We start from the raw sequence: 56,940 nt of genomic DNA, 5'->3' as shown, positions 1-56,940 counted from the left end.
AGGTGTCTGGGAAGTTTGGAGGCTGCAGATGTTCTTTCCCCATATCTTACCTGAAAAGACAGTCAAGAGAAGCAGAATGAAGAGCCCCAGGACTGGAAGGAAGTGAACCTTCACCTGGAATGGTAAGATACCCCCCCAGGGTTTCAGGAATCCTGGATCTGTTTAAAGGAAACAGATATCTTTGCGCTTAAGCTGGTTTGATCCTCTTTGAAGAGACCAGGGCAAAACGACCAGTCAATCCAAGCAGTGCTACTATGTATAGCTATCCAGGTTGTGTACTGCACAAGGGTACCTCATCAGAGGGATGCCATTCGTGGACATAAACTTACTTTTATAACAATATGGGCAACTGAAAAAAAATTGTGGGCTTCTGGCACTCCCAAAACAGCAACGGAGAGTCCCCTCCTGGATAAATCCACCCTGCTACAACAAAGCCTTATACACACGCAGACCGGCACAGGTACACACATCAGCACGGACACACATTCAGGTGTCCAACTATGCCCTGTCCCGCCAGCGGACCGGGTTATTGCCAGAGGATGACACGCTCAGAGGCACGTTCTCGTCTAGTTGAGAGGAAGACCAGTAAGGAAATTACCTCCCCTGACTCCCGCGTGGACCATGAAGCCTCACCCAGGGAGCGGGGTCAGGGGCAAAGCACGAAGCTGTTATGAGCTGTGCCTGGTGTCTGGAGCACGGAGTGGTGTCGGTGTGAGTGTCTGAGTGTCAGCAGGCAGGGCCGCAGCCTCCAGAACTCTTGAGAGCTTCCCGGGCAGAGCTGGGGCAAACCAAGGGTATCTGTCCATGCAGAGGTAGAAGCTTCTCTTGGTTCCTATTGGGACTCCTGGCCTGACCACTGATTTTGATTTTTATTTATTTTTGAGCGAGCGAGCGAGCACACACGTGCACTCGAGGCGGAGTGGCAGACAGAGGGATACCAAGGATCTGAAGCGGGCTCTGTGCTGCTGGCAGCGGAGAGCCTGACACAGGGCTCGAACCCATGATCCACGAGATCATGACCTGAGCTGAAGTCAGAGGCGTAACTGACGGAGCCATCCAGGTGCCCCCTGACCAATGACTTTTAGGGTTTGAATTGTGGAACCGCCTCCCAGGTGAATTTAGACCGAGCACTACTTATCACACCCCAGAGCCAACACTTCCCATCAATGGCCAGAGGTGGATGAGCGTCCAGGGTGTTCAATCATGTCCTCTTGTGAGGCAGGGGGACCTCTCTCTCATCCACACGAAGTCAGCATGTCGGCCAGCTCTAGGCCGAGTTTCACCTGCGCCGTGTTGGTTGTGTTACCCATATTGCCTCATTTACTCCTCATCAAACCTCTACGAGTTCAACACATGAACCGCAAGGTGGAGGAAAAAAAAAAAAAGGAAGAAAGGAAGGAGGAATCTATAGTTTAAAAGGGGCTTAAGAGAAATAATGACAAATTACAATATATGGAACTTATTTGGATCCTGATTGAAGCAAACAGTTGAGAAAAGTCTAGACAGTGGCTCCATAGTTGATGATGCTAAGAAATTATGGTTACATTGTTTCAGAGGGGATCCTGACATCGTCAAGAACCAGCCTCTCCGATGGCTCCCGGCATTCATGCTGTTGTTCCCTCTTCAGCCGAATCAGGGCTGGCCTGTGTGATCAAGAAAACCAGTGAAAATTAGATAGCAATTGATCATTTGTGTGGTCATATTTTTTAAAATCAGTATTATTTCTGAGAAAGCTGCGTGCAAATCGTGCACTGGGAATGGCTCGGAGAAAGTGCCGTGAAACCAAAGAAAAGCACCAACAGAAGGAAAAATGGATTGTGCCCAGACGTCAGTGAAGTGCGCAAGTCATGAAAAGGTGACGTTCTAAAGCAAATGAGAGGCCCGGAGTTATAGAGAATGGACGGATGTGTCTTATCAGTATCCTGACTCCCAGGTGGTGCAGTTAGTTCTCCTGGTGCCTCATAAGGGTAGAATTAATTTTTGCTCCTTAGATGGGCAAACTAAGAAGATGAATGGGTAAGAAGCAGAAGCCCACTGATCATTTAAAAACTACCTTTTAGAAATAAAACCCGAAATGTTTGCAGAGGAAATAAATTGATGTCCCCAAATTTCAAGATAGTCAGGGTAGGGCAAGCGGGTGGGTAGGGGCATAGAGGGAACAAGATTGGCTGTAAGTGGACCATTATTAAAGCAGCATAATAGATATCGGAGGGGTCATTTTTCTGGTCTCTCCACTTTTGTGTGCCTCAAGTGTTCCATAATAAAAAGTAAAACAAACAAACAAACCAACTCTGACACAGATATTACAAGGTTCAGTTTTAGGAAACTGCCCCAAGTTCACATGCCCAAGTACAGCCATGATAATCTGATGCTAAATCTGGAGGAAAACACACACACACACACACACACACACACACAGTTCTTTCCATCACACTCTTCTTCTTCCTCAACAGTAACAACACTGCAAAATTATAGATACTTTACGTTTTACAAGGGGACGTGACCTACACATATCACCTGAGTGGTCAGGGCAAGAGGCAGCCTGTTTTCCCATTCCCACCACACCCGGTGTGGCATCAAAGGGCAGAGTTTCTCTAGAAAATACGCATCTGGTTGTAAGAAACTGAATACACCAGTGGGCAATGGCCAGATCACATATGACAATAGACCTCTGGACAGAATTTCTGGACCAGGAAACCAGCATCTTATCTACAGTAACTGGCCGGGGAAGCCGGCCCACCAGTAGTCCAGTTGGTAGGAAGTCAGACCGTAATCTCTAGCAGAAGTCCAGAACGCCAATCGATAATTCCCGTGACCATCAACCCCAAATGGCCAGGGATAACTGACAGCTTCCCAAATTCTTGTCCTGCTTCCAACTTGGGACCAACCAGAGAAAGCCAAATACGCTCTCCTAACCAATCCCACAGGATGCCCACTGCTACTTAGCCCGCCCACAGCTTCCCCAGGCCAGCAGCCTCTAGGCAGGGCACAACTAAAGCCTCCCAGTTTCCCCTGTAGAGCCTGCCCCCCTCCTCTGCACGCCTTTAAGTCTCTGCCGAAATCCAAGTAGCAGTGACTGACTCCCTGGCTACTGCAAGCTTGGGATAGCTTTTGCCTGTTCCCATCTGGTCCTAGCTTATTTCCACAGTTGACTTAATAATAATAATAATAATAATAAATGGGTTAATAAACCCAGCTACTCAGCGCCTACCTTCATTCCAACGAACTCATATGGAGGAGGAGGAAGCAAACTTTGGTCTTGTCTGGAGAGTCTTTTTTTCCTTATTCCTTGCGAACAAAAGCCCAACAGCCACCCTCAACTGTTCAGCTGAAGGGAGCTAGCCGGGAGACAGCCTGGAGGAAGCGCCGGTGACACTAATCTCTAAACCTGAAACCAGGGTGGAGCTCACCACTTCTACCCGAGCCCCTCACCAGGGATTCTTAGTTCATCTTTTCTGAGTCCTCTCGAAAAGGCATTCTCATTGTAAGGGCTTCTTCTGGGCTGGTGGAACATCTTAGCTCAGGACATTCCCATTTCACTGAAACAAAGCAAAACAAAACATAAAAAAAAAGCAACTCCTGGGGCGCCTGGGTGGCCCGGTCGGTTAAGCATCCGACTTAGCTCAGGTCATGATATCGAGGTTCGTGAGTTTGAGCCCCACATCGGGGTCTGTGCTGACAGCTCAGAGTCTAGAGCCTGCTTTGGATTCTGTCTTCCTCTCTCTCTCTCTCTCTCTCTCTGCCCTTCCCCACTTGTGCTTGCGCCCTCTCTCTCTCTCTCTCGCTTTCAAAAATAAATAAACATAGAAAAATTATTAAAAAAAAATTGAACTCCCTGCAAACCCTCAGTGGATCTGCTAAGCAGTGGACTTCAGAGTGGGGGAGTGGGGAGGAGGAGAAAGGGAGAAGAAAGGAGAAAAGTTTGTTTTTTCTGAAACTCAGAAAACTCATCTTCCCACAGCAATGACCCAGGACAGATTGCTGCTTTGTTTTGAGGGAAGTAGTCCCCTTAAACGAAGTTTCTTTCTTTCTTTTTTTTTTTAATTTTTTTTAACGTTTTATTTATTTTTGAGACAGGGAGAGACAGAGCATGAACAGGGGAGGGTCAGAGAGAGGGAGACACAGAATCCGAAGCAGGCTCCAGGCTCTGAGCTGTCAGCACAGAGCCCGACGCGGGGCTCGAACTCACGGACTGTGAGATCATGACCTGAGCCGAAGTCGGCCATTTAACCGACTGAGCCACCCAGGCGCCCCTCAAGTTTCAAAAACAGTAGGTGTGAAGTGTGCTACTGCAATGTTACAGATTGTTTGTAAATTATCAAGCGCCTGTGTCTGGGACTGAAAACTGATCAGCCCTTCCCTCAAGGGTCCAACGGGGCGGAGGTGGTTTCTGGCCAGCAGAATGCAACAGGGTCACCAGAAAATCCCACAGTAAACCCGGGGCCTCATCCTGGAGGGGCATTTTAACTCAGCACAAAAACTAATTCGGGGGGAAAGCCTTAAATCAAACAAGGGACGCCATTAAGGGGAAAATTTGGTGGAGGTTTTGGGGACGGCACTTGGATTTTTAAAGAAAATAGATCCCCAAATGTTGAAGGGGAGGCTGCTGGGCTGAAGGTAGCCTTCCGGGGACAGTGGCGCCGCGGTCCAGCCATTTGCCTTTAAGATAGATTGTGAGCGGTGCAGGGAAGTGGGTGGGTGGGTGACCAGCTCAGTTTGGGGTTAGTAGGAAAGTAGACGGATGTTTTTCAACTTCCCAGACAGTGTTCTTCTTCCTGGGGTGATAGGGGGAGACAAGCGGGGACTTTTACTGAAATGAAATGTTAACTAGATAAATATGGTTATCGTGTCCTGGCCCAAGATTGCGGTCGGGATAAACTTTCAGAATCGGCTAAGACTAATAATAATGATGATAATAATAAACCATTTTCAGTATACTTATCCTCTTGGAAGTGGTTTAATTGAAATCCCATCTTGCTGTCTCATCAAGTTTATATATTCATTGTCTGGGGAAAGTCCACAGCTGCAAGTGTGCACGGACCACACCAGAGATGTGCCCTTGAATCTCCAGAGCCACGCTCAGTGTTTGAAAGGTGTGGCTGGAACTCTGTCCCCGCCTGGCGTACCTAAGTACGGCCGTGCTCGAGCATTCAAGCTGTACTTTGTATCCATGTGTCTGCTGATTGTACCTTAGATGAACTTGAGAGTTTGCACTTTGGAGAAGTTACAAGCCCCTCTTCGTGTCTGAGAATAGGTGGAGAGGAGCTTGGGATCTCCCAGAAGGCAGGGCTGAGTTTCAATCCTGGCTCTACTACTTGTTAACTGTTTGATTATAGACAAGTTATTGAACCTCTCTGTTCTTCCATTTTCTTCTGCACAGTGAAGAGGATAGTAATGGTGGGACCTACCCCAGAGGTAGTGCATACCAATGTATGCAAAGTAGGTAGTGCATAGAAAGTGCTAAGCAAAGAATAGCTATACTCTCTCTCTCTCTCTCTCTCTCTCTCTTTTTTTTTGCCTCTTTTGACCCTTCTCTAACAATTGATGAATGGTTCATAAAGTTGGCAAATGCTCCGATCAGCCCAGGAAAAAGGAACAGGGTATTCTAGGCAAGGAGTGAGGGCCCCAGAGTCCAAACAGGTGAACATGGCAAGCAGGTTGAGTGCCACGAGCAGCCAGCTGGGGTCTGCAACCCCAAGTGACCCTGACCCCCAGCAGAGAGCTACACAACAGTTAGCCGTCATCTTTTATTTACTCAAATACATTTACTCAAATACTGGTGAATTCAGCAGTTTAAATCCCCCTTTGTTAAACTCTGCTCCCACCATCTCCCTGGCATCTGATGGTGTAGGTGTCTCTGCTTGGTTTCACGACAGAAAGGAACTGAGTCACCACCACACACATCCAGATCGGGACCTTTCATCAGTAAGTCAACAAAGCATCCTTCAGATACCTTGACTTCTCCTCCTTCCCAAACAGGAAGCAGTAGTAACAGTAGAACGCTTTCTTCAAGTCAGTCATTCAGAACATAGAATCAAAGAAAGACAAGGAAAAAATTGGATAATAGAAAGGGGGTGTTAGGGGAGGTACCACTGGGGGCAGCCAGTCAAATGCTCCCCACTCAGTAGAAGGAATTAAGGACATGAAAGCCTTTGGCTCAGATGGGTGGTTCTTCAAGTGTTTACTGATGCCGAATCCGAAGGTCAATGGGGTGAAGAGGGGTCTTTCATGGATAGCTACTCAGAAGTCTGATCAGTGCTTGGGTCCAAGGAATCAGAGGACTGGCAGATCATACAGGTTTTGAAGATCAAAACATAGGTTTCCTTGAACTTCTTTATTTTGTACGCATAGACAATAGGGTTCATCATGGAGTTAGCATGGGAGAGCAAAATGCCCAAGTAAAGTATAATTTGCGGCACCTCACCATGGAAGTAGGTGATACAGTTGATGATGGATAAAGGCAGCCAGGACAAAGCAAACAGGAAGAGAACCAGAAACAGAGACTTGGCCGTCTTGAACTCCCGTCCGTAAAACGTGCCTGTCTCTTTGGAGCTCGAGAAGCTCTGATTGAGTTTGTTCCGGATGACATAGAATATGTCAAGATAGATGGCGCACATAATAACCAGGGGGATTAAAATCCACGTGAAGAAGCTGAAGTAGACCATGTAGTCCATCGTCATGACAGAACGGAACTGGCATGAAAGGGAGGTGACATTTCTGTAGTACTCGGAGGTCAGTTTCATGTTCCAGCCAAACATGGGGGTCAGTCCCACCAGGAATGACACCAGCCAGCAAAGGCCCAGGGCCAACCATATTCTTCTTTGAGTGGTGATCCTCCTGTATCTGTTTGAATGGAAGAGAATGGGTGAGTTCACAGTAGGAATTGCTAAAGGAGTGGGGGAGGGGAAGGTGAGGCTGGAGAGTGCTGGCATTCCTGCAAATTTCTCCAGGGACTTCTTTTTTGTTTTTTGTTTTTTTCAAGAAATACCACGGGGCGCCTGGGTGGCTCAGTTGGTTAAGCGTCCGACTTCGGCTCAGGTCATGATCTCATGGTCTGTGGGTTTGAGCCCCACGTCGGGCTCTGTGCTGACAGCTCAGAGCCTGAAGCCTGTTTCAGGTTCTGTGTCTCCCTCTTTCTCTGACCCTCCCCTGTTCATGCTCTCTCTCTCTCTGTCTCAAAAATAAATAATAAAATGTTAAAAAAAATTAAAAAAAAAAAAAAGAAATACCATCTAGAATGGATTAGAAATATGTTGCCACACTCGCAGCTCAAGAACTCTTTGATTCCTGGGAGGATAAGAGTTTTCTAAGTCTCCTGGCATCGCCTACTTGGTGAGAAACTATCTCCTCAAAGCGTGTTTCCGGCCATGTTTTGTTTGGCCCAGGAATTACACTTTGCCTCTCCCACACTCCCCCCCACCCGTGCCTGCCCCTGCTTCTCTCTTTGCAATGGCATCCACACTTGGTGTTTGAGTCACATGGGTCTGTGGAGTTGTGGAGTTCAGGTTCAAGTGCTTCCAGGACCTAAAATGACTCATCCAACAAGAGTCACCATCTCTCCTTCCAGCATCCTTCCTGACAACATTCCACACAGACTATGAGAAGGAAACTGATTGTGTTAAGCACCGACTGTGTCCTCAGGAGACTTTAGCTCAATTAAATTTCACAACAGGGGCACCTGGGTGGCTTAGTCGGTTAAGCGTCCGACTTCGGCTAAGGTCATGATCTCAACAGTTCGTGGGTTAGAGCCCCGCGTCGGACTGTGCTGACAGCTCGGAGCCTGGAGACTGCTTCGGATTCTGTGTCTCCCTCTCTCTCTGACCCTTCCCCCACTTGTGCTCTGTGTCTCTCTCAAAGATAAATAAACATTAAAAAAATAAAATGAAAAAAACCTCACAACAAACAAAAGCTATCTCTATGATAATGTCCATTTCATTGCTGGTGACGGGTGAGGATAACAGTCGTTTGAACTACCATTGATCGAGCACGGACTGGGCAGGCATTTCGTTTTTTTAGAAAGATATATTTTTTTTAAGTTTATTTATTTTGAGAGAGAAAGAGTGCAAGCGAAGGAGGAGCAGAGAGAGAGGGACACAGAGAATCCCAAGCCGGCTCCGCAGCTGGCAGCACAGAGCCTGATGGGGGCTCTGACTCACAAACTGTGAGATCATGACCTGAGACAAAACCAAGAGTCAGATGCTTAACCGACTGAGCCACCCAGGGCGCCCCGACCTATGGAATTTCATGAGGAAGTTGCAGTCGCTGTCCCCACTTTATAGGTGAAAAAAAGAAACGGGCAAGTAACCTGCACGAGCTGGAAGCAGCAGAGGTAAAAATGGAAACGAGGTAAGTCTGAGTTCAGAGTTCCAAAGTTAACCACCGTGGAAAGACGAGGAACCAAAGCTGAGAAAGTTAAACAACTTGCCCCAGCTCAGAGCTCAAGATCCGGGCTTTGACCCCTGGCTTGTTTGCAGGTTTGCAGGTTTGCAGGTTTCTCCCCACGTCTCTTCCCCAAGACCAGACAGGAGGAATATGAGATAATTGCTATTCAGGACTCTTGGGGAATGAGATGTCTCCACTGGTGGGCCTATTCTATTCACATGGTTACAGGAAAGGTTGTTACTGCTTTCTGCAGTGGAGAATGTTTTGATCCCCGTCTCTACAGGGAAGAGGAAGCAAAGTTAAAGTAACTTTAAAATAACCTACATCTGCAAAGAACAGAACCATCCATTTATCCCCGCCTATTCTTTTCTGTTCGCTCCTTATTTTATCTGGTAGGTTTCCAACATTTCTAAAACTCAAGAACAGTTTTTACTAATTAAAGATGCATCAAGCTTTCATCATCCTTAGCTGCCCCGGGGGCCCGAGCATACACGCCCACAGTCAGTGGAGAAAGATCGAGCATTCCTCTGTTCCAGAGTCCCAGCTCAGCGTCATTAAGCCCCTCACACACCAAATGGTGCAAAGAAATGTAGTGCCCTCTTTCAAGTTCAGAGGCCAGTCTGGATTTGTTTTCACTGAAAACTCGTCTGGGATCTGAATTTTGTAGCCCCATGTCCCAGGCGCCTCCATCACACCTCCCCTCTTACCTGACTGTGAGCTTGACCCGCAGGTATCGGTCCACGGCAATGGCTAGCAAGGACATGATGGAGGCATGGGTGAAGATCAGCAGTAGGCAGGTCATGAAGAGGCAGTTATAAAAGTGGATTGTGATACCCAGGCTGATGACAATGGCCAAAGGCATGACCAGCACCCCAACGGCAATGTCAGCCAGGGCCAGGGAGACGATGAAATAGAAGGTGGTGGTCTGCAGGCTGGGGTTCAGCTTGACCACCCAGATGACCAGCACATTGCCCACTATGGCACAGAGCCCGATGAGAATCTCCACGGTGATGTAGGTCACGTTGGCCAACAACAGGGCAGTGCTATTGACAGCCATCTTGCTCTCGCCAAGGAGCCTCCCTAGTAGCAGGCGTGCTGACGGGATCCGTGCAGCCCGGTGAGTCGAGCTCTTGCCAGGCACCTCACTTGAGGTTCAGGGGCAGCAGCAGCAGTCTGAAACTCACAACTCGCTCATTCCTTCTCTTCTCCGATGGGACACTCCCTTGGAGACGCCCCCACCTTTTCTTAGAGAGAGCCCATCTAGGGGCAATCACTTCTTGCCTCTTTGTGGGCCACACATCCCTGGGCTCCCGGAAGTGTGGAGGACAGTTCTCTGTGGGCTGAATCTGAAAGTGCTGCGGCTCTTAGTTCCCCAGACAGACACGCTCAAGACCTCTGCCTCCTGCCCCCAGGGGGCCACTTGAGCTCCATCGAGATAAGCAGCCCTCTTCAGCGGTGTTTCAGGAAGTAAGATGGGCCAAGAGGAAGCAGAGACCAGGGACGTTCAGCCAGAAGATGGAAAGAGAAGAGGAGGGGTGTGAATGGCAAGGAGAAGGCTCTGAATTCATTCACTGGGGGACCGGATAGGAGTGTAGTGCTGGGTGGGAGAGCAGTGGAAACACAGACTCTTCTATTCTGGCTTTCTGCTGACTTAGCAGAAAGATCCCGTGACAAGGAAGCAAACGGGAGCCACAGGGGAACAAGAAATAGATTGTGGTGGCAGCCTTAGCCAGAATTTATTGTTTGTTTGTTTTTTTAGCGTATGTTATAGACTGACTGTTTGTGTCCCCCCAAAATGTATATGTTGAGATCTGATCCTCAAAATGATGATATTAGGAGGTGGGGTCTTTAGGAGGTGCCTAGGTCTTGGGGATAGAGCCCTCAGGCATGGGATTAGTGTCTTATAAGAGACGCCCCAAAGAGTGTCTTGATCTTGAACCTCCCAGCCTCCAGAGCAGAATTTCTATGGCTTATAAGCCACCCAGTCTGCAGTATTCTGTTACAGTAGCTTGAACAGACTAAGACAGTGCAGACAGCAAGCACTGAGGCCAGCTGGGACCCAGCTTTTGCATCAAAGATCCTTTGCCCAGGCTCCTTGATCAGTGGGTTAAGCGTCTGACTTTGGCTTAGGTCATGATCTTGCAGTCGGTGAGTTGGAGCCCCGCGTCGGGCTCTGTGCTGCCAGCTCGGAGCCTGGAGCCTGCTTCGGATTCTGTGTCTCCCTCTCTCTGTGTCCCTCCCCCACTTGCACTGTCGGTCTCCCTCATATGAGAGAGAGAGAGAGAGAGAGAGACCCGTTGCCAGAGGACAAGGTAAGATCCCCTGCTCAGAAGGGCAAAAACACTCAGCACCTCCCACAAGCATCACATCTGCTGACTCCACATTTCCCCCTGTCAGCCCACACGCCCACCAATGTCTCACATGCCCTCACACCAGCAACCACCCCTGTGACAAATCTCTTTGAGGAACAACAGGACAACAGGATGACCGGCCAGGCAGAAAGGAGAGAAAGGGCCACGCGTGTACATAATCACAGAGCATACCCCTCCCACTCGCCCACCCCCACCCGCATGAAAAGAGGAACCAAACTGCTTCCCTGGAAGTTGCTCATCACCTTGTCTGAAGCTTCTGGAAATCAGACACTTAAATGCAATTGTTATTTAAGGTCCAGTCCTGCCCACTGGGTTTATTTAGAGACACAGCAAGAAGGGATGGGTGGACCCGAGCTCACACAGTGGATCGGAAGGTTTATAATATTTGCCTTAAATAACCCCAATCTACGCGCAGCCAGAACTAAAATTCAACACCGACAACAGCGTTGCTCACATCCTTGCCAGGGCACCGGTGAGATGCCTCGGGGCCGTGGCATTTCCACGTGACCCTCTGCTCCCCCCACGCCCTCTCCCCCCATCTCAAGTTGGCCCAAGTCTGAATAGCCTTGCCCATGCCTCCTGGACTTGCCACTTCACCCTGGCCCAACCCCCCAGACATTAAGGGGCAGTGGCCCTCTCCAGCAGCATCGCCGCCTTTCCAACGTTTTCTAGTGTTAACCATGCCCACATCCCTGCACCGTGGGAACTTGAGAAGCTTAGCCAGCCTCCAGCGCAGCTTCTCACAAGAGTATCTACTGCAACTGCTTTCTTTATCTCTGCTTCAGGGGAGGAAGTCACAGAGAGCAAGTTCTAGGAAGAAGTCGCTCTCGCCCTAAAGCAATGGTTGAATTTTGGTGACAGGGTGTAAAAAAAAAAAAAAAAAAAAAAAAAAAAGTACCGTCTCTGCTAGCCCCTTGCCACCCGGTAGGACCAAACAGCCAATATGTGAGAGCAAGACACTCTGGGGTAGGGACCAGTCATATTGCTACATTGGGGCGAATGTATAGTAAGGGAGCAGTTTCCAGGGAGGTGCTTGGCCACCCAGGTCTGCCTTGCTCCACGCTCGAGAGCTGGTCAGGCAACAGACAGCTTCCACATTTAGAGAGAGAGGTGTGAGGGGGGCTGTGTCATTATGAGCCAGAAGCTGAGGGAGGGAGAAGGTGGCAGAGGCCAGGAAAGTACCTGAGCCACGGATCCAGCCACAGAAAGTGGAGCAAGGTTTTGGGGATGGATTCCACAGCTAGAGCTGGAAACCTGATCTTTACCCCTTTCATGCTCCCTTAGGACCTGAGTGAGTCCTTTTCTAACCAGCCCATCTCGGCTGTATTAGAGAAGCCACGGAGAGGGCTTTGTGTCCCTGCACCTGTAACAAGAGCAGTGTGGTGGGTGCAGAATAGCCTGGGAGAGAATAATCTAGGGGGAAAAGGAGAGGCTGGGGCCGCACTTGAGACACCTTGACCTAGACCCCTTTTCCCACCTGGGAATAGTGTCTCCTGAATTCTCTGGACATTTCCTGTCCAGGAACCAAGGGAAGGCTGAACCCATCCGTGCTCAGGGGGGTGACTGGAGGGATGAGGAGAGAGGTTTCCACATTACTTAGCATTTTTGCCTAGTATTGGGTCCTGAGCCAACTTCTCACTCCAGACCGAGTGCCAGAAGGCAACCTGGAAAAGAAGAGAGAGCAGGCTGGAAAAGAAGACAGAGAGGCCAGGACAGATGGACATCTTGTCCCCCCTCCCCCCACACGCCCCACAGCTGCTCTTGGGTAACTTCCCTCATCTCTCATGGACACGCCGTCTCAGCCCCCTGAGCCATCCCCAGAAGCAAGTCTCCCCACAGCCTCTATGCAGCCCTCAGGATCAAGTCCGGCCCCTTCGGAATGACAAACGAGACCCTTCGAGGTGGGGTCTCCCAGCCCCCTGCAGCCTCCTGGTGCCTGGATCCCCCTCTTCTCCAAAACCATAAGCACCACCATGATTTCTCTTCCTCCCCAACGTGTGCCCAGCTTAGAAAGCCCTTCTCCCTGTGTCTACCTAGAACACAAGCACTTTTCCTTCAAGACTATTCTCGAACAGGACCCTGAAGAGAATTTCCCAGACATCCCCTCACCATGCTGTGTTTATAAGCCCCTCCCCTGCTATCTACGCCCCTGGAGCATAGGGGTCTCCACTCATCATTTCTAGCCCCACCACCATGGCTGGCAGGTTGCAGGTGCTCAAGTATATTTCTGATAAATGAATGAATAGGAAAGCTCCTCAGTGAACCAGGGGGCATCAGCTTGGCACTAAGCATAGAATCAGCTAGGACCGGTTGAGCATGTTCCCTCATACCACCTGCCACGGTGAGGGTTTTACTTTCATGGTCTCATTCAATGCTCTCTGATGAAATGTTGACTATAATCACAGCTGAACAAACTAAGCCTCAAAAAGGAGAAGTAATTTGGGGGGTCTGGGTGGCTCAGTAGGTTAAGCGTCCCACTTTGGTTCAGGTCGTGATCTCGTGATTCGCGAATTCAAGCCCCGCGTCAGAGAAGAAAGAGGCGACCAAGATCATGGGAACAGAGCACCAGCATAGTGTAGGTCTGGTACCTGCTCTGAATTACGGACAGGTGAAAGAATGAGCAGGGCACTTGGCAGGGCTTCAGGGGGAGATCTGGAATAGAAAGAAAACCTTTTGTTGGACCAGAGTGCCAAAAAAAATTTTTTTTTTTTACATTTTTTAATAGTTATTTTTGAGAAAGAGTGAGAGACAGAGTGTGAGCAGGGGAGGGACAGAGAGAGAGGGAGACACAGAATCTGAAGCAGACTCCAGGTTCTGAGCCTGATGCGGGGCTCGAACTCACAAACCGGTCATGACATGAGCTGAAGTCGGACATCTAACTGACTGAGCCACCCATTTCCCCCCCCCCGACCAAAATTTTTTTAAATAATAAATTATAAGTGAGATGTGGCTCAGGGAATCTCCCCATCTAAAAGAAGGGCCATGTCTGTTTTGGTTTTATTAAAAGAACATGGACTCCATGGAGGAGGCAAGGATCGGGGAGGGAATCCATCAACCTGAACCACAGGAAAAGCATCTGAGTCCTAGGGAAAGGCCTCACCTGTCCCAAACCCTGGCCCGACACCCCTGGACACAGCTCAGCCACAGGGCTGCAACCTTGCCCTTGGGGTTCTGCTTAATGTCAGGAGAGGCTGGTCAGACAGATGTTCATCTGCTCCTTTGCAGCTTCCCAGACAAGCCTGAGAAGCCCCAGCAACCACCCTGCACTCACAGCAAGATGCTGTCTGAGCAGGAGCCCGGGGGCGGGGGGGGGGGACCCTCTGGAGTCCTAGAAACTGGTCCAGGAGGCTGCTGAGACAGGATGTCAAGCAGCTGGGAGGTGGGGGCTCCCGCCTGGGGTTGGCTCACATGGACTCCACTGCTGCCTGCAGAATTGCACAAAATCAGTTTGTCCGCTTCCTCTTGGCCCCATCACCACTTCCCCAAAACCTTATATTTTTATAAAGCTTCTTGCTTGCTAGCCAGCAGTGGAGGCTTAAGAGTGAGGTGGCCAAGAAGGTGGCCTCTCCCAGCACCCCTCCCTTCCCTGCTCTCGGTCAGCACAGGAGGAGGAGACTGGGCCTTTCCAGAAGCCTTCCTCTAGGGGCTGATCTGGAGGCACTGTCCCCAGGGGGCTTCCTAGTAGGGCCCATTGACCTGAGCCACACCGGCTTGGCCAAGGAGCCAGGAACTGTGGCCCGAGTTTGGGATACTCAGAACCAGTACAAGGGGCAGAGGGAGGTCAAGGTCCCTTCACTCTGAGCAACAGGAAATCCTGCTCAACAAAGGGAAACTCCTTGGGGGTGCACGCCCCACCCTCCAGACACTCCACTGCACCTCGTGTGTCAGGAGGCCTCCAGGCCCTAATGGAGAGTCCAGGGAAGGGTTCAGCTAACTCTAAACTTGTTCCTCTAGGCACTCAGAAAGCAAGGAGATGCTCATACTACAAGAGTCTTAGCGAGGGCAGAGGCTTCCCCGCACCAGTTTCAAGTGTCCACAAGGCTTATTCCCGAGCATCGGCAGGGACTCTGTGCTCAGCAGTGACCACCAGGTGGCAGCACGTTCCCACTGCCTCCCAGACCTCAAGCTGAGCGAGAAACCGAGAAGCTGGGAGGAGTTGGTGGCACCCCCTTTCAGTGCTGCTTAGAGCGACCTCAGATGGTGCGGAACACGAAGGAATCGAGAATGAAGGGCAAAGGAGAAAGGGATAGATTGCCAACTGCCTAAGTTCAACTTGATCCCATGGAATATTTCTGGGCCGCACTAAATTCAATGCTCTTGACTCAAGAAGGTTGAGAAGCTGCTTCTACTTATTCAAGCTTGTGAGTATTCCAAGAAAAACAGTATCTGTGTTTTTCTGTAGAGTGCACGACGCCGCTCACACACTCCGCTTCACTCAGTTAGCAAAACCACCACCCGAGAGGCCCGTCTTACTCATCTCTGCCCGCAGCAGAAGAAACTGAGGCCCGGAGGCTGGAGGGGTCTGCTCAGGACTGTCCCTGTACCAACATCAGAGGGGACTCGGGGACAGGAGCCTCTCACCGGCCTCCTCACCTCAGGAGAGGACAGTGAAGACGGGGAGAGGGCTTGTCAGGTGAGGTCCCGCTGGGATGTTTTGCTCCCCGCCATACCTATATCACCGGTCCCTTCCTTGGCACCTGCCAGGCTCTGACCAGTCGTCTCCCTTCTGTGGGCAGTTTTGCTGGCCTTTGCTGGTGAGCCTCCTGTCCCGTGATTTCTCAAAACATTCTGGGTGTCTTCGCAACTCAGCCCCCGGCTTCTTCTAATCACCCACGCGGGGTGTCACCCCCAAGTCCCAAAGCGGGCAGGACTCAGAAGCCAACTGTACATCCTGGTGTCAACCCCTAAGCCCTTTATCTACACACCAGAACGTGCAGGAACGAACTCTGATCCTAAATGTTTACAGCGGGGCCGTATCCTGCCCCCCACCCCTCTTTTTTTTTTTTTTTTAACCTTCCACCGAACAAATGTGGCGCCACTCCTTAACGAATCGGGTGCAAACCCTCCTGCCATGGCAGGAGATGAGCAACCTCCCTCTCCTGCTGACGTGTGTCTTCCCCCTCCTACTCCACAAGGCCTTTCGTATTTATTCTCATGACAGCTGCCATGGAGACAACGCCAACCACCATGGGCTGGGCACTTTGCCAGGTGTCGCTGACGATTCTATAGCCGTCCTGGAGGTAAGTACTGTTGGATCCGTTGCACAGAGGAGGAAACTAAGGCGCGGTGACACCTGAGTGACTTGGCCAGTGAGCCACCTGAGCAACAAAGCCAGTGAACGACAGGGCCGTGGCCCGGACCCAAGTCTGTCTTGGCTTCAAAGCCTTGGCTCTTCCCAGTGAACCCCACGAGAAGAATACCGTATCAGTTATGCCAAAACCCAGTTTGTCATCTGAGGCAGAAATTCTTCAGTGTCCCAATGGGGTAAGTCTCATGTCCTAGGTCAGGCCAGCTATCAGGGGCAGTGTGTTATCACACCAACCGTCTGGCTCCCACCCCCCGCCAGCTCCGCTTAGAAGACGGTGGTTCGGGACTGCTGTGGGCAGCCGACCTCTCTTCCTCTGAGTTCTCCGTGTGCCTCTCTTGCACCCAGCCCGTGATCAGACAGCAGCATCGTGAAACCATATTACGTTCGTTCCTTGCTAAACGCCTTCCCAGATAACCTGATTCTCTCCGCTGCTTATTAAAGGTAAATATAGAAAGCTGTCATAAGAAGTATGTCTCAGCATTTCATCATGACCGAGGGGGATGGTCTGCTGCCCTGTTCCTTGTAGAAAGTTTCCTAGGGTAAATTTCACTGAGGAGTTGAGTGCTAGCCAAGAGGGGGCTTTTCTTAATAAACTAGCTTGCTTTGTGTAACTGCCTACTGGGGGAGCTTTGTGTAACTCAGGTGTGCAGGGGCAGCGAAGAGGCTGGAGCCGGTATTGTCTCCGTGACCATGCTTGGCTGTGGTTTCCCGGGGCACCTTGAGGTCCCACGTCATCCCTGGGCTTCCCGTGTGGGAGTGATTCTGTCACACCCTGTTCGTTTACTGGGAGCGACCTCCCATCCTGTTTGGAAGTAGGCTAAGTATTAATAATAAACACGTAGAACATTAGAAAGAGCACTGGCGTTCATTTCGGAGGCAGGTCTGCAGGGTGATCATTCCAGGCTGTTGTACAAAGATGCTCGCCAGTCCCTCCATGACTTTGGAGTGAGGTTCTTTTCCTCAACAGGTGGTCCACAATCCTATTTTATTTTCATTTACTTTTTAAATGTCTATTTATTTTTTGTGTGTGTGTGTGAGAGAGAGAGAGAGAAGGATGGATGGATGGACAGAGAGAGAGGGAGACAGAGGATCCGAAACAGGCTCCACGCTCTGAGCTGTCAGCACAGAGCCTGACGCGGGGGTTGAACTCGTGAACCACGAGATCATGACCTGAGCAGAAGTCGGACACTTAACTGACTGAGCCACCCAGGCGCCCCCGCAATTATTTTAGATGATCAGTTTGGACAAAAGGGAAAAAAAAATGATGGGGCTGACCATGATGCTCCCTGGGGTTAGTTGAGCTCTTGGAGAAAAGCTTTCAGTACAACTCTTGAAGCATCGCTCTCCAGCAAATGCTATCTAGTAAACACTCCCTTAGGAATGGTGCTGTACAGGGTCTAATATTATGATTCTCCCAGGTAGACTTTTTTTTTTATTTATGTACACCCCACCCACTTCCACAAAGGATTGAAGTCACTACCAGACTGAGTTAATAGCTTCCTCCTCTGTACGCTCAAGCCAGCTGACACGTTTCTCTATTCGAGCCTGTATTACACCATTTGTAGTTATTTCATTTACATGACTGCTTCTCCCACTAGCTAGTAAACTCCTTAAGCAAACTCTGTAAGAAATGATGCCTTCCTCATCTTTAGATCTCCTTCCCACTCCCCTTCTCCCCAAAGTACCAAGAGCCTAAAATAGAACCTGGCCCCAACGAGACCTGGGATAAATCCTCGAGGCACATAGAACGTGTTAGTCTCGAGCCTGTCTTCTCCTCACCCTGCAAGAGTGCTGACTGCACCTCTCAACGTCCAGTGAGGAATCAGGAGGCACACAGAGAGCCCTCCTCCTCAGCAGAAATAGTTTTCTTGGCATCTAACTTCAGTCTCAAACCAGTACAGATAGAAAATAGAGTGTGACCAGTTAGCTCTAGTGAAAGGGACCTTCGGAGAGAATGTCTGATATTTGCATTGCGTTTTGTGGTTTCTGCATTTGTATGTGCAACGGCCTGTGTCATTCTCTCATCTCTGTGGTAGATCTAAGGTGTGTCCTCTCTCACACACACACACACACACACACACACACACACACACATACACACAAGCTCACACACATGTTTTTCATTGTCTCACTCTGCTCATTTCCCCTTCACATCAGAACTAGTTCATCCCCTCCTTACTCGTCACTGCTCTGTCTGCAGGACCCAGAGCCCCCTCTGGCCCTGGCTGGCCACTTCATTCTGACACATGATGTAACAGGACTCAGGAAGTCGAGGGACTGGCCCCGGATCGCTGTGCTCAGTGTAGGGGTCCCAGGACACGGGGATTTGGGGAGGGATGGAGCACTGTGGGAAACTGATGCCCGGAGTGGCTAGTTCAAGGTCAGACCTGGAGAAGCAGCCAGGAAATGGTTAGGGACCTTTACGGTTGGGAATCCATAAAAATGCCCTCCCCAGTTCCTGTGATTCTTCAGGGCTGATTGTCTCAGTGACTTGTTGGAGGGGCTGTATGCCTGTTCCGTTTTGCTGGCTCTTCGGTCATCCTGGTCCACAACTCTCTGAATCCCCAGCCACACAGCCTGGGAGCCTCCAACCAAGCCCACGGGTGGGTTGGTCTTTCACCGTGCTTGACTCCTGATGGTCTTCCTGTCAGTCCTCGCTAACAGGGGAATAGTGGGTGCTGCAAGTTACATTGTCCCACACCGACAGTGCCTTTCCACACCAGAGCACGCCAGATGCGCCCAATGGGTGTTCAGCCACAGCCAGACGCCTCTTCACACAGGGGCAGGCCCTTTCCGCTGTGCTCCTGCCTACATGCTATCAGTGCCAGCCATGTGCTTCAAACTACACCCGTCTTTCTTGTTGTCAGTTCTGTTTCTACATGGATGATGTTGCACAAATTGTTTATTCTCTGTGTCTCCAATTGCCCCTTTGATAGGTAACAAAGACACTTGAGTGAAGACCAAGTGAAGTGACATAGGCACAGCAGGTGTCACGGAAACTGGTCCATGGTGCTGGCTCTCCACTCTCTGCCCAGTGTGCGTGAGGGCTCCGGGACGTGGGGTGGGGGGAGCTGTTTTACTGTCAGGGCCTCTCCAGCACCCAGACGGGAGCTCCACTTAGGAGGTACCTGGTAAACACTGAATTAGAACATTCCATACCTGCTGGGGTGCCTGGGTGGCTCAGTCAGTTAAGCATCTGACTTTGGCTCAGGTCATGATCTCACAGTTCATGGGTTCGAGCCCCATGTCGGGCTCTGTGCTGACAGCTCAGAGCCTGGAGCCTGCTTCAGATTCTGTGTCTCCCTCTCTCTCTGCCCTCCCCCAGCTCGTGCTCTGTCTCTCTGTCTCTCTCTCAAAAAAAAAACATTAAAAAAACCCCACATTCCATACCTACCACCCTGCCACAAACTGTGAGATACAGGGTTATTGGGAATCCATTAAGGATGTGCCCCGTGGATCCTGTGTTTCTCCAGTGCGGATGCTCAGTCTCTCACTGAAGGGGCTCTTCTCCGTTCCAATTCCGCCTGATGTGTCCCAGGCTTCAGAAATGAGAAGTGTGCAAAGGAGATTTCCAGAGGCTACAATACCTCTCTCTCCCTTCTTCACACTTGCCGGGAAGTCCCTTGCTTATGCCATTCTGAGTGGTTTGTCTACACTGGAGGTGGCACCTGCTTACCCAGGAAAGCATCAGCAGGCCTGCCCGGTGGGTTCACCAGCAGTCCCACCCATGACTCCTCTGGGCCTGGGGAAAGGCAGCCTGCCAGCTCACTACCCCCTGAAAGCCGCTTGGGCTCCCAATTTGCTGCAAGCGAAACTCTTCCAGCCTGGGTCTGGAGAGCCAGATGACACTGAGCAATAATCATAGTGCCCGTTTCTCGTGTGCCATTCATTCTGGGACTACTTGCTGCTATGAAGGGGCCCCCGCCTGAGCAGGGTGTGAGGGTTGCTGAACACACAGCCGGCTCCGGCCAGAATAGCTGCATGGCAAACATCCGGGGCCCGTGAGGCCCACAATTTAGTTTGCATTACATTTATTTGTGTTTGCTCTCGACCTTCAACACCAAACATCATCTAATCTTTCATTACCCCTGCAATCTTTCCTGATTTCGCAGGAACAAAGAAATAGAATTTGTTCTTGGTCGAGGTTCAGCTTCAGGGCCGGGCTGCGAAGCCGAGCCCCGATTGCTCCCAGCATCCAAGATAGCATCTCGCTCTGTCCTTGTCCCTCCACGATGAGTCAACGGGCCTCTCGGGCCATTCCCGGAGGGGAGCCGGACCTTGCTTCAGTGACCGCGACAACAGAGCTCCAGGTCACGGCGAGACAATCCAGCTTGCGCTCCTTCCCTCCCCCCACCCCCAGCGCGCCCAGTGCCCATGACTAGGGCGTTTTGTGTCATCCTGCAGTTTGGCACGACCTCTGCATTTCCTGCCAATAATGCTGGCTGTTGTTTCTGAGCAAATGGAACAAATGACCAACGTGCCCTCCATGCAATCTGTAAACTGGAAACATCTGCAGGGAGGCCAGGGCAGCTGCTGGCTGGGGACACGGGAGGAGAGGCCGTGGGAGGAAGATGCACGGACTTGAGGGCACGCGCATCAGAGGAGGGCAAACAGGCCACCAGGCCGTGGTGGAAGGAAGGCCCCGACTCTGCTGGGTGGTAGCGGAATGAAGAGACCACATGCCCACCCTTTCGTGGATCCACCCTTTCGTGGATGGATCTTGGAAACCAATGGGTCCAACTCCCTGTTCCACAGGTGACACCAAGGGCCCACAGAGGCAGCAGGTGTGATAAGTGACGAGCACCCGGCACCGGCCCCACACACCGCGAGTGTGTGTGCAGTGTGGGCGGGCACACGCGTGCACACACACACACACACACACACACTTTTCCATTTCACCTCCCCTCAGGTCAGGTTGAGGAGGAAGAAAGGAAGGGAAAACAGTAACAAGTATCCATCGCGGACCGTGTGCCAGGAGCCATGCTGGGGGCTTTCCTGTGCAGCGGTACTACAGCCCTCCCGTGGGCTTCTCTGGGCACGACGCCTAGTGCCCTACCTCTCTTGACCTTTGCCATGGCCGTATCATAGCGCCCATCATTTTCATCACATCTGTTGTTCGCAGGGTGGGGAAGTTGATATTTAGGAAGGTGAAGCAGCTTTCCCAGGATGGCCCTGTTTGTGAACGCGGAGCCAGCGTCCCCCTCGGCGGTCACTGGCCCAGCCACCATGCTGCCCGGCCCGCCTCAGCCCCGGGGGCTGGGTTTTGCCAGTCTCCACAGATGAGTGACAGAGGTTGAGCGTCTAGAATTCTGAATTCCACAGACAGATGCCCCCGGGGGCCTCTCTTCCCCGAAAGAGGGAATCTCCAGAGTCAAGGCCTAGTTCTTGACCCAGACTCTAACCCAGAGTGAAGGCCTAGTTCTCGACCCAGACTCTCACCTGGAAAGGCCTTTCTGAGCATCACATGGATGCTGGCCCATGGGACACAGCCTGGCTCTTCCCGCCTGGTTTCACAAGGGGCTGCAGAACCAGGAGTCCCCTCGAGGAAGGACTGAGCCTCGGCTCCCCTGTGTCTTGGAGAGGAACCAACAGTTTCCCAAACTGTTACATGCCTGTCCTCAGCCCTGCTTCTTGGATGAAGGAGTCACCAGCTGAGAGGTGTTTTCAGGTCCTGGCTGTGGGGCCAGGCCAAGAAGTGGGGAGAGGGCAGGTGCTGTGGGTTTCCTGGTGGCAGCTGAAAGTGCTGTCAGTCTCCTCCCAGCAGCCATGAGGAAGGAGCCCCCTGGGAGGAACTGTGGCTTGGGCCAGAGGCAACAGGCCCACTGTGGGGCAGCTGCTGGGCTCCGTAGCTGTACCTGGGCTGCCTGGCTGTGGGTGTGGGAGCTAGAGGGAGCCAGGGGCAGCAGCCACAGAGCCCCAGGGCCTCTGTGCAGGGATGTGGTTCCCAGGCAGCCCCCAGAGGTCCCCATGCTAGCAGCAAAGCTCCCCTCCTTTTCCACGGGGGGTGCTGGGGTGGGGCTGTCACTATGACTCAGCCACGACACAATTTGAGGATGCTGGTGGTACAGCCGGCCAGACGTGCTCTGCCAGAACTCTGCGAGCCAAGGGCCGCTGGAGGGGCATTCCCTGCAGACTGCAGGGGTGCGCTGGCCTGGTCAGCCCAGCCCAGCCCAGCCCAGGAAGGGTTAGTCCCCTGGTGGGATCAGCGGGGTGATGCCCTAGCTCAGGGCATTGGTACCCATCTACGTGGCCCTGGAGAGTCCAGGAACTGTGGGTTTCACATGACCCCTGCTGGGTGTATCCTGTACCCCCAGTATTCCCGCCTGCCCTGGCACCCCCCTGGGCTGGGTCCCTGCCCTGCACAGCCAGCCCTTGCCTCCCAGGACCCTGCACACATCCCCATCACTGGAGTTCTAGTTGGCTTGGCCAGGAAGCTGCTCTTAGGGCCTCGGAGAGAGGAGAGCAAGGAGGAAGGCCAAGAGGAAGTCACAAAGACCAGTTTAAAAATAACCCTCCTCTCCATGTCAGCCATGAGGAGGAGCTTGGAGAGGAGCCATGTTCTGATGGTGGTGGCTCAGGGCAGCCTCAGAAAGACCCAAAAGCGAATTGGCAGAGGCCCATCTGGGAGCACACCCCGTGTCCTTATCGGCTCTAGCAAGCCACCGCCAAAACCCCGTCTTCAAGAGACTTCCGCCCAGCCAGCATCTGTTTCCTCTCCTATATTTAAACAACCAGGTTAGTGAACTTGGGAGAGCATTTCTGCCCAGGGGAAGAACACAGCCCTCCACAGAACACACAGGGCACAGGATGATATGAGGCCCTGTGGCCTGTGCTTTGCTCCTCCTCAGCTTCTGCTGGGTGAACGGGGCCCAGAGTTTGGCGAGCGGCTGGGGAGGTCTGCCCAGATGGCTCTCTGGACGCGAGCGGGTGCGATGCCTTCCAGCACCAGACAGAGTGAAGGGGACCCTCAGGAAAAGCAGAGATCCACAAAACAGCACCTACTTCACAGCCTCGGTCCTGAGCGTCAGTGTGTGAGACCCCTTAGTACTGCCAGTCTTGGGATATACTCAGGCCTCTTGGCTATTTTTAGGCACTATTTCCGTCTTTCTCCAAACACAGCTGTTTGATTAGAGGAAGGGCCACAGCTTCTACCAGGAACCTTTTCCTCGTTCTGCTGGCTCCTCAGTCCCAGGCTATCCTGTCATCCCACTACACACACATAAAACGCACATGTGGGGGCGCCTGGGTGGCGCAGTCGGCTAAGCGTCCGACTTCAGCCAGGTCACGATCTCGCGGTCCGTGAGTTCGAGCCCCGCGTCGGGCTCTGGGCTGATGGCTCAGAGCCTGGAGCCTGTTTCCGATTCTGTGTCTCCCTCTCTCTCTGCCCCTCCCCCGTTCATGCTCTGTCTCTCTCTGTCCCAAAAATAAATAAACGTTGAAAAAAAAATTAAAAAAAAAAACGCACATGTGCACTCATGCACATACACACACACACACACACACACAGCACTAGCCTCATGAAACATTTAGTGAGGGGAGGAGCATCTCAGGAATCCTCTAGAAAATATCTCCTCGTGGCAGAAAGCACCAATGCTGAGTAACCCAACCTGCCAGACCTAAGCCGTTACCAGGAAATGTTCCCAGAAGCGGCTTCAGGCTGCAGTGGTGATGCAAGGTGGCTCTCTGGATGTAGCAGTTATCCCTGGAGAAAAGCAAGGACTGCACCTGTCACTGGTGTCCTGCTCCTCTTTCCTCGTCCCTACATGCCCTGGGCTATCAGTCCCAGCCAGTACTAGAGATAGATGCCTGGCTTTACATTTTGCTTCCTTTCCTATATACAGAGAATCCCAGCTGGTTGAATGTTGTACATCCTGGAATTGCCCCGAGTTAAGCGTTTGTGAATTTTGGCTCACCAAAACACAGGCTGGAGTCATCCCTCGATTCCAAACCCCAGCTCTACCCCTATGGCTGGGAGAGTTTGGGCAAAGTATTTTAATTGCTTAGAGCCTATTTCCATGTCGGTAAAAAAAGATCAAAATAGGTTAATAGAAGCCGTTTCAAAGAGCTGTCGAGGGGATTCAGTGAGATGATATTTATAAACATCTGGCACCTTGCCCAGCCGCTCATAGTGTGTCCTTAGTGGGTTGATGAACTTTCTATTGCTGTGTCAATTACCCATTTTATGTTTCGTTTATGTTCCTCTCCATACTTCCTATCAAAAAATTCAGAGTTTCTTATTAAAACCAGGGCTCCTCTGGGCACTGGCTCTGTATTTATTCCCCTTGTAACAAGAGAAAATATTAGGTGAGCAGGTTGCTATCTATGCAGACCCATCCTTTGTGAGGCAGGTATATCGTTATTATCCCCGGTTAAGTGGGGATAAGACTGTGGTTAAGTGACTTGCCCAAGGTTATACGTGCAGTGCATGGCAGAGGCAGAGTTTGGACGCGGGCAGACTGGTTCCAGAGCCACCACCTTGAACCTGTTTGCCACAACGGCCGTAACTGGTTCAGTGGGCCTCTGGTACCACCACTGGGGATTTTCCTGAACCTCAGATAGACTTGCATGATCCTTGCTTCCCTACAATTTGGTTTTCAATTAGCCACACTGAATGCATGATTTGGTAATGCATGATTTGGCAGCGCCTACCTGTTTTATGCCAGACATTTTGCATATGTTAATCTCTAAACTAAGATTTTCTCAACCTCAGCTCTATGGACATTTGGGGCCAGATAGTTCTTTGGTGTGGGGGTGCTATCTGTGCATTGTAGGATGTTGAACAGTATCCTCCGCCGTTCCCACTAAGCACTTCTCACCCCTTGTCCTAAATGTCACCAAATGTTCCCGGGGTGGGGGTGGGGGCAAAATCCCTCCTAGTGGAGAACTACTGCTCTAAACGAGAAATCTGAAGTTCAGAGAGGTTAAATGATTTTCCCAAGGTCACAAGGCTGGCAGGCAGCAGAGACATGATCTGAACCAAGGTTTGCCTGATACCACGACCACGTATTTGTCACTGTATCGTGCTCTCTCGGGGTTCTAAATAAGGAAGGTGTGAACCTGATACCGAAATCTATTTGCCCAGAAGCAATAGCGTCAATATACTCTGACTCCCCGCCCCCAAGACTGTTCAAATTCTGAACTTACAGCCTCTGGCTGCTATTTATCTGAACGGAATCTAGATCTTAGATTTTTGGAGCTATATCAACTGAGACCTAGGCCACTCTGCTGAGCCTAGGAATTGAAGCTCTCCTTTACAGTCCTGTGTCCCCTGAGTATGCCACGCAGCTTGGTTTGGGCGTATGCCACGCTGGTTCTTCTGGAGCTTTGGGAAGGCTGAGGTCTTGGGAAATAAGGGCGGCTCTCTGTTACTTGTCTCTGGCTACTGTCTAGAAAAATGCTGGGGACAGAATCACAACTCACAACTTCTGCCTGAGTTTCATCTCCTCCTGGTTCCGAATTCATTTATTAAAATCTTTATGGACATAAAAGGAACTGAATTTGCAAATGACACCACTTCCTGTGGCACAGAAAGATGTGTCATTGAAGACAGACTGACAGATACATCAATACAAAGTCGCATACAGGAGCACTAATTCATAGCAGAACTGAAACCACCCCAAGCCTATGTTTCTTCCATCATTTTTATTCTCTAGCCTTTCCCTCTTCTCTGCTGGACCCTGCTGGGCACAGACACAGGTACTTACCACTGTTAACGCACTGTGTGTTAGGAAAGAGGAACCACTTTCCATATGGCCCTCTTTGTGCATAGACAAAACAACAACTAAAAGTAAATTCTTCAAGGAAGCTAAATAAGTCATCACAAAGAGCAGGTTCAGTGTCAGAGCCACCTTGCTTTCCTTTATGAGGGAAATGATAGCTAACAGTAGCTGTTACTTATGTTAGTGATGTCCAGAAGCCTTGGCAACCAGAGTAACCCTGTGGTCAGTCGCTGCCATCTCGCTGTCCCCCAAAAGGCCCCCATAGTGTTCCTAGAGTCATCACAGAAGAATCTTCATTATGAGATCACAAAATTAACAATCTCCAAACAAGTCAGTGGGGAGATGGTAGCAAAGGGTAAGGGTCGATCTCAGGCGCCAGTGCAAGAATTTGAAAGATAAGGTCTTTTACTTTAAGGCTCTAAATTTTGTCACCACATTAACAGAAGGGGAGATGACCATTGGTGATAAAGACATAGAAACTAACACGAGGGGGAGGGGGCTTGTCAATGTAACCGAGGGACTGTTTTGGACTCAAGCCATGCAATGTTTTTCAAACTACAGGCATCAACCTATTAGTGAATTATGAAATCAGCTTAGTAGATCACGATCAGAGTGTATTTTCAATGGAGTGGAATGAAATGGAATGGGTGTATCAGATGACAGTGCACATTAGCAAGACTAATTCTTTTTCATCAGGTATATGTTTGAGTGTATGGTGGGTAGCACTCTAAAATTAATTCCTTTTGTTTTACACCCTTATTGAAGTATATAATTCACATGCAATAAACTTCACATATTTAAAAAAATTTTTTTTAATGTTTACTTATTTTTGAGAGAGAGAGAGAGAGAGAGAGCGTGAATGGAGGAGGAGCAGAGAGAGAAGGAGACACAGAATCTGAAGCAGCCTCCAGGCTCTGAGTCAGCATAGAGCTTAACACGGGGCTCAAACTCACAGGTCGTGAGATCATGACCTGAGCTGAAGTTGGACACTTAACCGACTGAGCCACGCAGTCACCCTTTTAAACTTCACATATTTAAAGCACACCATCTGATAAATTTTGACATATGTATACACAGGTGAAACCATCACCACAATCAAGATAACATATCCAGGGTGCCTGGCTGGCTCAGTTGGTAGAGCATGTGACTCTCGATCTCAGGGTTATGAGTTCAAGCCCCACATCGGGCATAGAGATTAATTAAAAAAAAATTAATGAATCCCCCCAAATATATTCTATTTTTTAAAAAAGATATCATATCCACTGCCCCCCAAACTTTCCTCATGCCTCTTTGTGATCCCTTCTTCTCCTTCTTCCCCACTCCTCCCCACTCCTTCCCACTAACTACTGGTTTTGCTCTGTGCCATTATAGCCTGTACTTTCTAGAAAAGTGTAGAAATGGTATCTACAAAAAAATGTGCACACTTTTTTTACATGGCTTCTTTCAATCAGCCTGCTTATGTTAACATTCGGCCGTGTAGCTGTGTGCCTCAATAGTTCATTCATTGATATTGCTGGATAGGATTCCACTGCGTGAATCTATCACAAATTACTTATGCATTCACCTATTGATGGGCATCTAGGTTGTTTCCAGTTTGGGGCTACTACATTTAAAAGTGCCATCCATAAACACTCACATTCAAGCTTTTATGTGGACAATATGTATTCTTGGGTAAACACCTGGTTATGGAAAGACTGAATCATATGGTAGGTGTATATTTAGCTTTTTCGGGAACGGCCAAAACACATTGGAAAACAATTGCACCTTTTTACATTCCCACTGGTAGTGAAGGCAAGTTCCAGTTTCTCTAAATGGACCCTTGCCAATGCTTGGAATAGTCAATTACATTAGTTTTAGTGATTCCAGTGGTTACGTGGTCGTATCTCATTGTTTTAATTTGCATATTCCCAGTGACCAATGAGATTGAGCATCTTTTCACATGTTTAATTTGACATTTATACATCTTCTTTGGTGAAATTACTGTTAAACTTTTTGTCCATTTTTGGGGCACGTGGGTGGCTCAGTCGGTTGAGCATCCGACACTCAATTTCCATTCAGGTCATGATGACACGGTCATGGGATAGACCCCCGCCCCGTGTTGGGCTCCTTGCTGAGCATGGAGACTGCTTAAGATTCTCTCTCTTTCCCTTTCCCTCTGCCCTTCCCCACTCGCATTCTCTCTGTTAAAAAAAAATCTTTTGTCCATTTTTAATTGGATTACTCATCTTCTGAAGGAGTTGTTAGAGTTCTTTACATATTTTGTTACAAGTCTTTTGTCAGATATATATGTTCTGCAAATATTGTCTCCCAGTTTGTGGCTTACCATTTCATTTTTTAAATAATGCCTTTTGAAGGGAAAATGATTTACTATATATATATATATATTTTTTTTTTTGCTTGGATATTCAGTTTACTTATTTTTGCTTATATAGTTTGTGGGTTTTGTGTCATATTTAAGAAATCTTTGCCAAGCTCAAGGCCACTAAGGCTTTTGCCTGTGTTTTCTCCTAGAAATTTTATAGTTTTAGCCTTATATTCAAGTCTATGAACCATTTCAAGTTAATTTTTGCATATGGCATGAAGTAAGAGTTGAAGTTCATTGTCTTTCATATGGGTATCTAATTGTTCCAGCACCACTGGTTAACAAGATTGTCCTTTCCCCATTCAGTTGCCTTGACATCTTTCTTGAAATCAGTTGACCATATACATGTGAGTCTATTTCTGGACTCTATATTCTGTTCCATCAATCTATTTGCCTGTTTTTATACCAATGCCACACTGTCTTGATTGCTGTGGTTTCATAGTCAGTCTTGAAATCCAAGTAGTGTTGGAGTCCCAACTTTGTTCTTTTTCAAAGTTTATTTGGCTATTCTAGGTCTGTTGGATTTTCATATACATTTTAAAATCAGCTTTTTAATTTCTTCAAAAAAACCTCTGGGAGCTTGATTGGTATTGTATAGATAAGCTTGGGAGAGAATTGCCATCTCAACAACACAGAACCTTACAATCCACAAACATGATCTATCGCTCCATTTTAGTAGGTCTTTTCATATTTCCTCCAGCAATGTTTTATAGTTTACAGTGTTCAGAGTTTACATATGATTTTACATATTGATGTAATTATATGGTTTTTATTTTTTTTTAGTCTGTTAATATACAAATTATGGGTTAGGTTTTGAATGGTAAACCAACCTCCTATATCTAGAATAAATTCCACTTGGACATATGTGTTATCCTTTTTATGTGTTGTTAGATTTAATTTACTAAAAATTTTAAGGATTTTTTTGGCATCTATTTCATGAAAGATACTGATATGAAATCAATACTGATTTTATAAACTGAGTTGGGAAGTATTCTCTTCAATTTTCTTGGAAGAGTTCTGGTGGAATTGATATTTTATCCTTAAATGTTTGATGCAATTTACTAGCGAAGCCATCTGGCCCCAGAGTTTTCTTTATGGGAGGATTTTTTTTTAACGAAATTCAATTTATTTAGCTTTGACAGTTTGTGTCTTTAAAAATTTTCTTTGTTTCTTCTAAATTGTTGAATTTATCAGCAAAGTTATAAATAACATCCACTTATTATTATCCTTTCAGTTTGTACAGGAGCTGCAGTAATGTTGTTTAGCAATTTTGTCTTCTCTTTTTACAGAGTTTGTCAATTTCATTGATATTTTCAAAGAACCAGCATTGATTTCATTGATTTATCTCTATCATTTTTCTGTTTTCTATTTCATTGATTTCTGCTGTAGCCTTCATTATTTTCTTTCTTCTGCTTACTCTGGGTTTAGTTTACTTATCTCTTTCTAGCTTTCTTAAGGTAGAGGCTGAAGTCATTGATTTGACTTTTCTAGTAATGTTTAGTGCTATAAATGTCCCTCTAAGCACTGCTTTGGCTGGGTCCACAAATTTTGATGTTATATTTTTATTTTTATTTATTTCAAAATACTTTTCTAATTTGCTTTTTTATATCTTCTGTGACATAACAGATTATTTATACGTGTGTTAATTTCCAAATATTTGGGAAATTTCTTAATATTTTTATATTATTTATTTCTAATTTAATTCCATGTGGCTAGAAAACCATTTGTATAATTTAAATCCTTTTGAGTTCATTGGGACTTATTTCATGTTTTATTGGTAAATGTTCTTTGTGTACTTGAAAAGAATATGTTTTCTGTTGCTGCACGGATAGTTCTATGAATACCAAGTTAGGCCCAGTTAAATGATGGTTGTTTTTCAATTTTTCAATATACTTGCTGACTTCTGTCTATGTGTTCTAATAATTATTGAGTGAGAGATGTTAAATTCCAATATAATTGTAGATTTGTCTGTTTCCTCTTACAGTTCTATCAATTTTTGTTTCATTTATTTTGAAACTCTATTAATATATACATAATTAGGGTTAATGTGTCCTCTTGATGAATTGATCCTTTTATCACTATGAAATAACTCTTTTTATCCTTAATAATATTCTTTGCTCTGAAATCAACTTTGATATTAATAGAGCCTCTTCAGCTTTCTTTTGATTAGTGTTACCATGGTATATTATTTTCCATCCTGTTACTTTTATCCTATTTATGCATTTATATTTAAAGTGGATTTCTTTGAAACAACATATAGTTGAATCTTGTGGTTTTTATGTGATTTGGACATCTCTGCCTTAACTATCAATATAGTTGGATTTAAATCTACTGTCTTGCTATTTGGTTTGTATTTGTTCCATTTGTTTTGGGTTTCCATTTTCCTCTTTGTATGCCTTCTTTTGGACTGAGTATTTGCTAGAATTTTTTTTTCGTATTTTTTAAGGTGTATTTATTTTTGAGAGAAAGAGACAGAGTGTGAGCAGGAAAGGAGCAGAGAGAGAGGGAGACACAGAACTGGAAACAGGCCCCAGGCTCTGAGCTGTCAGCACAGAGCCTGACACGAGGCTTGAACTCATGAGAGGTGAGATCATGACCTGAGCTGAAGTCGGATGATTGAGCCACCCAGACGCCCTGTTAGAATTTTGTTTAAAAAAGAATTTTATTTCTTACAGCAATTTTAAATTCACAGCAAAACTGAGTGACAAGTACAGAAAGTTTCCACATACCCTCTGCCCCACATACACACAGCCTCACTACTATCAACAATCTGCACCAAGTGGTACACTTGTTATAATCAAGGAACCTATATGGACACATCATTATCACTCAAGTCCATACTTTACATTAGGGTTCACTCTTGGTGTTGTACATTCTATGGGTTTTGACAAATGTGTATAGACATGTATCTATCACTATAGTATCACACAAAATAGTTCCACTGTCCTAAAAATCCTCTGTACTCTACCTATTATTCCCACCCTCCCCCTCAACTTCTGGCAACCCAGTGGTTTTTGTTTGTTTGCTTTTTCCAGTTTTGCCTTCTCCACAATGCCATATAGTTGGAACAATATAGTACGAAGTCTTTTCAGATTGGCTTCTTTCACTTAGTAGGTTCTTTCATTTTAGGTTCCTCCATGTTTTTCCATGGCTTAATAGTTCATTTATCTTTCATGCTCAGTAGCATTCTATTGTCTGGATGTGCCACAGTTTATTATTCATTTAGCTACTAAAAGTCATCCTGGTTGCTTGCAAGTTTTGGCGATTATGAAAAAAGCTGCTATAAAACTCCATGTGCAGGTTTTTGTATAGATATAAGTTTTTTTTTAACTCACTTAGATAACTACCAATGAGTGTGATTGCTGTATCATATGGTAAGATTACGTTTTGTTTTGTCAGGAACTACCAAATGTCTTCCAAAGTGACTGTACCATTTTGCATTCCCACCAGCGATGAATGAGAGTTCGTGTTTCTCCACATCCTTGCCAGCATTTGGCGATGTCAGTGCTTTGGATTTGGGCCATTCTACCAGGTGTGTGTAGTGGTCTCTCATTGTTGTTTTAATTTGCATTTCCCTGATAACATGGGGGGGGTATCTTTTCATATGCTTATTTGAAAATTTGCATATTTTCATTGGTGAGGTGTCTATTCAAGTCGTTGGCCCATTGTTAAATATGGTTTTTCATTTTCTTACTGCTGAGTTTTAAAAGTTCTTTGTGTATTTTGAGTAATAGTCCTTTATCAGATTTGCCTTTTGCAAATATTTTCTCCCTGTGTGGCTCATCTTCACATTTTTTTGGCAATGGACCTTGCAGAGAAAAATTTCAACTTAATGAGGTCCAGAAATAAATGAATTATTATTTCATGGATTGTGCCTTTGATGTTCCAGTTGTTCTAAAAAGTCATCAACATACCCAAAGTCATCTAGATTCCCTTCTATGTTATCTTCTGGTTGTTTTATAATTTTGCGTTTCACATTGAGGTCTATGGTCCGTTTTAAGTTAATTTCTGTAAAGGGCACACAATCTATGTCTAAATTTACTATTGCACGGGGATGTCCAATCATTCCAGCTCCATTTGTCAAAAAGACTATCTTTTTTCCATTGTATTGCCTTTGCTCCTTTGTTAAAGATCAGTTGACTGTATCTATATGGGTCTATTTTGGGGCTCTCTATGCTCTTCCACTGATCTATCTGTCTACTCTTTCACCAATACCACAGTGTTTTGATTACTGTAGCTTTACTGGAAGCCAGGTATCATCAGTACTCCAACTTTATTCTCCTTCAATGCTGTGTTGGCTATTCTGGGTCATTTGCCTCTCCACATAAACTTTAGAACTATTTTGTTGATACCCATAAAATAACACTGGGGTTTTGACTGGAATTGTGTTGAATCTATAGCTCTAGGTAGGAAGAACTGATGTCTTGACAATATTGAGTCTTCCTACGTGGACATGGAATATCTCTCCATTTATTTAGTTCTTTGATTTCTTTCATCAGAGTTTTGCCATTTTCCTCACATAAATTCATGTGTATTTAATTAGATTTATATCCAAGTATTTCATATTTACATAATAATGCTAATGTAAATGATATTGTGCTTTTAATTTCAAATTCCAATTGTTTATTGCTGTTTTATAAAAAAAAAAACATTTTACTTTTGCATATTGACCTTGTATCCTGCAAACTTGCTATAGTAGCAAATTAATCCCAGGAGCTTTTCATTGATTCTTTGGAATTTTATACATAGAAAATCATGGCATCTTAAGAAAACCGTCAGTTCTATTTCCTCCTTCCCAATCTGTATACATTTTATTTCCTTTTGTTTTATTGCATTAGCTAGGACTTCCAGTACAATGTTGAAATAGAAGAGTGGGAGGGGACATCCTTGCTCTGTTTCTATATTAATATTTGTAATGATTCCATTTTATCCCCTTTTGTTGACTCATTAGCTATAACTATTATTTTATAACCATGGGTTTGTAGAATACAGTCTCCTTTCCAGTATTTCACACAAAGCATAAGCCCGTAAAGCAGTATACATCCATTTCCACCCCCTTCCTGGCCTTTGTGCTATTGCCATACATTCTACTTCTATAAATGTGATAAAGCTTTCACTGTATTGTTATTTTACACCTCATTCTTGGTCATATTCTGGCTCTTCACATGACAGGTAATTTTTTTGACTGGATGCCACCGGGCCTTGTGAATTTTACCTTGCTAGTGCTAGATATTTTTGTATTCCTGCAAATATTCTTGAGTTCTGTTCTGGAGCATGGTTAAGTTACTTGGGAACAGTTTTACCCTTTCCAGGCTTGCTTCAAACATTGTTTGGTGAGACCAGAGCCGCCTTTAGTCTAGGGCTAATTCTGTCCTATAACCGAGGTGGTATCTTTGTGAGATCTCTACCCCAAATCCCATTAATTGTGAAGTTTTCCACCCTGGCTGGGGGGGAACACGAACTATTATGGTCCTGTCCTCTGCTCCCTTTCGATGCTTCTGTCCAGCTGCAGATAGTTTCCTTGCATGCGTGTGCTGACCAGCACTCAGCTGACAACTAGGAGGAGACCCTGTGTGGTGTCCAGCCCTTTCTCTCTGCAGACTCTGGCCACCTCAGCTCGCCAGACTCCCGTGTCCATTTCCTCAATCACCAGGCTCTGCCTCGCTCCTTCCGCTCTGCTTTGCAACCTAGACACTCTTCCAGAAGTAATCTGGGTGACCGTGGGGCTGACATCATCTTTTTCTCTCTTTCGGGGAGTACCGTCTTCAGGGCCTGACAGTGTCCAAACACTGTTTATTACTTGTTTTAGCCGGGAAAGCAAATCTGGATCTTCTTATGCCATCTTGCCTGGAATTAAAAGTCTAAAATGTATTTTTTTAATGTGGGCTGTGTGTGTGTGAGCATAAAAAACACTGCCTTTAAAGACACATTTTCACGAGTAGTAAAATTCCATCCGTTGCAGGGTATGGTCATGCAAAGGTCAACCAGCTTTAGAAAATCACCTCTTTAACAGAACCATCCTGAGTTGTATTTTTACAAAGGAGTTGTAAACTTGTATAAAGATTGAGAGCTTGAATCCAAGTAGCACAGACTATCATTAAGATCATGTACAAGAGACACTGGAAATTGAGGCCAGCCCTAACAAACTGTACAGAATGGCCTCGCCGTGAGGAGATGCCATCAGCAGAGAAGCAATCCTCAGATACCAATCGGCCCTGATAATCGATGATTCTTCCTCAGAGACCTAGCCAAAAGCACTGAAACAGTAGTAACCTACCTCCCTTGTGGGCAGTGACGAGCTCGGAGAGACTGCCATTGGCCTTGCAGTGGGAGAGAAGTGGATTAGTTTGGCTCCTTCCGCAGGCCTCTGAACACAATTAGAGCAAACCCTTCTTAGCGCTAGAGTTACACCCTCAGCATAAATGAGGAACTTTGGGGATATAGTAACCCACTTCTAGGACCTCATGGTGCTTAGTAGCTGAGGAAATGTAGCTGCCAAAGTTTCCATATGCAAATGCCTTTTGTACCTAGTAAGGTAGAGGAGAATCTGAGACCTTAGATCTGACAAGGTAGAGCTCTGTGCTTATGCCACAGCTCTGGCCACCTATTTATTAGGGAGCGACGTGAATAGAAAATAGATCCTATTTGCGCTTGGAAGGGCAATCTAGCATAATGTAGAATGCACAAACGTAATGTATACGTTTACCAGCTTTGGAGTTGACACAGACCTGGGTTCCAATCCCACCTCGGCCACAAGTGAGTGGCCCTGGATCAAGCTCTCGATTCTCTCTTCTCTGATGATCAGATTCATCCATTTATAAAATGGTGGTGATATTCCCTATTGCAGCATTTTTTTTTTTTGCAGCATTTTTTTTGTGAGAAGTATGCAAGTATGATTCCTGGCACATAATATTCACTCCGAAAATATAGCTATATTTACTATATGGAGATGAAACAGTGACCACAAGAAAGAGACAGGAAGGTGGTACCTCTTCATACTTGCCCAAATGAAAACCATGCTGTGTTCTAAAGTGGAGTCCATCCAAGCCTAGGAGAAACTAAGAAAATCTCATTTATACTCCAAAAAAATCAAAATTGTCAGAGAAGTCCCAAGTGAGGATGGCAAATTGTTGGCCCTGACTGACAGTCCTTCAAAGGCTGTGTTTTCCAGAGACTCGGTCTTTCCAGTGACAATGTTCCATGCAAGAGACCCTGGGAGCCACTCAGTGCTGAGTGCTGCATGACCTCAGTGTGTGCTGGGAAGGCCCCGAAATGAAAGGTAATAGCACACTCCTTCCTCCAGAGACCTTGGCTCTCGCTCAAGGGCAAAGGTGGGTGAGCTGATAGCAGACCTGGCAAAGGAGCTACTGGGATCTGCTGGAATGGGGCCACCTCACAGAGGCCAATCAGCAAGCCAGCAAGGTGTCCGAATGGCTAAACCCGGTTGCTGCCTTCCCACGCTGGTGTGCTTGTGGGTGACCCTGTTTATCCATAATGCTCCACAAAAGAGACCCTGTTTATCCATAATGCTCCACAGTTTCCATTTCTACTCCAAGAGAAGGCTCAATCTGTATCTGCATTTTTCAGAGACAGGGAGCCCACTTCTGCTTTAAAACAGCAACCTTTCCTCCAAACCAGAATACCCAGTCTCAGGATGGAGACAAGAAAGTGAGTTATGATTGGAATTCTCCCGGGGACCCTCTAACCATTCCCTAAAAGGACACTTACTTATATCAATTTACACTTACACACTAGTTTATAAGGTGTGCAAAATACTTCGTATATGTACATGGAGAACGTAAATTTTCCTCCCACTGAGACTTTGTATTTAAGTGTAGGTCCTTAAAGTTGGCAGTGTTAGGTATCCAAGGTCCTCAGCACACTTTATGCACCAATTTCAGCTCCTTTCCCTTCTTCGTTGCCTCCCCTGGCTCCTCTGTCCTCTTCTTCCTTATTCTCTCTCTCCTTTTTTTTTCTCTTCAATTTCTTTTTTACTATAGCAACATACACTTAACAAAATTTACCATCTTTGGGGTGCCTGGATGGCTCAGTCAGTTAAGCTTCTGACTTTGGCTCAGGTCATGATCAACAGTTCATGAGTTTGAGCCCTGCATCAGGCTCTGTGCTGACAGCTCAGAGCCTGGAGCCGGCTTCAGATTCTGTCTGTCTGTCTGTCTCTCTCTCTCTCTCTCTGCTCCTCCCCCTCTCATGCTCTGTATCTCTCTCTCTCTCTCTCGAATGAATAAATAAATAAATAAATAAATGTGTATAAATAAATATATACAATTTACCATCTTAACCAATTTTTAAGTGCACAGTTCAGTGCTTTCAGATGCATTCATGTTGTCCAACCACCACCATCCAGCCCTACACCTCTCTTTTTGTCCCATAAAACTGAAACTGTACCCATTAAACACTACTTCTCCGTTCTCCCCACCCCCAACCCGAGCAGGTACCATCACAGTTTCCATTTCTACTCCAAGTACCTCATATCTCCCTCTTCTTTCATTTTAAGTTTATTTATTTATTTTGAGAGAGAGAGTGTGTGTGACCATGCATGAGCAGGGGAGGGGCAGAAAGAGAGGTAGAGAGAGAATCCCAAGCAGACCCTATGCTCTTAGCACAGAGCCTGACATGGGGCTTGATCCCATGAACTGGGAGATCATGACCTGAGCCAAAATCAAGAGTTGGATGCTCAACCAACTGAGCCACCCAGGCACCCCACTCTCCCTACTCTCTTTTAGTCAAATCCTGCTCTTTTCTTTCTACTTGTAGCCAACCCAGGTCTCAATTCTCTCTTCCTAGAAAAGAATCTCTTTGATCTTTTCTCTTGACTGGTCTACCACAGACTTAATGGTTGTCTGCAGCCATTAAAGGATTCTTAAAACTAAACAAATAGTAAGATAGTTTAAGAATAATGCCCCCAAAATACAAAGGTGTGTATTATAAAAATAAGTGCTCTTGTCCTGTCTCTTATCCTACCCACCGTTTCCACAACTCTTAATTAAACTTTGTTAGCATTTGCTGTGTGTTTGTCTAGAATTGTTCCATGCCTACATGCCTATAGTACAGCATACTGGTTAATAATAGATATTCTGGAGTTAGACTGCCTAGGTTTGAATTCTGGCTTTGCCATTTAGTTCGGTGATCTTGAGCAAGTTACCTAACTTCTCCTTCTTTGAGTTCTTCCCATAAAATTGAGATATTAGTATCCATTTTATAGGATTGTTTTGAAGACTAGTAAGTTAATAAAGGTAAAGCACTTAGAATAATGACTGGTGCCTAATAAACACTATATGGATATTATTATTGTGCATTTTTATGATTGTTATTATGCCTGTATTTTAATCTTTGTTACACAAGTGGGATCATACCATGCATACAGCGCTGCAAGAGTATTTCACCTAATAAACATCCCATGGGTATCTTTCGATATTAATTTAACCTCGTTCATTGTAATGACACAGGATTTGATTGTATGGTTGTAAGAGCTGGGGTTGCTTTTAAATCCAGGGCACAAGAAACTATAGAGCACATGACAGCATATCACAGAATGTGTCCCAAGGTATTAATCGTGGGGTCCTGGGTTGCGGGCACATGTGGGGAATGTGTCAGAACCTGTGTTTGCTTCTGTCGATGCAGAGCTGCGAAGGATGGGCCTGATTTCCTTCCATGTTCTAAGAGCTGGCATTGCACTTCTCACCCACAGAAGTTTGGCTTTCACAGCTACTATTCTTATTGATCCATTCTTATAAGTGGCCCTGTCCAAACATGGTTTTCCGGCAGGCCCTTGGAAGGGAAGTGATCTCCTTCCTGCCCCTTCCCACGACCTGGACTGGAAAGGGCTGATCCCTCAGGGAAAGACTATGTATAACCTGGCAGGAAAGGAGCTTGTGAGAGCACATGAGGGATGTGAGTATAAAATAAATAAATGGGTCGGCTTGTGAGTGTGTGTGTGTGTCTGTGTGCGTGTGTGCGAGTGTGTGTGTATGCATCCATGTGCATGAGTGTATGGACTCAATGTCACAACTTCTCCCCTGCTCTCCACCCCTATTTACTCTTCTATTACTTCCTGCTCATCTTATGACTGGGAAGCAGAGTATAAAGACATTGAATAGTCAATAACTGTACCCAGAACTAAAACACAATACATACAACATGTGTGTATCCAGAACATAACACAATGTAAAGCCAAGAGGCATGAAAGTTCAGGCAACACCTTCTTCAAAGGAAACTAGTTTACTGTGTGGCTCTACGTACCACATTTGGGAGCCTGGCTCAACTACCAATCAGCTTTGTGATTTAATCTTTCTGTGCCTCAGTTTCCTCATATTTAGGCTGCTAAAGATGATAATATCTATTTGATAGACTCACTCTGAGGATTAAATGAATTAAATTCATAAGATATCTCTATCAGAGCCTGGCACAGAGTCAACCAGTTGAATAAACATCAACTATTATTATCATTGTATCTAAAGGCATCCACCTACCCCTAGCTCTAACCTTCAGTTTCCTTTTGTGCCAATTCCTTACATTTCATCTGTTTAAAGAGAAATCTCACACACACACACACACACACACACACACACACACAATCTATCACACAGAGTTTTAGCAGAAAAAAACAATTTGTCATTTTTGAAATTTTCCCAGAAAGAGGGCCAGAGCCCTCTGATTAGACCTGATTAGATCCCGTAAGCAGTAGGCACAGAAATCCTTCTGGACTTTGGAAATCAGATGGGCACTTATTCAACACATTCCTGTATGGGGTAGTTTACAAAATTCAATGAACACAGCAAAAGAACCCAGAAGTCCAGGAACTTACCTACCTAAAATGGTCAGCATAGGCAGGGCAAATAATTAAGGTGAGGTCAAAGTGTTTGATGCTCCTTGTTCTACTGAAAGTCATTATTTGCATATTGCTGAATGATTCACTGAGGCCAAGTGCTAATGATGGCCTGATAACTCCCATTCAGGATGTGCTTCTTGTTTTCTTGCCTTCATAATAATGACTGACTAGTATTTTATTCTCAAGACCAATGTGTCCCAAAGGAAGAGAATCAAAAAGATGTGTCTCCAAATAAGAGAATCAGAAAGAAATCAAAAAGATGCTGGCCATTGGGCTCTAGAAATCCAGCTGCCTTCTCCCAGCTTCTGAACGCACAACAGCCCCATTGTGCATGGAGAAAAATTGAACTGAAGCTTTCCTGAAAGCATATTTGAACTTGGACCTCCAGTGCATAGATTAGCAGCCAGCTTCCAGCCGAGGCACCCCCTCCTCTCCTCTCCATCTTTGCAAGAGAATTTAGCTCCATTTAAGTCCAGGGGACATGGCAAAAACAACACTCCAAACACCACTTCCATTTTTGGCAATGGGATCCTTCAAACCGAGAAATAACCCTTCAGCTCAGAAGTCCTTTGGATTCTCTCTCTACCTCATACATTAGTTTCCTTCACTCACTTCAGAGGGAAGGGATAAGCCTGAGAAGCTGAGGCTCATTTTCTAAGTTATTCTGTAGCAGAAAGAACACCAATATCAGCCAAAAGAACAGAGTCACTGATTATTAGCACTGGAAGGATGTTAGCTAGCCACCAATCAACTCCTCCATTTTTCAGATAAGGAAACCAAGGACAGAGAGGCTAAGGGCCCAAGCAGCACTTTGAGAAGTATCCCCAGCACAAGCCATCTTAAGGACCCCAGAGAGGCTGAGAGCCATGCCCTTGTTTCCCCTATTTACCTCCATTATTAACTTCCTATTAACCCCTGCTGATAAATTGCTGTATACTAAGTGCTGTGCTCAGGAGAGGGAAGCAAAGCTCTACCCTTCAGGCATTTATAATGACTAGTTAATTTCTTTTTCTTTGAATGCACTTCATCTCTCAGACGCCTCATCCCTGTCAATGAAATGATAAACTGTTCTTTTTTGTCACCTTGGTTCAAAGCCTCGGAGTCCTAGCCATGTTTTATGTTCACTCCTATTCTATACATCCAGTGCCGTCAGTTACCCGCTTAAATATTCCATCAGTCTCTCAACAGACATTCATTTGTCTCCCACCATGTCCCTTTCCACTGGGACACCTTCCTTTCATCTTCATTCTTTCTGCCACTACCTCAGCCGTAGGCTTTATCACCATCCAAGTGACTGGCATCTTCAAGAACTACCTGGGTGCCTCCAAGCCAGCCTCTCTTGTCTCCAGCACGTCATGCCTGAGGAATGTTCCTTGAACAACTCACCGCTCATGCCGTCCTTCTGCTCCTCTGCCTATGGTTGATTTCTTCCTATTACCCACTAATTCAGGTCCAAATTCCTCCCCCTGGTTTTCAAGTTTTCCTACAACCACCCTATCCACCCAAACTCGTTTCCTCACTCTTCTCACCTAAGTCTTCTTTGGTAAAATTTCACTCATTCTTCAGGGCCTGAGGTCAAGTTATCATCATAGAGTTCTTCTTCCTCAACACTAGAGTAATCGTTTCCTCTTGGGTTACCCTGGGCACTTACCTCTGGCACAGGACTGCTTGGATTGCTGTATGCTTTCGTGTTCATCAGCTCTCTCCTCGCCTGACCTCTGAGCAATTCGAACCCAGGAACGATCCCTTCTATTTTGTATTCCGATGTACAGCAGAGGGTAGGTGCTTAGTAAATGTCCTGCGCGGAATGAATGAATAGCTCCTAGCACAGCGCTGAGCTCCCTGCAGGTGCACAGCGAAGGCTTGCTGAGCACCTGAAGGTAATCTGACATCAGCACTCATCATCCAGTCATGGAGGCAGGGATGTAAACGGCTATCATGACAGAAAAAACAAATTCATAGCAGCATTGTTGTTTAAAGGAGGAAACTTCCCTATTTGGGTAACTGAGACCAAAGAGGCTTAAAGTCTAAATAGTACTTTGAAAATTGTCCCTGGCATAAGCTGTCCTCGGATGCCAGAGAGTTCTCCTTTAAGAGGAATCTTCCCTTTCTGACACGTGATTTTTTAAAAATGTTTTTATTTATTTTTGAGACAGAGAAAGACAGTGCATGAGCAGGGGAGGGGCAGAGAGAGAGGGGAGACACAGAATCTGAAGCAGGCTCCAGGCTCCGAGCTGTCAGCACAGAGCCCAACGCAGGGCTTGAACTCACGGACTGTTAGATCATGACTTGAGCTGAAGTCGGACGCTCAACCGACAGCCACCCTGGCGCTCCTGACACATGATTTTTAAAGAATTAGAAAGAAGGTAGTTTGAACTCATTTGTAAATGCTGAGGAATAAAAATATTATGTTTCTAAGGGAAACGATCCTAGTTTACCGAGACTAAGGGAGACATACCTAATCTGGAATGAAGAAACTTTAAGGAAAATTAAAACAATATAATTAGCAACATTAGACACATAGGGTCCATGGGAACCAAGATTAAAACAGATGTGACTTTTTTTAACTCTACGCCCAAGGTGAGGCTCGAGCTCATGACCCCAAGATCAAGAGTCGCATACTCTACCACTGAGCCAGCCAGGTGCCCCAAAATAGATGTGATCTTTTTTTGCTGGACCATTTTAATTACTATTCACTATTCAAGGGGATTCCCCTAGCTCCACGCCCTTACTACAACAATGGGGCCTCTTATTCGTCCTCTCCTTAAATACCTAAGCGTTTAAAATTAAAGATCACTTCTTTGATGTTTGTAAGTTCATACGGCATTTACACAATTTTAAAAGAATGGTTGCATTACAAAACTGAGCATATCAGGATGATGTCACGGATGATACCAGTCATTAAAAATACCCTTCCTGTGATATGCAGAAAACTACAGAAAGCTCACTGAAAAACACAATTTGTTCTTCTGGAATTAGGTGTTGTATCAAACATTTATCAAGTACGTATTCTGGACAAGATACTGTGCAGAAAACTACATGGTGCCCCAGCGACTCCTTGCTCTCAACCAAATACAGTAGAAAGACTGGAATTGGGAAGTTCATCACCCACACCCTTCACATGTCTACACATATTGTGGTCTTTCCATTAACAAGTTCATTGCTTGGACACACCATGTCTGTGTATGACTAATGGTTCTAAGGCGTGAGCAGGAAGTTCCTGATGAGTGCGTGTCTCTTGTTGTGGCCTGCTGAATCGGCCCGCTCTCAGCATCTGGCCCTGCGTAGTGGGCACCAACTACTACGTATTTTGCCGTAAATGCATTTGTTCTTTGAAGTCCCAGAAACCAAGCACACAGAATCTCCTTTGGGTTTAGAACCATATTGTTTACAAAATAATTGCAATTTCTGCAGTCATTGGAATGCATTTGGAGAAACATTGTCAAGAATTAAAGAAGTAAGGTTGAGGAAAACATGTTTCCATCTAAATGCACTGAAGAATAAAAAGGTTCCCAGGACCTCTGGCATTCCTCCAGAAAAGGACAACTACACCACAGAGGAATTGGATTTTTGCCTAGTAGCCTTTGGAATGACGTGAACTTTATATGCTTTTTCAAATAGATGCCCTTCACAGTGATTGGGCAACAGAAGTTTCCCAATCTATGATATGAAAGTAATCTGATACTTCTATTCCCCCCACAAAATTTCATATATTCTACACCCCAGTGAGCCTGATCCTCAGGACGAATGTGAGAAAATCTGTCCCACTTGGGCCTCCTTTGCCAATGGCAGTGATATCCTGCCCTTAGTGACAGATATTCGCCATAATTCCTTTTGGTTCTGTTAATTTTAACAAACGTAATCTAGGTGTTAAAAATTGTGTTTAGCCACTGATCCTAAAAAGCTTAGAAACAAGTGCTATATGATAAAATGTCTTAACCAAACAACACAGACTGGGGACCATCAGAACTTAGAAGAGAGGGTCATAGCCCAACATGGGGGTTTGGGAAAAGCTTCTTGAAGAAGATAGCATATAACCTAATTCCTCCAGGAAGAATAATGGGGACTCACTTCCAAAAAGTAGGAAGGATGTTCTTGGCAGATGGAACAGTATAAGCAAAGGTACATGGAGATGGGCTGTGATAAGAAGCACAAGCAATTAGACATTAGTTCAGAAATTATTAAAGAAGTACAAGGTGGAAGGTGGGGACAGGGTGAGACAAGGGAGGGTAAATCTATAGAAAATAAATAGGATGTGGAGAACCTTGAATGGCCTGCTAAGGAGTTTGGACTTTATTCAGCACAAAGTGAGGAACCATTGACGAGTTTTGCTTTGTTTATGTAGGGAGTTGTTTGGGTAGATGATATTTTATTAAATTTGTCTTTTCATGTTTTATTATAATGAAATTAATATTCATTTTATTTAAAAAAAACCCTTGGCTTTTGGGATGAGCACTGGGTGTTGTATGGAAACCAATTTGTCAATAAACTTCATAAAAAAAATAAATAAATAAAATAAAAAAAAAATAAAAAAAAATAAAAAAAATAAAAAAAACCCTTGGGGCGCCTGGGTGGCGCAGTCGGTTAAGTGTCCGACTTCAGCCAGGTCACGATCTCGTGGTCCGGGAGTTCGAGCCCCGCGTCAGGCTCTGGGCTGATGGCTCAGAGCCTGGAGCCTGTTTCCGATTCTGTGTCTCCCTCTCTCTCTGCCCCTCCCCCGTTCATGCTCTGTCTCTCTCTGTCCCAAAAAAATAAATAAACGTTGAAAAAAAAATTTTTTTAAAAACCCTAGGAACTACAATCCCAAATAGCCAAAACAATGTTGAAAATTAAAAAAAGAGAAAAAAAATGCTGGAGGCATCACATTTCCTGATTTCAAAAGCTATTACACAGTTACAGTAATAGAAACAATGTGGTACTGACATAAAGCAAATATATAGATAGATAGGATAAAATAGACTGTCCAGAAATAAACCACATATATGGTCAAATGACTTTTTAAATGTTTATTTATTGTGAGAGAGAGAGAGAGAGAGAGAGCAAGGGAGGGGCAGAGAGAGAGGGAGAGAGGGAATCAGAAGCAGACTCCACACAGGAGCCCCGTAACGGTCTTCATCTCGCAAAAGTGTGAGATCACGAACTGAGCCGAAATCAAGAGTCGGTCACTTAAGCGAATGAGCCACCCAGGTGCCCCTGGTCAAATGATTTTTAACAAGGGTTTGAAGACCATTCAGTGAGGAAAGGACAGTCTTTTCAACAAACGGTGTTGGGAAAACTGGATATTCACATATAAAGGAATAAAGTTATCCCTACCTTATACTATACACAAAATGAACTCAAAAGGGATCAAAGAGCTAAACATAAAAGCTAAAACTATAAAACTCTTAGAAGAAAACACAGGGAAGAGCTTCATGACATTGGATGTGGCAGTGGTTTCTTGGATACGATATCAAAAGTGAATGCAACAAGAGAAAAAAATAGGTAAATTGGAGTATATCAAAATTTAAAACTTTAAAAAAATTTTCAACTTTTGTGCATCAGAAGACACTACCAATAGAGTAAAAAGGCAACCATGGAACTGGAGAAAACAATTGCAAATCACATATCTGATAAGAGGTTAATAAATTATGTATATACATATATGTTCATATGTACATATATATATATACACACACACATACCTATATATAGTCTCCTACATCCCAACAACAAAAACAACCAGATTAAAAATGGGTAAACTGAGTTGAATAGTCATTTCTCCAAAGAAGATAAATAGATGGCCAACAAGCACATGAAAAGAAGCTCAATGTGACTAACCATGAGAGAAATGCAAATCAAAACCACAATTAGATACCAGTTCACATCCCTTAGGATGGCTATTATTAAAACCAACAGAAAAAGGCAGACAAATGAAGAAACCAGAAAAGAACAAGGGTAGTGAGGGTGTGGAGAAGTTAGGAAGTCTGCTGCTGGTGGGAATGTGGGAAACAGCATGGCAGTTCCTCGAAAACTTAAAAATAGAATTACTCTAAAATCCAGAAACACCACTTTTGGGTATACCCCCCAAAGAACTGAAATCAGAAACTCAGAGACGTTCATGCACCCATGTTCACGGCGGCATTATCCACAGTAGCCAAATGATGGAAACAATACAGATGTCCACTGACAGAAAAATGAATAAGCAAAATGTGGTGTGTGCACACAACAGAATATTATTTGGTTCCTGAAAGGAAGGGAATGTTGACATGCACGACACGATGGATGAAGCTTGAGGATATTATGCTGAGTGAAGTAAGCCAGTCATAAAAAAAAACAAATAGTGTATGATTGCACTTACATGAAGTACGAGGAGAAGAGTCAATAGTCAAATTCATTGATAGAAAGTAGAATGAAGGCTGCCGGGAGCTGGGGGGAGGAAGGAGGAAGCGTTAGTATTTTACAGGTACAGACTTTCAGGGTGGAAAGGTGAAAAAAATTCTGGAGACGGATGGTGGTAACAGTTTCACAACAACGTAAGTATGCTCCATGCTACCGACCTGTAGGCTTAAAAATGGTTCAAATGCTACGTTTTATGTTATTTAAATTTTACCACCAAAAAAACCCACCTACGAACACAGAAAAGCTAGAAAGTTACTCATAACGATACACAACATCCCCCTGTTCCTACCAATTATAACACTCTGGAGTAGTAAATGGGAGAATATAGGATGTGATTCAATTTGTGCTTGAGGCAGCAAAGAAGGATGGATTTCAGCAGGACTAAATGAAAGGCAGGCAGATTGGTTAGACAGTGACAGCAGAAAGCCAGAACATAAGGAAAGTCTGGACTAGGGAAATGCTAGTTCACCGCTAAAGAACATACATATTAGAAATACATTTAGGACCTAAAACGAGCAACATTTGGTGCGTGACGAATGGTGAGGATGAAGAGAAATGAATTGAGATACCTAGCTTTAGAAGTTTAGAAGTTCAGTGAGAGGCACCTAGGTAGCTCAGTCAGTTAAGTGCCGGACTTCAGCTCAGGTCGTGATCTCGCTGTTCGTGAGTTTGAGCCCCGCGTCGGGCTCTGTGCTAACAGTGGGAGCTTGCTTGGGATTCTCCCTCTCTCTCCCTCTCCCTCTCCCCCTCCCCCACTCATGCTTTCTCTCTCAAAATAAATAAATAAACTAAAAAAAAAATAGAACTTTAAGTGCAAACTGGTGCAGCCACTCTGGGAAACAGTATGGAGTTTCCTTGAAAAGTTACAAATAGAACTACCGGGGGACCTGGGTGGCTCAGTCAGTGAAGTGTCTGACTTCGGCTCAGGTCATGATCTTGCAGTTTGTGAGGTCGAGCCCCACGTTGGCCTCTGTGCTGACAGCTCAGAGCCTGGAGCCTGCTTCGGATTCTGTGTCTCCCTCTCTCTGCACCTCCCCCGCTTGTGCTCTCTCAATAATAAATAAACATTAAAAAAATTTTTTTAATAAAAAAATAATAAAAATAGAACTACCCTATGACCCAGCAATTGTACTACTGGGTATTTATCCAAGGGATAGAGTTGTGCTGTTTCTAAGGGGCACATGCACCCCCATGTTTATAGCAGCGCTATCAACAATAGCCAAGTATGGAAAGAGCCCAAATGTCCATCGATGGATGAATGGATAAAGAAGATGTGGTGTATATATATACAATGGAGTATTACTCGGCAATCAAAAAGAACGAAATCTTGCCATTTGCAACTACGTGGATGAAACTGGAGGATATTATGCTAAGTGAAATTAATCACAGAAAGACAAAAAATCATATGACTTCATTCATATGAGGACTTTAAGATACAAAACAGATGAAAATAAGAGAAGGGAAGCAAAAATAATATAAAAACAGGGAGGGGGACAAGACATAACAGACTGTTAAATATAGAGAACAAACCGAGGGTTGCTGGAGGGGTTTTGGGAGGGGGGGAGTGAGCTAAATGGGTAAGGGCATTAAGGAATCTGCTCCTGAAATCATTGTTGCACTATATGCTAACTAACTTGGATGTAAATTAAAAGATAAATAAATTATTTACAAAAATAGAAGTTCAGTGAACAGTGCGCCGTTACTTGAGACTAGGTAACCACTAGAGGTACGTGGAGAGACAGAAAGTAGAATTTACTCAGAAATTTTAAGTAATTTAATTACAATTTAAAATAATTCAATTAAAGGGGCGCCTGGGTGGCTCAGTCGGTTAAGCGTCCGACTTCAGCTCAGGTCACGATCTCGCGGTCCGTGAGTTCGAGCCCTGGGTCGGGCTCTGGGCTGTTGGCTCAGAGCCTGGAGCCTGCTTCCGATTCTGTGTCTCCCTCTCTCTCTGCCCCTCTCCCGTTCATGCTCTGTCTCTGTCTCAAAAATAAATAAACGTTAAAAAAATTTTTTTAAATAATTCAATTAAAAATGTAATAGTTGGGAAGGTGATTGTGGTGATTTGTAGTCTGTTGGCTTGGTTACGATGACTATTTCCCAGAACTCTCTTCTTTGTATGTTTCTGGCAAGGGTGGGCCAAAGAGACATTTCACGTGAGCTTTGGGAAGTAGAGGGGAAGCAGCACCCATGGTTTCACGCATGTAAGGTTGGTACAGAAGCAGGAGGCATTGATGGAACTCACGAGTGTTGTCATTATCTGTGGGCTCAGCTCCTGGGCGTGGGGCCAGAGCCGGTCCTGCAACTGCTCTGCCTCCTCCGGCATCTTCCTCCCGCTTTTCTGACTCCTGAGCCAGGGGAGTATTTAGCTCCACAGCAAAGTATGCCAGCTCCTCCCATAGGAGCTAGAAGTGATGAGAAAGTGATACAGTTCCAGTCCGTCTTCATGGGCCTTCAGCTGGAGGCTCTGGGCTCCAGCCCGTCCCCGCTCTTCTTCCCCACTTTACATCCTCCTTCTTCTCCTGACTGCCCACCCTGCAAACTTGACACAGAGAACGATCTCCCAGAGACCATTTAACCGCATCTCACAATGGTGAGAGGTCCAATTTCGAGTGGTTTTGCTTCTCTGATCGAACTCCAACATTAGACAATTTGGTGCTGGACACGATTACAGGGGTCTAGGGGTCTCCGAATAGGTTTTGAGGTATCGGGAATTCATTCTCTGATTTTGTTGGATTTAAATATGGTCATAATTGCCCTGTTTCCAGTGGTAAAGAGGACACTGGTACCATGTAGCGTGCAGTGGCAAAACAGGTACACAAATTGTCATACCGTGCCACCTTTAATCAAATGACTATAGAAAAGGGGTTGGCCAAGTTTTTCTGAAAAGGGACAGATAGTAAATACTTTAGGCTTTGCGGGCCACAGCTACTCAACTCTGGCTGTAGCTCAAAAGCAGCCATCAGACAGTAAGTATATGAATGGGTGTGGCTGTGTTCTGATCAAACTTTATTTACAAAAACAGACAGCAAGCCAGATTTGGTCCAGGAGGCTTAGTTGGCCAACCTCTGCCATAAAAGGTAAAGGTTTGAGTGAACAAGCGTTTGCTGCCATAAGATATTTTAGTGACAACGCTGACTATGCTGGGAGTGATTGGTTGCTTCTAAGTACGTTGGAGAACTTAGAGAAGGAAATATGAGCTCAGAGCTTTCCATTCTTATTCTTAGCTCAAGGTCCATATAGGGGATCTGAAATCGTCTATGAGCACCCCCAACACAATCCTGACTGGTACAGTGACAGGAGAATTGAAATTAGCAGATAATTTGCAGGCAAAATGAAAGAGGAGGAGGCAATTTGGGTTGGAGGTGCCTATGGAATCTCCAAGTGGAGATGCTTAGCAGGCATCCACACGGACGAGATGGTCAGAGTCACATGAATAAATGAGATAACCGGGAGGGGGACACAGAGAGAAAAGCAATGAGCTAAGGCAGAGCCCCCGAGGAACCCAGCCTCCAGTGGATGGGCAGGAGGAAAGGGATGCACAAAAAGTCCTGAGAACCTAAGACCCCAAGAAGAGAGGAGCTCAAAAGAGGCCAAGGAAAAGGAGAATCTCAAGAAGCTGTAAGGGACTGCACTAAAACTGGATCTGGTAGAGGTTGAGAAATTCAGCGAGTTAATGTTCAGAGAGACAGGAAAATGGCTACTGCCTGCAGAAGAAACGGTTGGAGTAGAAAAGCAAGATGTGAATTTTAGTGGAAGAGGTTTATGTTACCACTCACATTCCCTTCTTTACCTAGCCCTTGAACTTGGGGATGCTGCACGGAGGTTAGATAAAGGAGAAGAGGCTGTGTGTGCCTCCCTTCCTCGTGGGGAGAAGGACAGTGCTGAATAAGAGGCAGAACCTGCAGGAAACCACCTGGTGGTCTCCATTCCTTTGATGAAATACCAGGCACCATTGGGAGAGGAAGTCGAGGGTTGTGTAGCAAGTTTGAAGAGACAAGCGAAGTTTTGGAACCATCATCCGAGGGTGGGAAAATCTGATTTAAAGCAGTGCAGACATCACGCAACACAGCCATACAAACGCCTTCGTCTGTGACTTGTACAGGGAGCACGTCTCTCATGCACAAACTTACGACACCAGACACCTTTGTCCTCAACCGGACCGGTTCTTAGATTTGAAATTTATAATGTGTATTTCTTTCAGTAACCATGGAAAATGAAAGAATACATTAAAATTTTTCTGGTTTTTAAAGCAGCTCTGAGAGCATCCTTTAAAGCTCCTAGTTCTCTAAGGAAATTCTCTGAATACTCCTACAGGTGAGCTAACCAGACCTGCATAGATAGAACAGTATTGACTGCCGCAATATCTTACCAAAGTATTACCTGCAGATTTCTGTTTATTTCTGGGATTTGCCCTTGGAGAATTGCAACCAGCCCTCTGAAATGCCAGGTGAGTAACTACATAGCTGTGTGTCTACCCCTTCACAAACTCAGTTTTCTCCTTATCAAAGAAAACATAAAAACCGTCATTTGGAATCAATGGGAAAATGAAATCAAAAGTCTGTTGGTAGGTTCCCCCACTGGGTTATAATATCTAGAAAGTTTCCAAAGAAATTCTGCTAAACACACCCACAGCAGAGGTATGAGTTCCTTGGTAACCTAACTGTTAAATGTAGTTTTTAATGCGTGTGTGTGTGTGTGTGTGTGTGTGTGTGTGTGTTTACTGATGAATAAAAGAAATAAAGAAGGAAGGAAGGGAGGGAGGGGGGATGAGGGAGGAAAGAAAGGAAGAAAGGGAGGAAGGGAGAAAGAAAGAGAGAGAGAGAGAGAGAGAGAGAGAGAGAGAGAAAGGTGCCTGGGTGGCTCAGTTGGTTAAGCATCGGACTTCAGCTCAGGTCATGATCTCATGATCATGGGTTCAAGCCCCGAGTTGGGCTCTGTGCTGTCAGTGCAGAGCCTTGAATCCTCTGTTTCCCTCTCTGCCCCTCCCCAACGTGCACTCCCTCTTTATCTCAAAAATAAATAGAAAAAAATTTATTTAATTTATCTAAAATTTAGAAAGAAAGAGAGAGAGGAAAAAAAAACTAAATAAAGTTCTATGTGAATTCAGGTATACATACATTTTTAACTTTAAAATCAGAGAAGAATTTGATTTTGAAGAAAAACTGAAGAATATCATTTCCAAGGAGATTCACTGCCAAAAGGGAAAAAAAAAACTACACTGCTCTCAAACTGAATTCCTTCTCCCATCTATTCTCTACACAATAACCAGTGGGATCTCTGAGAAACATAATTAGATAAAATCACTCTTCTACTTAAAACTCCCACTGGAGGGGCGCCTGAGTGGCTCAGTCGGTTAAGCGTCCGACTTCAGCTCGCGGTCTGTGAGTTGGAGCCCCGCGTCGGGCTCTGGGCTGATGACTCAGAGCCTGGAGCCTGCTTCCGATTCTGTGTCTCTGTCTCTGCCCCTCCCCCGTTCATGCTCTGTCTCTCTCTGTCTCAAAAATAAATAAACATTAAAAAAAAAAAAACCTCCCACTGGAAAGGGCTCATCGAAATGTAAACATGGTCATTTCTTGGTGTCTCAGTGCTCTGAGGAAAAGAAAAGTGGATTTTCCTCGTTGAAAGACCAGGCTCAGCCTTGAGTAGAAGTGGGGAAGAGGTCTTAGTGCAGATTGGAAAGCTTCAAATAAAAATAGAATTACGCCTTTTCTCACATTACCATTCATCCTGCCAACCCAGAGTGGGCCATTTCAGAAGGTGATAGGATTTGTTTATTTTATTTATTTACTTATTTATTTATTTATGTTTATTTATTTTTGAGAGAGAGAGAGAGATAGAGCATGAACAGGGGAGGGGCAGAGAGAGAGGGAGACACAGAATCCGAAGCAGGCTCCAGGATCAGATCTGTCAGTGCAGACCCCGACGCGGGGCTGGAACTCACAAGCTGTGAGATCATGACCTGACAAAGTCAGACGCGCAACCCACTGAGTCACCTAGGTGCCCCCAGGGTTTGTTTATTTTAAAGCATTGGGCCTTCTTAGAGAGAATAGACTATGGTCTACAAAGAAGGGACCGTTTTCTTGGGGAGTACTTCCTTCTCCCAGTCTCTATCATATTCTATGCTGAAGGTTCCCAAATCTTATTTCCAGCCCTGAACCCTTAGACATCTGTCAAAGGTCATAATACCCAACCACATGTGGAGTCTTCAATTTGAAGTCAGCATGTTAAAGGCAACAACCTCTTTGACCTCAGCTGCAGCAACTTCTTACTTGACACATCTCCAAAGGCAAGGAGAATAAAAGGAAAAATGAACAATTGGGAGCTCATCAAGATAAAAAGCTTATGCACAGGAAAGGAAACAATCAACAAAACTAAAAGGCAACCAATGGAATGGGAGAAGATATTTGCAAATATATAAACACTTTTTATATATTTATATATCAGATAAAGAGTTAGTATCCAAAATCTATAAAGAACTTACCAAACTCAACAGCTGAAAAAAAAAATCCAGTGAAGACATGGGCAGAAGACATGAATAGACACTTTTCCAAAGAAGACATCCAGATGGCTAATGCACACATGAAAAGTGCTCAACATCACTCATGATCAGGGAAATACAAATCAAAACCACATTGAGATATCGCCTCACACCGGTCAGAGTGGCTAAAATTAACAGCACAAGAAACAATAGATTATGGAAAGGATGTGGAGAAAGGGAAACTCTCTTACACTGCTGGTGGGAATGCAAATTGGTGCAGCCACTCTGGAAAACAGTGTGGAGGTTCCTGAAAAAATTAAAAATAGAACTACCCTATGACCCAGCAATAGTGCTACTAGGAATTTATCCAAAGGATATAGGAGGGCTGATTCGTAGGGGCACATGCACCCCAATGTTTATAGCAGCCCAAATATCCATCAACTGATGAATGGATAAAGATGTGGTTTGTATATACAATGGAATACTACTTGGCAATGAGAAAGAATGAAATCTTGCCATTTGCAACAACATGGATGAAACTGCAGGGTATTATGCTAAGTGAAACAAGTCAGAGAAAGACAGATATCATATGTTTTCACTCAAATGTGGAATTTGAGAAACTTAACAGGAGACCATAGGGGAAAGGAAGGAAAAATAAGTTACAGAGAGGGAGGCAAACCGTAAGAGACTCTTAAATACGGAGAATAAACTGAGGGTTGATGGTTGGGGTGGAGGTAGAGGGTGGGAAAAATGGGAGATAGGTATTAAGGAGGGCACTTGTTGGGATGATCACTGGGTGTTGTATGTAAGTAATGAATCATAGGAATCTAGTCCCAAAGCCAAGTGCACACTGTATATACTGTATGTTAGCTAACTTGACAATAAATTATTTTTTAATAAATTTGAAAATTATACATTTTGTATTTGCTTGCCTGCAGATAATTTGCCGCATTTTGATAACATTGACTATTTAGCCAAAAAAAATTAAAAAGGCAAATTTGCCATTTTTCCTCAAATATCAGGGTCCCGTTCCTAACTTATCTTTGTCAATGAAATTATTCTCTTAGTTACCCAGATGTGAAACCTGAAGGGAATTCATTCATTTTTGATCCATTCCTTTTTAAAAACGGAGCTCAAGGGCACCTGGGTGGCTCAATTGGTGAAGCATCCCACTTTGGCTCAGGTCATGATCTCACGGTTCGTGGGTTTGGGCCCCACATTGGTCTCTGTGCTGACAGCTCAGAGCCTGAAGCCTGCTTTGGATTCTGTGTCTCTGTCTCTCCCTGCCCCTCCCCCACTCACGTTCTGTCCCTCTCTCTCTCTCAAAAATAAACATAAAATTAAAAAAAAAATAAAAATAAAAATGGAGCTCAAATCCACATAACATAAAATCTAGCATTTTACCAATTTTAAAGTAAATAATGTAGTAACTTTCTGTATATTCACCATGTTGTACACCATCACCACTATCTCATTCCTGAACATTTCCATCTCCCTAAAAAGAAATCATGTACTTCTCAATTCCCTCCTTCCCCCATTCCCTTGCAACTTTATTATTAACTATTATTAACTAGTTAACTATTATTAACTATTTAACTATTAATCTTTATTCTGTCTCTATAGAGTTGACTATTCTGGACATTTCTTTAAATGGAATAATAGAATACGTGATCTTTTATGTCTGAATTCTTTCACTTAGTATAATGTTTTCAAGGTTCATCCATGTTATAGCATGTATTCACACTTCCTTTTTAATGGCTGCTATAATATTCCACTGATGGCGAGACCACACTTGGTTATTCACATTTTTGTACATCACTATCCATTTTCAGAATTCTTTTCATCTTCTAAAACTGAAATTCATAACCACTGAACAATAACTTTTCTCTCCTCTAGCAATCACCATTGTACTTTCTGCATCCATGAATTTGACTACTCTAGGTACCTCATATAAGTGGAATCATAGAGCCTTTTCCTTCTTTTTTTTAATTTTTTTTAAATTTTTTTTAACGTTTATTTATTTTTGAGACAGAGAGAGAGAGAGACAGAGCATGAACGGGGGAGGGGCAGAGAGAGGGAGACACAGAATTGGAAGCAGGCTCCAGGCTCTGAGCCATCAGCCCAGAGCCCGAGGCGGGGCTTGAACTCAGGACCGCGAGATCGTGACCTGGGCTGAAGTCGGACGCTTAAACGACTGAGCCACCCAGGCGCCCCAGCCTTTTTCCTTCTATGACTGGTTTATTTCAGTCAGCACAATGTCCTAAAATTTCATCCATGTTGTAACTTGTGTCAGAATTTCCTTCCTTTTTAAGACTGAAAAATATTCCGTTACATGTATGTACCACACCTTTTTTATCCGTCTGTCGATGGATGCTTGAGTTGCTTCCACCTTTAGGTTATTGTAAATAATACTGCCATGACCATGGGTGTACAAATATTTGTTTGAGTTCCTACTTTCAGTTCTTGGGGGGTTTACATCCAGAAGTGAAATTACTGGATCATAGGGTAATTCCGTTTTGAAGTTTTGAAGAACCACTATACAGTTTTCCATAGCTGCTGCACCATTTTGCATTCCCACCAACAGCGCACAAGAGTTTCGATTTCTCCCTGCCCTCACCAACACTTGTTACCTTCTGTTGTTCTGCTTGGTTTTGGCTTTCTTTTTGGAACTAGCCATACTAGTAGGTTGGAAGTGAAATAATGCCATCTTAACAATAATCCATCCCTAAGTATTTTAATATTTTTGATGGTATTGTACATGGAATTGTTTTTTCAATTGTTTTTCATCTTTATTTATTTTTGAGAGACAGACAGAGTGTGAGTGGGGGAGGAACAGAGAGAAAGGGAGACACAGAATCCGAAGCGGGCTCCAGGCTCTGAGCTGTCAGCACAGAGCCCGACGCGGGGCCCAAACTCACCAACTGTGAGATCATGACCTGAGTCAAAGTCGGACACTTAACTAAGCCTCTCACACACCCCTGGAATTGTTTTTTTAATTTCATTTTTGGATTGCTCATTGTTAGCGTATAGAAATACAACTGATTTTTATATATTGATCTCATAGCCTTCAAGTTTGCTGAATTTGTTTACTAGTTCTACATGTGTGTGTCTACGTGTATTATGTGTATATCCCATCTGTAAAATGGGATGATAAAAGTACCTGTTGTTATGAGGATTAAATGAGTTAACACTTGCCCAGTGATAAGTACTGGCATATAATAAACATATAATAAACTGGCATATAATAAACACTAAAAAACTATTAGACACTAAATATTTATTAGACAGTAAATATTGAAGTCCTATTATATATTTATCTGTAGGACTTGTACAGTGAACAAGACTGACAACAGTCAGTCAACGCGGACTGCTTTAACAAATTGCCATAGACTGAGGGGCCTGAATTGCAAACATTTATTTCTCACAGTTCTGGAGGCTGGCAAGCCCAAGATCAGGGTGCCAGCAGATTCAGCGTCTGTTGAAGACGGTCTTTTTGATTTGCACATGGCCTCCTTCTGTATCCTCACGTGGCGGAGAGAGATCGTCGTCTTCTGATCAGATCTTCTGATCACACATTGGAGATTAGAGCTTCAACATGTGACTCTGGTGGGCAGGAGGGATCAACATTAATAGCAACAGGTAAGAGTCCTGATCTCATAGAACTTACACGAAATATCCCAAACCCTTTGTACCCAGACTGCTATTTTTCAGATGATTTCTGCTAGGAACCAATTTCTCATGGGTTTCTCATGTTGCTTCCTTTCTTGCAAGCCTCAAGAGGTACAGATGGCTTGATTTTCCGACTGTCTCCCTCTAGAGCAGAGAATGGGTTTGTGTATCATCTAGCATAATAAAGATAATATCTGCCCCCCCCACCCCCAGACAAAAGTCAGGCAAGGGTTCTTGAAGACCACTGTAAAAGATTTGAGTTCCTCAGGCTTGGGGTTCCTCAGTCATGGCGTATATAGCATTCACTCTGCATCATCTCTATGGGACCTGAGGAGCAAAGAGAATGGATGTAAAACTGAAACTCATGTTGCTCTCTGTGCCATGGATAAGAAAGTCACTTGTCTCTGCTCAGGAGTCTGGTGTCTTCTGCCAGCATCTTTGCAAGGGGCTAACTTTTTTCATTGTGCGTAGGGTAAAATGTCACACCCTTCACAGCTTTTGAGAACTTCCATCCAGTATGCCATTACAAGGGTAACTTCCTTAAACTCAATTTCTACCTAGTACCTCTACAGTTCTTTTCCTTTTTCTGGCTTTTAGGCTCCTCCATACCTCTCCAACTGAATTGTCCATCTCTTCCTGAAGAAGACCTACTTCATAGGCCAGGAATTTCAAACACGTATTACCATGCTCATTTCTACTTCTTCTTCTTTTTTTTTTTTTAATGTTTATTCATTTCTGAATGACAGAGAGAGACAGAGCACAAGCAGGGGTAGGGTGGAGAGACAGGGGGACACAGAATCCGAAGCAGGCTCCAGGCTCCAGACTCTGAGTGGTCAGCCCAGAGCCCAACACAGGACTTGAACTCACGAACTACAAGATCACGACCTGAGCCGAAGTCGCTTAACCGACTGAGCCACCCAGGCGCCCTGCTCATTTCTACTTCTGACATGGGGTTCATATTTCCTCTACTTTGGAATTTCTTCCCCATTCCCTTTCCTCCTACTTAGTCTACTCAAATCCATTTCTCAAGACCTGTTTCAAGTCCAAAACCAGTGGGAAACATCCCCATTGGTCATCCTTTCTGTGAACATCTATAGTACTTTAAGAATCTGTACACATAACATAGAATTTGAGTATATATTATTTTCTAATACTGTTTTCTAGAGGTTCTATATGGGCATGCATTGCCTCCTCATTCTGACTGTGAGCAGGAAGCTGGGCACAAAGCAGAAATTGAGTGTGATTGACTGCAATGGTAAGTGCATGTGCACTGAAGGCAGAATCCCAGATCAAAATATCTATGTATTGACTTTGTGACCTTGGGCATAATGCTTAACTTTTCTATGCCTCAGTTTCTTCATCTCTAAAATAGGAATAATGAGGGGTGCCTGGGTGGCTCAGTCGGTTAAACATTGACTCT

The 56,940-nt window shown here is 45.2% G+C and overlaps 1 protein-coding gene, 3 long non-coding RNA genes and 1 other non-coding gene across 8 annotated transcripts; 3 read left to right on the top strand and 2 right to left on the bottom strand.

Moving 5' to 3' along the window:
* Nucleotides 1–1,403: 1,403 nt before the first annotated feature.
* On the bottom strand, nucleotides 1,404–15,752 carry LOC124516039 (uncharacterized). Its single transcript, XR_006962963.1, has 3 exons — nucleotides 15,425–15,752; nucleotides 3,212–3,539; nucleotides 1,404–1,643 (listed from the first exon to the last, which is right to left on the bottom strand). It is a non-coding gene; the product is annotated as an uncharacterized LOC124516039 (long non-coding RNA).
* Nucleotides 5,734–9,717, bottom strand: ADORA3 (adenosine A3 receptor). The gene is made up of 2 exons (XM_047085166.1): nucleotides 9,090–9,717; nucleotides 5,734–6,843 (listed from the first exon to the last, which is right to left on the bottom strand). Exons 1-2 carry the CDS (start codon nucleotides 9,437–9,439, stop codon nucleotides 6,237–6,239), a joined length of 957 nt encoding a protein of 318 aa, XP_046941122.1. The 5' UTR covers nucleotides 9,440–9,717; the 3' UTR covers nucleotides 5,734–6,236.
* On the top strand, nucleotides 14,852–31,574 carry LOC124516038 (uncharacterized). Of its 4 annotated transcripts, XR_006962960.1 has the most exons (5): nucleotides 14,852–15,387; nucleotides 15,916–16,238; nucleotides 16,321–16,503; nucleotides 18,999–19,098; nucleotides 20,175–20,554. It is a non-coding gene; the product is annotated as an uncharacterized LOC124516038 (long non-coding RNA). The 4 variants fall into 4 exon arrangements; XR_006962961.1 differs by lacking the exons at nucleotides 18,999–19,098; nucleotides 20,175–20,554 and adding an exon at nucleotides 31,543–31,574 and having other exon boundaries at nucleotides 14,871–15,387; XR_006962962.1 differs by lacking the exon at nucleotides 18,999–19,098 and having other exon boundaries at nucleotides 14,871–15,115.
* On the top strand, nucleotides 26,898–26,970 carry TRNAE-CUC (transfer RNA glutamic acid (anticodon CUC)). Its single transcript has one exon. It is a non-coding gene; the product is annotated as a tRNA-Glu (tRNA).
* A 60-nt stretch (nucleotides 31,575–31,634) lies between the features above and the next one.
* On the top strand, nucleotides 31,635–56,275 carry LOC124516294 (uncharacterized). Its single transcript, XR_006963015.1, has 4 exons — nucleotides 31,635–31,675; nucleotides 49,688–49,820; nucleotides 55,279–55,490; nucleotides 56,118–56,275. It is a non-coding gene; the product is annotated as an uncharacterized LOC124516294 (long non-coding RNA).
* The last annotated feature ends 665 nt before the right edge of the window (nucleotides 56,276–56,940 follow it).

This window comes from Lynx rufus, unplaced genomic scaffold, assembly GCF_022079265.1.
Source record: "Lynx rufus isolate CCGP_SWC_20201006 ecotype Redwood Valley unplaced genomic scaffold, mLynRuf1.p SCAF_2, whole genome shotgun sequence".
NCBI classification, from domain to species: domain Eukaryota; kingdom Metazoa; phylum Chordata; class Mammalia; order Carnivora; family Felidae; genus Lynx; species Lynx rufus.
This window is presented reverse-complemented; position numbering and strand designations above follow the sequence as displayed.

What these genes read in the sequence shown, in the direction of transcription:
- ADORA3 (XM_047085166.1), bottom strand. Translation starts at nt 9,439, where the DNA reads ATGGCTGTCAATAGCACTGCCCTGTTGTTGGCCAACGTGACCTACATC. An exon ending in CGGGTCAAGCTCACAGTCAG is followed by an intron (nt 6,844 to 9,089) that starts GTAAGAGGGGAG and finishes CCATTCAAACAG; the next exon opens with ATACAGGAGGATCACCACTC.